The sequence below is a fragment of the Lactuca sativa genome, chromosome 5 (genome assembly GCF_002870075.4).
Source record: "Lactuca sativa cultivar Salinas chromosome 5, Lsat_Salinas_v11, whole genome shotgun sequence".
In the NCBI taxonomy this organism is placed as follows: Eukaryota; Viridiplantae; Streptophyta; class Magnoliopsida; order Asterales; family Asteraceae; genus Lactuca; species Lactuca sativa.
The window spans coordinates 227,029,733-227,101,821 of record NC_056627.2 but is presented as its reverse complement, the minus strand read 5'-3'; the positions used below and the strand labels follow the sequence as shown (position 1 = coordinate 227,101,821).

The window sequence follows — 72,089 nt, the reverse complement described above, 5'->3', positions numbered from 1 at the left end:
TAATCTTTCGCGTTTGGACAACTCTATAATAATTAAGTAATGTATTTCTTCATATCTAATGTTTGTATAGAGTACAGTGTGCATACAAGAGTTGTATTTACTCCATACATGTACAAAAGTGGGATCTTGGAATTTTTGGAAACTGGGGCTTTAAATCTAGTGAGATTGGAGCATTTGAATGTATTAAGTTTCCAACTTTATAAATTAGGACCTCATTTAGATGCAAATCTAAAAGTTGGAAGTTTAGACTTATTGGATTAAGTCCTTTTAATTTGTCGTGTGACAACCTGAAATTTTTTATCTTGTAAGTCCAACCAATCAACCAAAAGTCAGACTTAATTCTATTGCCTTCTAGGCTTGTTAAGGGTCATTCTAATGAGTTCTAAGCCTAGTACACACAAGGATTGGGTGTTAGGAAGTATCTAGTAGAGTTCAGTGTGCAACATTCAAGCCGGAAAACTCCATCACTTGGAGTTTACAGTCGTAACCTAGAGATTACGACCATAATCTCTTGGCTGGCTGTAAACTCCTCCCATATACATGATATTCCTTCATTTTTATTCACTTCTCACACTTCCGAGTCAAGAACACTCCATTCTCTCTCAACTATCATCAAGAACAAATCGATTTCTCTTCATTTTTGTAAGTGATTCTTCCAATTTTTCATGATACCTTTCTTAATCTAGTAAAACCCCTTGATTTCATCCGTGAATTCATCTCTTTTGGGTAGATCTTCAAATCTTCATCACTTACACCAAGAACACCAAGAACACATACTAGTTCTTGGGCCGTGAACACCCCCTTCAAGCATAAAAAACGTAAGTATCCTTACATATACTAGTTATCCTATAGAAGCTCTTAACATACACCCTTGAAAACAACCATTTCCCAAGAAAAATAAGAGTTTATGGCCATGAGCATCTCCCTTAGCCGTAAACCATTGCTTGGCTGTAAACTCAAGCCATTTCATGCATTGGCCGTAAACACGCCCTTGTGTGTGCCCGTAAACACCTTTAATGCAATCACATGTGATTGTAACACTTCATTCTAAGTGTTTACTAGTCCCTAAGGTAGGTTTTCTGCATGTTAGTTGTTTTAATCAAAAATTACATGCCTATGTATGCCATTATATGTCATTTAGTACCCGTTTGTATCATGGGAATTCATTCGTGGAACTTCTCATCCTGACGCGAACCTTCAATTGAATCACCCACATAAGGTGAGTTCATACCCTTTTAATAAATCTTTTAAATGCTTTTAAATGTTTTTAGGGGGGGATACAAGTTGAACACAATGATAATTATGTAAATGTTACTTATGACAACCATCACTTTAAAGGATTTCTTATACTTTTATAAGTGATCAAAACCATTTCAAAAACTCTTTTAAGTTATGTTACTTTATTATTTATAAAACACTGTTTTTAAAGTACAATCATAGCTCAGTAGATAAATGAGTCTTTTATTCAAGTCAGTAACAGTTCAAGTAAACATACTAGTAAACTATAATAGGTATAGCTTAGGGGTTCAGTACATACGATAACTAGGACAGGGAGGAACATACTATAAAGAGAAACAGGGAGGAACATACAATATACTATAACAGAAGAACGAATCATGATTAACACACTTATACTAATTATTCCCAGTAACCTAGGAAGGAAACATATCATTAACTCATTGTTCTAAACAAAAGATGATAATAAACGTGGTATAAGGGTATATATATATATATATATATATATATATATATATATATATATATATATATATATGTGTGTGTGTGTGTGTGTGTGGTGCATCTACAATATGTCATGATATATATATATATATATATATATATATATATATATATATATATGTGTGTGTGTGTGTGTGTGTGTGTGTATGTGTGTGTGTGTGTGGGGTAAATCTACAAAGTACCGAACAATAATAAATAAAACACATAAATATATACAAAAACTCACAACAGTATCGACAAAGGCATTAAGAGTACAGGATTTCATTACTTCTAGTAGTCATCTAAACAATAGAATAACACCACATAACTTCCTAGGAACATGAACATTCAGTAGAAAGGGGCCTATAATGCTAACTTTATGATTCCTTAGTGGATACATCATGGATATATATATATATATATATATATATATATATATATATATATATATATATTAATCGGGTCTGGTAGACAGTAGAGTGTGCTTTCCACTTCATTGCATGTTTCGTGTTTGGTTGTGGGCTTAGAGTAGATGCACCCAGTCTATTATCTATCCAATCTTAGTTATATATATATATATATATATATATATATATATATTCCGTATACACCAAGTAATCATAAGGAGTACCAAGTATGGGTCAGGTCATATCATACTAATTCAGTACACCGTTTTCTAGTAGAAAAACATACTTTTCAGACAGAACATTTAGTAGGCTAAACTAGAAACTTATCAGTAAAGGGTTTAATTCATTTTATTAAACCAGTATAACATAAAGGACCTTTGGTGGTTATTTCTATAATACCTTAGTTTATACATCAAGGTTATATACAATTAATATTTGATAGGTAGTTGGATGTGTGCTTCCCGCTTTACTTCCTATTCCTTGTTTGGTTGTGGGCTTAGGGAGATTCACAAAATTAACTATCCATGTCGGAACAGAGAAAGCGCAGTGCACTTTTTAATTGTTGCAATGTGTTTTTTGTACTTTCGGATACATGTCTGTGTAACAAAGAAAACCCAACTATTTTTTCATGTAGTGGGCTTGGGACGCCCCTGAGAGGGTGTGGCACGCCTGTTTGACTAGAGCTTGACTTTTAATAATTGACAGTTAACTTCTTGATTGGTTTGACTTTTGGTCAAATTGATGGGTTTTGGGCTATAAACTAAGGTTTAGTCTTTGTTTGGTTAGGCGGTTTGTGTACCTGAGTCATTGGACTTTGGGTAGTGGATTTCAGCTCTTTAATCATGTGGGTGTTCTCACAATACTATTTAAGACACTATATGTCATAGACTCATAATATAATTGTTGTTTTTATGACTCTTACGTGGTTGTTTGTATGAATGTTGGCCGAGGCCCGCTTATATATTAACCAGGTGTAGCACCAAGTTCCCGATATGTTTTTAAATTATATTTTCATTCATTTCTAGGCAGGAACTTAACAAGTTTGAGGCCCCAAGCTCGTTGACTAGGAAATGGATTTGGAAGCGGGTTTTGAAGTCTACTCGACGAGTTGGAAGCCTTAACTCGACGATTAGGACTGCCAGAGTGAAACCCTAATTTCAAGGTTTTGCACCCTATTTAAACATATTAATCCCTAATGGCTGGCCTTATTTACAACCTCCAAGTCCTAAAACCCTAGCCACGAAACCCTAGAGCCTTGTGTGAGCTTGTGAGAGGTTTTTGAGAGAAAACTTGCACTTTTAAATCTTGTGGAAGAAGTGGAAGCTAGAGGACTCAAGAAGAAGAGAGTAGATCCATAAACTTCAATCCATTTGCAGCATTTTCGGGTAAGCAGATCTCAAACTTACTCAATGATTTCTAATATCTCTTCATTTCACTTTTATGGGGGTTTTAGGTCTAAGAATGTTAGCTTTTGGGAAATGGACGACCCAAGTGGGTATTCTTCTAAATCTAGGACCCTGGAGGGCTATCATGGCATAAAGGTGCAAACGTTATGGCTATTGAAGTCCCAAGCAATCTTTAGGATGACATTTTGGTGTGTTAAGCCCCAAAAGGCCATGCATGGAGTTAATGGCAGAAAGTTTACGTGTTCAAATGATGTCTAGGGCTTAGATCTCAGTTTGTATCCCTTATTCCAAAGTATATATGGCTTTTGGATCAAGATCTGGATCTTGAAGAATTAGAGTTTGAGCTAAACCTATTAAAGGAAGCTATTAACGGTTAAAGTTGGAAAATTTACCCTTAAAAGGACATTTTCAGTGTGTAGAAGAAGTGTGGAGTCCAGATCTGAAGGGTAGGAGATTAATCTATTAAGATGGCTCAACAGACTGAAGAACTCGTCGAGTCCATAGAGGAACTCGAAGAGTTGGGTTGAAATGTCCCAATTCTGTAAAGGGAAAACTCGACGAGTTCAAGGATAACTCGACGAGTAGAATGGCAGAGTCTCGATATCATGGAAGTAGTAACTTGACGAGTTGTGAAAGATTCCTCACCGCGAGATTTCACAGTCAGCTTTGTGAGGTGAGTTTCCTTTAGTAGGAACGGGTCGAAGGCACCAATGTCGTACTGTGTAGAGTATGCATGAGGATTAGTATCTATGTGTGGGCAAGGCCCATATCTTAGACTTGTTTATGATTAGTAGTTAAGTGTAGGCAGGGCCCGAATCTTAGTATTATCTAAGTATGATTATGAAATGGTAGATTATGGTATACTTGTTGTCTGCATGATACTTGTATGTATGTTTAGTTAGAGGGCTGTGGCCAGGGACCTGTATCCTTCAGATAGCTGAGCGAGGGCGAGGCCCGTACCTCATAGCCCTCTGAGTGTGGGCGAGACCCGTATCTCCTACATAGCTGAGTGTGGGCGAGACCCATATCTCATAGTTAGCCGAGTATAGGCGGGGGCTCATATCTCCTAGATAGTTGAGTGTGGGTGATTCCCGTATCTCATAGTTAGCCGAGTGTGGGCGGGGAACCATATCTCCTTGAGTGTGGGCAAGGCTTGTATCTCCTAGTTGCATATTATATGTTGTGTGTATGGTATGTGGTAGTTTGCGGAGACTCACTAAGCTTCGTGCGTACAGTTTTCAGTTTTGGTTTCAGGTAATTCCGATTGCAAAGGGAAGAGCTCAGGATAACTGCATTGCATAAACCACAACGTTTAGCCTGGAATGATTTACTCTGATATTTGGATATGTGATTTTGATAAAGTGTTTTGACATGATCTTTTGAGATATTACCACTTATTTTTTAATGAGATGATTTGGAATACTATGGTTTTATTATAAATAAAAACAAAATTTTTGGACCATATTTCTAGGATGTTACAAGTTGGTATCAGAGACTTGGTTTAAGGGATTTGGGCACACTCTTGGGTGTGTCTGAACTCAAACTGAGGACTTGGTATGAAAATTTTCAAAAGAAAATCATTTTTATATAAAGAACTTTGAAAAGTGAAAAGAACTTGTAAAGAGAAAAGGGTGTCGTGTGTGCAATAATTCGAGCTCAAGTAAGTACTCCCAAATTACCCATATAAGTTTATGTTATGATATGCTTATGAGAACTGGATGCCAGATTAGGTATAAGGATCTAGGAAAGATGCCTTATATGCCTGTTATATGCGTATGAGCTTTATGAACTACATGCTAGTACAGATTAGTCAATGATATGATGACCTGATTAGGATATGCTTGATTATGTTACCCAATGCTCGAATGTTGTTTACTTTGAGCTTTTAGGAGTTCTAGTTATCTCTAACTAACTAGTAAACTAATATATTAAGTTACATATTGCGAAGACTAAATAATTTCAGAAGGTTAGGCTTAGCTCTATTTCGCAGCTCTTGTTTGAGTCCAACCATTGTAGAGTAGGACCTCTCATTCGAATAATTATCTAGTCTTAGTGATATGTAATAGTATTCGCGAGCTAGTTAGGGGGACGTGGCAAGGACTTCTTATACAACTGATGGCGGAGAGTAGATTTGTGATTACCCAAGGACAAGCGTAGGATGAGATTAGTAGAGAGCAGTAGTAGTGAAAGGGACTTGATGGAGTCAAGGCAGTTCATGAGGAAAGTATGGATAGATGTGGAAGGTAGTATGGGCCCGTACTACTAAAAGTAAAGGATCCGTATTCAAATCAAGGAACGCTAAGATGAACCCAAAAAAATTGTAGTATGAGAGATCCCTCGAGTTATGATATGTATACTAATGTTTGTTATGGTGTATTTTCTGTATGGTGACGCGACGCACTAGGCCAGTCGGCAGTTTAGGTACCGGTGAGGGATCAGGCTCTGGTTTTGGAGTCGGGCAGCTCGGGGAGCAGATGAGAGAGTTCATCTCATGTGAGGTGACACACAACATTTTAGACCAGACTCCTGTAATCTTCGGTACTGTCAAGGAGGGTATCCTAGAGATACTGGATGAGAGGTTGGGTGCATTTTGCACCGAGATAGCGACCATGCTAAGGGTGCCCACGATGAATTTCAGGGAGTTCCGAGCATGTGGAGCTACATACTATCATGGGGCTTGGGACCCCATTGCTAGCAGCAGGTGGTTGCTTGATGTTGTTAACGTCTTCCATATGATCTGATGTCCCGATGGGGGCAACGTCCGGCTTGCTTCCTGTCTTCTAAAGGACGGAGCATGTGACTGGTGGGAGGAGGTCGGACAAGCCATTGGTGATGATCTAACTCTTGATGCTATGACTTGGAGTGACTTTCGGCCAGGTTCATGGCCGAGTTTGCACCTGTGATTGAGGTGCAACAGCTTGCTAGGGAGTTCCAGGATCTCCAGCAGACTACTGAGATGGTGATGGAGATCAAAGCTAGGTTTAGAGAAAGGGCCCTTCTCGTTCCGCATTATGTAACGGACGAGGAGATCAATAAGGTCTGATATCATGAGATGTTGCGGAGTGACATCCTCCAGTTTGTGAGAAAATCCAGCTGCAAGACGCTGGTGGATATGATTGCTAGAGATCGTGAGAGGGAGATTGATTTAGAGATGGAGAGGAAGAGGAAACCAAATGTCGCGTCTGGTGTGGAGGGTTCGGGCAAGAAACCCAAGGTAGATTCAGGAGGGAAGGGTCAGCAGGGCAGAGGCCTCTGTGGAAAGTGTGGTAAAACGCATGATGGGACGTGCAGGGCAAGTAGTTCGAGCTGCTTTAAGTGTGGCTGAACTGGTCATGTTAGCAGGGATTGTACTGCTACCACCAACACAATTGCAGTATCTAATCTGATTTGCTTCCAGTGCAATCAGAGGGTCTACAAGAAGGCCTAATGTCCTAGTTTAGCAACATCAACAAGATGAGTGGTGGCTCCCGCTCCTACTACACTGAGGATTACTGATGGCCGCCAGGCCCAGGCAGATGCGCCAGTGGCGAAAAGCAGAGCCTTCCAGTTGACATCGGATTAGGAACGTGCAACACTAGACGTGGTGACAGGTATGTATCTTCTCCTTATCTCTTTAATTATATTGATTACTAGTTATGTTTTTGTGTTTCATTATAGGATCGTTCCTTGTGAACGGTATATCTGCTCTAGTATTGTTTGATTTGGGAGCTACCTGATCATTTGTGTCGCTCACGCTCAACATGCAATTCGTAGGGGCTTCGGGGAAGCTAGATTGCCCACTTGATGTGGAGATAGCAGATGATAGGATCGTTAGGGTCGTGAGAGTTCATTGGGGATGTACACTGCAGTTGTTTGATGAGTAGTTTTCAGTGGGTTTAGTCCCTATTCCCCTGCGAGGTGTATAGAGGATATCAGGCTTTAGAGAAGGTAATACCGTAGGATACAATAAGGTGTGCATTTACGCTTGGTTTCTAAGCTTAACATGATTATCATCTGCAACCACAAAAAAACCAAATTAATATTAATACACACCAAGATTCAAAAACAATGAAATCGATTTTATTTTAATGGATTTCAGGTTTCAATCTAAAGAAGAAGACATTAGGAAAGAAAGAAAGCTTTCGGTTGTAGCCAACACCACGACTACCGATATGGAATTCCATGATTTAAAATAAGGAATACAAACAAAAAACTACCAGTGTCGCCATTCTCCTCAAACCGTAAACATATTCGCCGCCGTTCTCCTGCTAAAGTTTGAAACAAAATTTGAAATCAGTCAATTAGGCATAAATATATGTACAAATTTGGGAGAAATTCGGGGAAAACGAAATCGGAAGAGATAAAGTTAATGAATATAGGTAGAATCTGAAACGGAAGAATAATGTTATCATTGAATAAATTAGAAAAAAAATGATATTCAAATTAGTTCATACTATAAAAAAATTCAAGAAGACAGATGCATTTACTTTGTTACCTTTGTTTCTAGCAAGCATCATCTATGTATCTTATAAACCTAGCATTTTTCCTTGAACCTCATGCCTTTGAAACTCCCATGAATTTTTCCTTTCACCACATTCATTTGAAACTCCCATGACTTTATATATAAAGGAGACATTTTTTCTTACACCATATGCATTTGAAACCTCCAAAACTTATCATTATCACATGTTTATTAACAACCATTCAAAAGTTTTGTAATTTATATATACTTAATGGCATTTTATGAAACAAATTGATTAAATCATGTATATTTTTAACTTATATATACTTAATGGTATTTCATGGTTATTGCACTCTCAAGGTTTCCTCATAATATCTTTTTACCTATGTGTATGCATAATTTCATTTCCTTGAAGAGAATATCAACGGATATATTGCCGCTAAAACTTTTAGATTCTTTTGTTATAAGGTATGTTATTGATTTAATATATATAGTTTTTTAATTCTTATTTTTTTTAAATTTTTAATTTTAAATTTGTATTCTTATTATTAATATTTTTCTCACTTTTGATGAAGTTTTTGTATTCTATTTGTGTGTTTTCGTGGGTTGTTTTTCACATCTCCAGTGAAACGAAAATCTAGAGAGATAATACATCTCAACCATGTATTCCTCTACATACAAGATTTTTTTACTTTCAGATAATAATTAGGCTTCTAATTATTATTTCTTCCAATTGAGTAGAATGAAAAGATTGCTCATTCTTAGAGCATTTTTTATTAAGCCTGTATGTTTAATTTTTTTTCACATGTATAAATACGTTATAGCTTTAATATATGATCATTGATTATATAATTACTTTTAATTAAAAAGGGTTATAGTGTTATATTAATTAATTCATTAAAACACGCGACTTGCGTAGTTTAATATTTTCACTCAAATAAGTATTTAGATACGCTTCACTCTATATAATATATCTCTATATTAATGTATGATATATGATATATTCACATAATTCGATGCATGCGAGTGCAAAGCTTGACCAAGTTAATGACTGCCAAAATATAATAACAAAGATGATATTAAACAATTTGATAAGATCACATGAGTAAGAGAAGACGAATGCAACAATCTGAATTTAGTGTGTTATTCGAGTAAGGAAACCAAATTGGTTCAAACTGGAACAGAATAACTAAGACAAGGATTAACGGAAATAATACGGTTTTATTAAGTGACAAACATCAAACCGATTACCCAAAATCCGACATACCCGCATCACTATCATGCCTAGATGACATGAAGTATATTCAGTGGTGTGATACTCTGTAGGTAAATTGATTTCATTACTGACATTTTCTCTATGTAAACGTGTAATTAAATATATTATCAAAGTTAACTGATTTTTTATATAGATTGTAACTTTTTATTTATGTAGGTGAATGGAAGAAAGTATTTATTGATGTATTGTATGAGGAAAAATGATAGATCAAACTACTATTGTTAGAGAACAAAAGCATGTATGGATATATATCATTAATATAATATAATTCTAAACGATAGCTATACAAATTGATTAATTATCATAGTAAATAATACAATAAATCAAAAGTTAATAAAATTTTATACTATCCAAGAATAAACGCTCTTAAGATGAGTTAGTTTAAATATGTATGTATCTTATTTTATATTTAAAGTAATTACAATGTAAAAAAATATTATTTCAAATTCATTGATACTGACATAACTATTTTTAATAACATATATTAATTATAGTATAATATTATGCGGAATGCGCATATATTCGCCTAGTTGTTTCATGAAGCTATACAGGGTGGACTTTAATTAGGGCATAAGGAAGATACATGTGAAGGAGGTGGAAGGCATCGGGAGAGGGGAAGAGCAAAAGGGGTATATCCTAAATGGATCCAGAGATGTAGGTGGTGGCGGTGGAGTGTAGGGTTTATGGAGAACAGGAGAGCAGGGTGGTGAGATGCAACATATAAGAGAAGGATGAGAGGATGATCCAAGGCATTGCCCAATTCAAGAAGTCTGAGATATTATATAACTTTGCTCTAACTGATTCATTTGATTTTGACCGATTCAAATGGCTGAAATTGAGTGAATCTTGGTTTAACTTGTTGACTGATTAACCTGATGGGATATCACGTGAACTAATTGAAAATATGTAAATTAGTAACAACTGCTTCCTTAACTTTGGCTTGACTTTTTCTAGTTGACCAATTCAATTGGCTGGAATTTAGGAATTGTGGTTCAATTTCGACTAATTCACCTGTTTGATCCATAAGATTTTTTTTGTAATGCATAAACTTGCTGTAAATGCTGCTTTAAGGGATGTACCTCTTAAAATTCAGCAAAATCTTGTAAATGCTTTTTAAGGTATAAAGATATATATATATATATATATATATATATATATATATATATATACATATATAATAAAAGGTGAATATATATGTATTATTCACAAATGAATAAAATTGTCAATAAAACTGAGAACTACAAAATATATAAAATTAAAGATAAAAAGAGTATTTGATAAGAATATATATTTATTTACATGCAACTAATCCTTTTAGGTTAATAAAATAATCATATAAGCATATTTTTTTTATTAATGCTATATTCATTTGTGAATAAATGATAATTTTTTTCGGAAAATTAAAAGAAATAGAAAAAACGTCATTTTGAGGCCTTAAACACTCTCGAATGGCCGAAAAACACCGTACGTCATGGCGAAGTTGTGTGTTTTATAAATCACACAACTTTACATTAAATATGCGAATTTATTCAATTTTGAGACTAAACTTGTGACAACCGTCAAATTCTGGTCAAGTCGAAGTCAAATAAAGTTGGCAAGTGAAACCGGTCAACCCAACTAACCCTTGTGTACTAGGGCTTACGTTATGTATTTACTAAACAACTCGCTATTCTATTGAGAGATCATAAATCGTAAAGTACGTACATCTAGATCTCCTTAACCTAAAACTGTGGTAAGTGACAAGCCAAACCGATAAAACAATGTTGCATACTCATCGGGAGTGTGTAAGATCCTTAAACAAGCTTAACAGGGTTTACGGACCTTGCATTGCGAAGCCGGACACTCAAAAAGGTCACAAACGAAACCGCTCTCAATCGTTTTCACTCTATCTGTTCTTATCGAGAATCTCTCCCAAATATCTCTTTGTATGTGAAATCTCTCCAAGAATGTCAAATCTCTCCCAAATCTCTCCAAGAATGTGAAATCTCTCCCAAATATCTCTTTGTATGTGAAATCTCTCCAAGAATGTCAAATCTCTCCCAAATCTCTCCAAGAATGTGAAATCTCTCCCAAATATCTCTTTGTATGTGAAATCTCTCCAAGAATGTGAAATCTCTCCCAAATCTCTCTCAAAAGTTTCTGTAACTTTTTGAAGTCATTCGGGTCATTCCGACCCTTAACTGGGTCAAAAACTGCTTAAAATGGAGTTAGAATGGAGAAAAACCCCAAAAAGACCCGAAATCCCCTCTACAGGGCGAAGCCTCTTAGGGCCGGACCCTCTTGGACAGGAAGTAGCTAGGACCAAAGCCCCAGGGTGCAGCCGCAACAAGCTGACTGCAGTCAGCGAGCCGCAGCAAGCCGACCGCAGCCAGCGAGCCACAGCGCCGAATCCGGAACCGAGCCCCCCCCCCCCCCCCCCCCCCCCGCAGCGAGCTTCTCTTCGGACCGCAGTCCCTTCCTTTCGGATCCTCCCCAAGCGACTAAGCCACTCCGGTTTTGGCTACTGATGACCGAGACTCCGGTCCTGACTTCGGATTTCACCCGGTTTTCAATACATTTAACGTTTTAAGCCCGTTTTTAATTATTTTAACGTGAGATTTTCTCCAGAAATATTATTTTAACATTTAAGACCCTAAATAATCATAATTTTGGCATATTTTCATGAAAATATTTATTTGAGAATAAAATCTTTTAAGTGAGATCTTGAGGTGGAGTGTGAATCTTGCCATAATATTTGGCACAAACCACCACCCCATACCCATTCCTTTAACCAACTATTGTACTTCCCACCACTCCTAGTCACCTCATGGTACTACCCCACTCATTTTCCAGCAACTTACGTCCAAAGGAGTTGGGAAATCCCCTCTCCCACTCTTCATTCTCACTCACTTCTCTCATTTCTACCAAAGATCAAAACCCACTTTTCTCTAAAATTCTCTCCCTCAAATTCGAGATTTAAGGGATGATCATCAAGTTTTCTCTCATTTGTGGTAAGATTTATCACCTTTCTCATGATTAATACATTTCCCTGTACTCAAATCGTTGATTCTTACACAAATTTCCCTCATTATTGTGTAAGATTCTTGAATCTTCAAAGCAATTCTTCAAGTGTTCTTGAGTTGAACACTTCACTTCTTCAACATTCAATCACTGAAACCACTCAAGGTGAGTTCATACCCCTACATTTTCATGTTTTCTCAAGTTTTTAGGGGGGGAATTCAAGTTAAAACACCAAGAACATGACTAAAATTTTCTAACAGCTTTCATCAGAAAAGTTGGACTCCATTCACAGACTGGTTTGGACAAATTAAACATTTTAGTTTTCAAAATTGTTTTAGGTGCAAGTAGTTCCAGTTCTTAGCTTTAAAATGACTACTTGCACATCTCCATACGATTTTTGTACAATTTATGGTGATTTTTACAAAACTGCCTATCATTTAAAGCATCAATCCGGACCAGTCTGTGATTATGGACTTTTTCACACAAGTTAGAGGCGATTAAAATTTATAATAAAAATTATGAACAAACTAGACTCATTTTCCAAACTCTCAGAATTTAGGGATTCTGATTTGCACCTTTAATTATTTTTCTATGAATTTACTAAAAACAGAATAGAAATGGGAATACTAGAAAAATGTTTTCAATTTCATTTACACCTTGTAACTTGTTGAGCAAGGTGTGTACCTTCATGTGATGATATGTTATTACCATATATGTCATCTTGGCTTATTATATAGACATACATCAGAAAACAAATGGATTCTTACCTTCATAAGTATGGTAAATATATAAATGGTATTACAAGGCTATATCTATTAAAATACAAACATTGGTAAACTATGACAAGTATAGTTTATGCTCACTACCCAAACAAATATTTAATAAACTATAATAGGTATAGTTTATGATTCATTTACATGACAAACACATTATTAAAGGTATTACACATACAAACGGGTTATTATCACTATGAATAATTAAGATAAACTATAACAAGTATAGCTAAGTCCATTATACCCCCCCCCCCCCCCCCAAACGAACACGCTAGTTATCATCGGTATAGTTATGGCATATATACATTACAAACAAAGTGATAAACTATAATAGGTATAGTTTATGTTTCATCTACACCACGAACTTAATTACAAGAAAGGGATTCACCATCACCACCACTTTTGATAAGCTATAATATGCATAGTTCATGTTCACTACCACTATCGCTATTTGATGAACTATGATATGTATAGTTTATATTCACCATCACCACCACTTTTGATAAACTATAATATGCATCGTTCATGTTCACTAGTCACTATCACTATCTGATGAACTATGATATGTATAGTTTATGTTCACAACCACTATTACTATTTCGTACACTACACTAGGGTTTGGTTTCAGTTTTGGATTTAAGTCTACATTCAATATCGCATTGTTAGTTTTCAGCTATAATTTCTAAGTGTATATGTTAGAGTTATATAGAACCTAGTCGTGATTGGCTTAGAATTGATGGTTCCGCCTTATTTCATGTTCCTTGTTGGGTTGTGGGCCTAGGGCAGACCCATTACATTCGACGTTTTATCTAACTTTAATTTTATATAACTTATATACACAAGGAAATTATAGAAGGAATCTATAGGGAATTCTAGGATGCACTATTTCATAACATAGAAACTTACATTTCACATTTTGAGGAAAATATCAGATTTTCTGGAACAACTTAATTGCTTTTACAGGGAAAAACAATTTATTTCTCAATTTAAAACTCTTATGAACTCACCAACCTTTGTGTTGACACTTTTCAAAACAACTTGTATTCTCAGGAAATTACTAAACAGGTAAATCAACTGCTTTCGAGGACGGGACGCTAAAGCGATAAACTCAAACTTACTTTGTCATCATGATGTAATTGATTTTGAAACGTGTAAACTTACTCAATGATGTAACTCTTTCAATTATATTGATGATGGTTGTGTTTGCTTTCTTCACTATTACATTCGTTGTTATGATACTATACATGAAGTCATCCACCCTCGAACGTTTCCGCCGATCTGGTTTGGGGGTGTGACAAAACTTCATTACGACAATTTTTTTTGATGATGTCACTAAATTTCCATTCCTACTAGTGATGACATCATCATGACATTATTTATTCATATATGAATAAAGTTTAGAAATCATTACGACATATTTACTGATGATGTTACTAACTACAATCCCACGAGTAAAAACATGATTATGATATGTTATTTTTGTTTATGTTAAAAAACTATACATGTTGATTTATTTATTTTATGAATACAACATTTATATATAAAATAAATAATACGCTATAAGAATTGGTTTGTGAATAGTTTTTTGTATATTGTAACAAATAATACACTAGGCTGGATCGTCAATGCTCGAATATGGAAAAACTCGATCACTTTCTTGTTACAAATGGTGTGGTGGATACAATTTTTACTAATATGATGGGTCTGGTTCTTCCTCGGATGTGGCATATCATAGCCCAATTGCTCTTAAAAATGAATCAATTGACCGTCTTTTAAATTTTTTCACTCTTGGTTCATGGTTGAAGGATTTAGTGATACGATGGTAGATGCTTGGCCAAATTTCATGCAAGGAGAAAATTCTAACAAGATTATTATTTTCAAAAACAAATTAAAATATGTGAAAGAGAGGTTGAAAGTGTGGCATAAGAATGTAGTCATTCATAATTGTGGTAAAAAAGAGACCTCTTGTCTAAACTTGATGATATTGATAGGCTGTTGGATGTAAGGCCTGGTTATTTTGATCTGGTGCTGGTACGATTGATATACTCAAGAAGTTAGCTGATTTGGACAAAATTGAAGGTATGGATGCTGCTCAAAAAAGAGGTAGATGTCCTTTGTCTTTTGACTATATAAAGAATCAAGAATATAAGCGGATTTGATAAATGAGATAGGTCGAACTTCATTTCTAATCAACATGGAGGTATAGGGTGCACACTCGGTGTGATAATTGTGAACTTCGGCATATGGGGGGGTCCGAGGGCAGTGCCCCTGTGGTTCCAAGGGTTGCAACAAGGTATATTCTATGTTTCTGATTTAGAAGTGGCTTGACTTCTAAATTGAAATTTTTTGGATTATCCAAATTTGATTTTGTGATACCCATGCTATAGGGTCGAAATCATAGATTTTGAAAGTGATTGCAATCACGATCCTAGAAATATCCAAGTATATTGATATTCTCTAGACCCAAGTTCTAACAAGAGAGAGAGAGAGGGGATGGAGAGAGAGAGAGAGAGAGAGAGAGAGAGAGATCCCTTATCTTGTTTTTTTTAAATTATATAAAATAGATAAAAATGATAAATTAAAAATAAATAAATGAAAGAAAAATGAAAAATAAATACATCGAGGGTATTTTAGTTTTTTTAGCTTTCCGAGAGACCAAACTACAAGCAGACTAACTCAAAAGGACTACCGATCCAAAAAAAGGTTGTGGTTTTGATCAAATCCCGGAAAAAGTACATACCACATGGACCATGTTTTTTAGTTTTCTCTATGTATAATTTATTTGTTTGTTGAAGTTTTGGAATAACAAAAGTTTGCTTTGCCTAATTAACATGAAAATATAGTCTTTGAAATAATATAGCATTTAATTGAAATGGTGAAAGAGGACGGGAAAAGAGAACACGATAAGAATTACGATCTTTTGTGTTTTAAATTGCTATTTTAATGGAAATTGTTGGGTTGTTGTATAATACTGTGGTTGTTGTTTAACAGTGCATTTGTGTTTATTGGTGCATTGTTGTTTTAATGATTTGTCTTTTTTATTTATGTATTTCGGTATTTATTGGTGCATTTTCTCAATTTTTGGTGCGATATTTTAATAGTGCGCGTTTTCACTTTTTGGTGCGATAATAGTGCGGTTTCTCATTTTTTTGGTGTGATATTTTAATAGTGCGGTTGCTCATTTTTTTGGTTCGGTTTCAAGTTTTCCCCAAATATTTAAAAGTGCTGTTTGCACCATTTTCTAGTGTGGTGGGGGAACCGAACCAAGGAATAATGATATTTTTTGATGCGGTATTTGTTGGTGCAGTTCTTACCCGCACCAATTAATATTATTAACCGTCTTATGACCTCACGTCTGTACTAGTGACACTTATAACACTAATATCTCGAGGAAAACGGCCCCACGGGCCCACCATTTGCAAATAGCTATTAGCGAGCCAGACTTGTATTGTTACATTCTATGAATTAATTAATAATTATGACCCGATGGTTACATTACAACATGCTTGAATATATTCGGATCTGCTGGACCGCTACTGTTTTTGTGCGTCTGTGTAAAGATATTTTAGAAAAGATGTTTCTTTACGTGGTAACATGTAATAGATTCATGATGTGTAAAGTGTACTTTTTTAAAGATAAGAGTTAGTGGGTGCTTTAGGCAAAAGCAGAATTTGAATACTACGTGTTCTGTGCATGGAAATGGCATATATCTATAAATCTTGACCTCATCATTGGTGTCTTCATGAAGAAACAGCAATCATGAGTAAACTATGGATGGGTGGGTTCTTTCTCTTCTTCACTTTTGCAACCACAAACCTCACTTCTGGATGCTTCGAAAAAGAGAGGGCAGCTCTTCTTCGATTCAAACACAGTCTGTCGGACCCTTCTGGTCGACTGTCATCTTGGAACGGAAACAACTGTTGCAACTGGCAAGGCGTTGACTGCAATAATGCAACAGGATATGTTACAAGGCTTGACCTCGGAACCGATTCTTCTGATGAGAAGTTAGAGGGAAATGAGTTGAATTCGTCTTTGGCCGAGTTGAGTCATCTGAGTTACATTGATTTCAGTGGGAATTATTTTGGTGGCAGCCCCATTCCTGAGTTCATCGGATCGCTGACAAAACTTAGGTATCTGAATCTTTCTTCCATGGGCTTTTCTGGCATCGTTCCTCACTCTATTGGAAATCTATCGAATTTGCGGGTACTTGATCTGAGTAATATGGAACTAGTTGTTGATGATTTCACATGGTTCTGGAGCCTTTTGTCACTCAAATCTCTTGATCTGAGTGAATTGAGCATTGTTAAAGCTCCAAATTTACACAAAGTGCTGTTGTGTATGATTTCTTCTTTACGAGAGTTGATCTTGTCAGGTTGCAAGCTTTCTAATTCTCATTTCGATCGCATGCATCTTGAATTGAATCTTACACATTCCATCATTCAAAAACTTGATCTTCATTCCAACTTGTTCCACGGCAAGTTCCCTCTGTTTTTACGAAACTTGAGCTCCTTACAAGTTCTTGATCTTTCATTCAACGAACTGAATTCTTCGATTCCGTTCGTGAACTACATTCAAGATACTGGGATCTGTCATTTGAAGTGGTTGGATCTTTCGCACAATTCTATGGAAGGGAGATTCACGGGGCCATCAACCAATGTATCCGAATGCGCCCTATTTGCTCTGGAGACACTGAATCTAAATGACAACCAGTTAGTAGGTGAGATCCCAACATCACTGGGAAGACTTACGGCCTTGAGAGAGTTGAATCTTGCAGAGAACAAATTAACAGGAAACATCCCGGAATTTGTAGGAAATTTAACAACTTTGCGGGAATTAAATCTGTATGGAAACAGTTTAAAAGGTTCGATTCCAACGTCTATCAGAAACCTGCAGTTGTTACAAAAATTAGATTTATCTGTAAACCTGTTAAATGGGACAATTCCATTTTGCCTTGGACGACTATCAAATCTAGAAATCTTGTCTCTCGCAGCCAACCTTTTCCATGGTATCCAAAATTCCGGGATCTGGAGACTCTGTCAATTAAAGCAGTTGGATCTTTCACTTAATTTTATAGAAGGGGAATTCACAGGGCCATCAACCAATGTATCTGAGTGTGCCCAATTTGATCTGGAGACACTGGATCTAAGTCATAACAACTTAGGTGGCAAAATCCCGACATCACTAGGAAGGCTTACGTCCTTGAGAGAGTTGAATCTTGGACAGAATGAGTTAACAGGAACCATCCCGGAAGCTCTAGGAAATTTAACAAGTTTGCAGGTTTTATATCTTGCTTCGAACAAGTTAACAGGTTCGATTCCTACATCTATTGGAAAACTGCTGTTGTTACGAGAACTACATTTATCTTGGAACCTGTTGAACGGGACAATGCCATTCTCACTAGGACGACTATTGAACCTAGAAAATTTGTTTCTCTCCTACAATTGGTTGTCTGCACTTCCATTATCCCTAGGAAACCTCTCAAAACTTGGGTATCTTGATATATCCAATAACCATTTACAAGGGCCTCTTCCTACCATAGGACGACTTTCCAAACTTGATTCTCTTGATATATCCAACAATTCTTTATCAGGTGTAGTCACTGAAGCCCATTTCACAAACACATCAATGTTAACATCCTTGGATGCAACCTCAAACTATAGGTTGAGCTTCAAGATTTCACCCAATTGGAACCCTCCTTTTCAAATAAGAAACCTTCGACTTGGATCTTGCAAATTTGAGTCAGAATTTCCACAATGGATTCGAACACAAACAAGCCTTCAAATTCTAATCCTTTCCAATACTAGCATTTCTGGACCTCTTCCAGATTGGCTTGGCGAGCTCCCAATCTGGTTCCTGTCACTCTCCCATAACTTTCTTAACGGCCCATTGACAAACCTTGTATCCAACCAAAGCACAAATTATTCTGTATTGTTACGAATGTTGCATCTTAAGAACAACCTCTTCAGCGGATCAATTCCAGATTCATTGTGCAATTTTACAGATTTAGCTATTCTCGATCTTTCTGGAAATATGCTATCTGGGACTTTTCCAGATTGCCTAGGAAATCTCAACAATCTGAAAGTTGTGATATTAAGTTCCAACCGGCTCTCGGGTGTCATTCCAAGCTCTCTCGGCAATCTTGGTTCATCACTACGATGGTTAGCTCTAAACAACAATAGTTTCCATGGCGAATTTCCAAAAACTCTAGCAAATTGCACAAAGTTAGCTTTGTTGGATTTGGGTGAAAACCGATTCTTTGGAAACATACCAAAATGGATTGGTGAAAATATTACGTTTCTAGTCGTCCTTAGGCTACATAAAAACAGCTTCACAGATCCAATTCCAATAGAGTTGTGTGAATGTTCTGCACTCCAAATTATGGATCTTGGAGAAAACAAATTAACAGGATCCATCCCTCGCTGTTTTCAAAACTTCAGTGCAATGACCAGAGTTCTGAACTCGGATTCAATGGCCGCAGATGACTATAATCTTTTTACTGCAGGCACATTTGAGCAGAGTTTGAGCCTGGTAATGAAAGGAGTTGTGCTCGAGTATACAAAGACGTTGAGATATGTTGTCAACATAGACCTTTCGAGCAATAAACTAGTGGGGGAAATACCTAAGGAGTTGGCACTTCTTTTCGGATTGCTTGGCCTTAACTTGTCTAACAATCACCTCACAGGTCGTATTCCGGATAGAATTGGTGATATGAATTCGTTAATGTCTCTTGATCTTTCAAAAAACCATCTTTCAGGGATGATCCCGCAAAGTCTGTCCTCATTGACGTTTCTTAGCCATCTGAATTTGTCACACAATAACTTATCCGGAAGAATTCCAACAGGAAGTCAACTCCAGACGCTCACTGATCCATCCATATATGATGGCAATAATGAGCTTTGTGGTAGTCCGTTGCCAATCAATTGCAACCATGATGAAGTCCCAGAAACTGGAAGAAATGCTGAGGAAGATGAAGATGATGATGGCGATGAGAAGATATTGATTTATGGTGCAACAGGTGGTTTCACAACTGGGTTTATGGGAATTGTGGGAATTTTGGTGCTTAACAACAGATGGAGACTTGCTTTCTTCAATTTTGTGGGATATTACATCGGCAAGAAACTTTGAGACTTGATCAAAATTTCCGATTTCGATTCATGTTTTAAACAACAGTTTGAACAAAAAATAAAGTGTAGATCGAGCAACACGTCTAACAGTTCACGGGACCGATGGACCTCACGAAGCATGTAAGTTTTTTCGTTTTTATTTTGTGGAAATGTTAAATCCTTTTTATGTGGTGTCAAGTTTGCCTTTTTTTTTTTTCTTTTTTTTTTTTGTGAAAATGTTAAATGCTTTTTATGTTTTGTCAAGTTTGCCTAATAAAAAGGTTATGTTTGAGTTTAGTTCCGATAAAAAAGAAATTTGTACAATTTTCTTGACTTTTTTTTTTTTTTTTTTTTTAACTTTTCCCATTGATTTCCGACTGACATGTTTGTAACCAGGGGGTTGATGCATGATTTTCTATTAGGTGTTGCCTGTACAACAATAGTAGAATTTTTTTTTTTTTACTTTTGCAATGCATTTCAGAAGAAGTTAGGTGTTGCTGGTGCTAGAGTGGGACACCATGCATATTGAACCTCCCCTGTTTGTAACGATATTCCAACAAACATCATTTAGTGATAGATTTTCAAACAATCTTTTTGAGTAATCCGGCATTAAATAATGCCAGATATAAAAGAAAACGTTTAAAATCCATTTTTTTTAAAACATGCCGAAAAATATAGGAAAATGACACAAAATGCCCTACAAAGTTTCAAGGGTTAGTCCATTCAATCCCTACAGTATTTTTGTTGCTTTATGAGGGCATAAAGTCGGTTTTGTCGGGTCTATTAGATCCTTCTGGAAGAATGGAACGGGTAAACCAGTAACCCTTTTGCCATGTAATCAATGCAAGTGCCATCTGTATTCACTTAGTAACTTAAATCCACGTGTATAAAGAAGTTAGCCTAAATCAAACCAGTTTCATTTTCTACTTCTTTTTTGTTCCTAGGAAAACCTTCCCTCCAAACTTACTTTTTCGTGCTGAAAATGGCTCAGTATATCCAAGTCAATCTGCACTAACAAGACAACTTCAGTAGGTATCCTTTTGCCTATACTGATTATATCCGGAAAAGACTCGATGGCATCGATTTTTCTAGAATGGACAAGTCGAATAGCTTATTCCTCATAGTAGTGAACTCCGATTTCACCTCGAAAAAAACCAGCTTTCATGTTCCAAATGAATCACGATAAACACAAGAATCATAAGGCCTTCGACTCCAATCACATAAGAAACGCAAATTGAACTATTGGGATCTTCTAGTGGAGTATTTTATGAGGGGTTTGCAAGTTTTTGATTGGGATAAATTGGGGATAACAGCAATTTGATTGCTGCATATTTTGACAAATGAAACAGAGTTCATGGAAAACCCAGATTGATAAATAGCTAAAATGAAGTATGATCCAGCTTAATCATGGAAGAACTCAATTTTCAGGTTTGTTGATATGGAAGCAAACATTTGGAAGAAGAAATAGAGGATAGTGAATATGTGCATTTGCAAGTCAGGGAAGAAACTTTGGTCGGAGCCCATTGTGTGATTTGAGGGAACAAGTTTTTGTCAATTTTTGGTAAGGATTTTTAGGGGTTTCTTCATTTTAGAGAATGGATATCCGTTTTATAAGGGGTGGTAGACCAATTCAACAGTCAACTTTGGGGACCAAGGTTCGCACCATCATTAGCCATGCACCTAGGCAGCCACACATACAAGTCTGACCACATCAATGATGACGTGGGTGACACATGTGCTTCAAATGTAAGGTTAGCATAAGAAACCGGTTTTCATAAGTGAAGGGGACCGTTTAAACTAGTCAGCATCCACATTGTGCCCACATAAAGCAACAAAATAACTTTAGGGACAGAATCAACTAACTCCGGAATCATTGTAGGGTTTTGTGTCATTTCCCGAAATATCTAATACAAATATATATATATATATATATATATATATATATATATATATATATATATATATATATATATATATGTGTGTGTGTGTGTGTGTTGATCTAGTAATTTTTAAAACTGAAATATATATTTGACCAGAAAAAGTTGACTTGTCATCACAATTGTGCATTTGAGTTTCCAAAACAATACCCAACGAATTTGCAGCTAAAGCCTAAGTCTGTCCACAGATCTCTCTGCATAAGCCACTATTGAACATTTATAGCTATTTTACCCTATCAAAAATATGTTGGGTAATTTTTCTGAGTGAACTCAAGAAAAATAGACCATGTAAAATCTAGGAGTTTTGTTATTTACCACAGCTCTATGCAATAGCAACTCCTGTATTAAAGGTGGTCAATCCATCCAAACTTGTATTCACCGCAGTTTCTCTTGTACACTACCATTTGTAGACCTGGTGGGGGTACCTTAATTCCCATTTGTCGAACGCTCCACCTCAGAGAATTGAATCAATATCTGCATGAAGATATAAGATTAAACCATTGCAAGAATTTGAATGTCCCAAAAAACAAGCCGGCATGCCTAAGAAACCAGTTACTAAATTCACTCAAAAAAATCTGTGGCTAAACTAATAAAATGGTGAAAGTACATTTGTTTTTCTATGTTCTTACCAAGAAGACTTCAATGGCCGGCCAATGTTAAATTCCGAATCAGGAACGCTGTTTGCTTGTATAACTGCAAGAAATATATAGCAACTTACTTTTATTTTTACGTATATTACAACATTCTACTTGATAAAGAAGTTAGCTAATCTGCCAAAATTAGAGTTTTAGTTGGTTTAGGATGCTTTGAGTATTCGATTCCTTTTATATGCCGAAAGATAGGTATTAGAAGTAGAATAGGTTTCTCTCTACTGTAGTTAAAAATACCATGTGTCAAGCAATTTAACGCATAAAGAAATCACGAAATATGTTTAATACTGAATATTTTTCTATATGGTATTAGAGACGGCAAAACAACCAACTCCTATCTATCTTTCCTTCTCAAACTTTATACTCTTCAACAGTTTCTCCTTTTTTCGAAATTCCTAACAGCCTTCAGACAGCATCAATTTTCTTTTCCGCTTCAAGAATCAAGAAGCAAATTACAGTCAGAACCAAATTCAGCATCAAGAAGAAATTACAATCAAAGGCTTCTTTTCATTATCCAAAATAAAGAAGCAAATTCAGCAGTCAATCATCAATCATCAAATCACGCACCGAGACCTTTTTCTTTTTTATAGAATCAAAAGACTCCAAGAAACTAATATTAACTTCTATTAGAGATCAGAAGTACAATTCCTACAAATCAAAGATCAGTGAAGTTTAGTATAATTTCTTAATAGTTTCAGAATCATGAAGAATCAGAATTATAGAAGCATTATCAAAATCATCAACAGATTCCGTTCACTTCCTTTCTTTCTTGATCCTCATATCACAATCATCATCGTTGCTTACAGTCCTACAGTTCTGCCTTAGCTCCTTCTTTAAAATCATAGACCAATCAAGATCATCAAGCTGCAGCTACAACGACATTCCTCTAACAAATCTGCCGCCACCAAAACTGTCATCAACAGGCGGCTAGAAAGACGCTCCTCTAACAACGTCGCCACCAGAAAAAGAAAACAATAAAACTTTGGCTGATCAAAATCAGTGGAACACAAATCAACCACTGCCTTGCTCAGCTATTCCAATTCCGACCGCCTCCCCATCATATCTTCCTATACAACCAGCTTCTTCAACGATATCCAGTTGGAACTAGATGTGTCAAAACGGGCAATCATACCGTGTTTGTCTTTGTCTGACACGACACGACAAGGTTATATGTAACAAGATGCTGTGTTTTTATTTACTAACACGAAAATTACTTAATTAAAACATGACAAAAACAACAAAGATAGCATAAAATAATCATTAGTCTATTTAATTCATACTTATCATATAAAACACAAAAAACACGACAAGTACATGCTAATATCGTGTCAATTTTATGTCGAGATTTGAACACAAACATGACACGATTTCATTTTTTTACATTGGACACAAACAGGAATTCAAATTTAAATTTTGTCCCAATTTTGTTTTGTGGTGTGTCGTGTATTCGTGTCATGTCGCGTCATCAATTAACACCCCTGATTGGAACCCTAATAACTTGGTTGGGGATGTTTACCTGATAGTGAATGTACTTATTTCTCAGTTATGGGCTTCACGATCAAAATTCACATCAAATATATATCTACGGAATAGGAAACATATTTCCCACTTATGGGACTCAAGGTCCTAACCCACAAGTCTGCAACCGACAACCTCATACAAGTCCACCTCACCTTGGGTTAACTCTTACAGACTTAATCCAGGATTGAGGTAGAATAAACATTTCTCATGTAAGACAAGCAACCCTTAAACTACCTAAGTGTTACCTCAAACTTCAACATGTCCTTTTAGTCCCTGCGTTCACAAAAAAACTCTTGTCCATTGTCCAACTTGCACTGAGCCAAACCCATACAATTTTCAATCAAGCTAAAGATCTGAAACAACTAAAATGCAGAGTTGAACTACAACTTTTTGAAGAAAACTACCATCCAGAAATATTCAATTAGACTCGAATACATAGCATAAGTAACATCTGGGTTGGAGTGCAATTCTAGAATTAACACAAATTAAAAGAAAACCTTTATCATTTTAAATCCGTAGAGACATAGAGATCATGAAGACAATATGGAAACAAATAATTGAGTGGCAACAACATATGATTTGAGAAAGAAAATGTTTTATGTTTTCTTTGAATCAAATCTACAAAAAGGTCGAAGATAAGAACAACCACCCAACGCACGTAATTTTTTATGGTGTATGTGTTCATGTAGTAGTTTTTTGTTGAACACATGAAGATGGAGTCTGCATAGGCTACTCACGGTGGCTTGAAAGGATAGTGGCTTGTACAAACTCGAACTTGACCTTTGGGCTCGTTAATTGATCTAGATCTTGACCACTCTGGAAACGTCTTTATCTCTACGAACTGTACCACCCTTTTTCCAGATTAGATCAGTTGAAGGATCAAAGGGATCAAAGAGAAGGTTTTTGGGAAAAACCTTGTGTCACAACGTGGCAAACCAATTTCAGGAACGCGCATTTGGATGGCCGCCACGACGTGGCAGATGCTGCAACCCAAGCCCATGCTTTCTAGGGTTTTCTCCATATTTAAAGGCCTTAACTCTAGTGTTCAGTCATTTCCCTTAGTCTCTACCATCCTATCTCAAAACTCTAGCCTCTCATTTTGTATCTTGAGCTCCTTGTTGGTGTTTTGGTTGTTTGAAGGTTGAAGGAAGACTTTGTTGAGCAAAATATCAGCTAGCATCTTGCCTCCATCTCTTGGTGTATCTTCTAGACTTGGGTAAGTCTCCAAGTGTCCACCTTTATGGTTCGTCCTTGTAGAACTAGACTTTTGAGCTCATTTCCTTCATGATTTATGGATATGAATGATTGGTTTTGATAAAGTTGGCAACTTTATCACTCTTTGAGGTCCCTAGGTCATCATATGTTTTAAATCTAGACCTTCATGTTGTTTGGTGCAATGCATGAAGTTTTAACTCCATTTGTTACCCTTGTGGACCTAGTTTTGGGAGTGACATGAGTTGGACATTCATATCCATAAAGTAAGGATTTTTATGGTTCAGTTTAGGAAAAAGAAACCCTATGAAAAATTGGAGCAAATGACTTAATGGATTAAGTCCTTAATGAGAGAAAAATGATTTATGGTAGTGGCCATGATGTAGCCAAAAAATGACCATGATGTGTTGGAGTCACGTTTTGCGATTGTTTTGGTCCTAACATTCCCACGACGTGGTCAAGGAAGGCCCAAGGTATGACAATGTCCTACATATCAACTGTTTTGGAGACTTGGTGTCTTGGTATGCTAGACCAATAGGGTCTTTCATGTTGATTGTATGATATTTCTAGGTGTCATGATTAGTTAGGCTAATGATAGTATTGACTCTTGTTGGATGTTTACCCTAAGGAATTGTATGACGTCAAGTTGGATAGTTTGAGAACTCTTGGTCAAATGCTCGACTGCATGGTTCTTATTTCATTTATTGCTTTTGGGTGGATCATCTATTTGGATTAGGGGTAGCAATTCAGGACACGACATGATAAAAATACATGACACGGAATGAAATTGAGATGAAACTAAAATTTGAATTTATATTCGTGTCGTGTTCATGTCAAGTGTAAAAACATGATGTCATGTTCGTGTTCAAAATTCGACACAAATTGTCACGATTTGACATTTCTTTGTCGTGTTTTGCGTGTTTTTCATGTTATATATGATAAAATATTAATTAAATAAACTAATTGTTATGTTATGATAAATTTTTTGTGTCGTGTCATGTTTTATTTGTTTTTTAATTAGTTCGTTTTCATGTTAGTTAAAAATAAACATGACATCGTGTTGTGTCATGTTCGTGTTATAGAAAACCTTGTCATGTCGTGTCAGACAAAAATACGACATGATTAAGTGATTTGCCACCCCTAACCTTGTCATGTCGTGTCAGACAAAAATACGACATGTCTATCTGATTCCAACTAGGATTTGGCCTTTGGCAACAGTACTGAAGACCAGGATGTAATTCCTGGTAATGGAGTTTGGGTTAAGCCAATTCACTCCTTGGGCAGGGCTCGTTATGTGAGTTGAGATTGGCCTGTGAACTCTTGGTTTGGGCCCTATATATATATATATATATATATATATATATATATATATATATATATATATATATATATATATATATATATATATATATATATATATATATATGAGTTTTGATTGCTCGATGCTAGAGTTGATGATTGTATGCGAATGCATTATATGTATGGTTGAATATGTGGTATACTGGGGAACTCACTAAGCTTTATGCTTACATTTGTGGATTCAACATTTTGTAGGTCATTCGTGAGAAGATCTCGACATTATTGTGCACACGCATCAAGCATATTCGTTTCAACGGTTTGTAAACTTAACTCTGATAATAGACGGTTTCATTCAATCAAATGTTATTCAATGGTTTTTTGGAAACAAAGGTTTAATTGGTTAATCGATTTTACAAGTGAAAAATCATATTACAAGTTAATATCAGAGCCTTGGTTTGAGGGATTCAGGTGCACCTTGCAGTGTGTCTAGACTCAAATTGAGGAATGAGAGATTTTCTAAACAAGGTTTTTAAAGAAAATTATTTTATTCAAGGAAAATGATTTTCTAAAATGGTTTTACAATGATTGGAGGATGTGATGCGTACATTCAGTCAGATCTCGGGAAGTACGTTATTCCTAATATACCCATATGATCTTGCATTTGTGTTATGAATTGTTATGCATGCTATAATGCATGTCGGAGATCTGTTCAGGAATTGCATTATATAATTTCCTGACATCTTCCATGCCTTATTGCCTAGAGAATTGTTTGTTATGTGCTGCCTGAAGTGTAGATTAATAATGTTAATTTTTAGGAGTATGTTTTATAGTTGTACACAATTAGGATTATATAGTCTTAAAATGATTGATTTAGCCCTATTTCCTGTTCCTTGTTTGGTTGTGGGACTAGGGTAGAATCACTTATTCAACAATCTATTTGATCATGTATTTGTTGGGTTTTGGTCTTAAGAACATCCTATGTGCTCATACAAACCCTAAAGCTTGGATCTAGGTTTCTCTATTGTACATGCAAGTTATCCAAGACTATAAACCCTAATTCTAGCATTCAAGTGATCATATTAACATAAGAATAGGTTTATAATGTTACCTTGATTGTTATGTAGCAATAACAATCCCAAATCTCCTTGTATTGACTTTGGAAGGCTTAGAGTCACAATTGTCACTCCTCTAATGGCTTACAAACATCAAGAGCAAATGGAGAAGAGATAAGGAGAGAGGGGAGGTATTGAATTCGTCCCTAAGAAGCCTTGGGGAGGTCTTACCCGAATTCATGAGCCAAGAGGGTTTATATAGGTGTACAGATAGGGTTTCAGTCATTATCCTTATCTAGTTGCTTGGTTACCAAGCAACCCATAAGATAATCCTTGAATCCTTATCATAGTCGAATTCTAAGGCATTATCACCTTAAATTCGTCCATCCTACACTTAGGCTAATCCTTACCTTATTTTGTAACTATCACATAATTACAATTCAGCCCTTCTAGTTTAATTAATTACACTTGATCACAAAATTAATTCCTAATTAATTATTGACCAATATTAATTAAACAAATATGATTTCTCCTTTAATATATTATTCTTATAACATATTAATAAATCATAATAACCTCTCTCTCTATTTATTTCTCCAATCAAGTTGCTCTGGTGAAGGCAACCCAAAAGGACCATGCACCATCGGGTCAAGTACATACCAAAATAGTTATGGACTTAGACACTAATCCAACAGTATTGTCTATAACTTACATGCATAGGGAAACTAGCAGTGTTGGTAGTGCTTTATAGCAAGGCGAGAGAGAGTGGGAAGGGAAGAATCCTAGCGGGAGAGTCTAGAAAGTGCAGTTTTATGCATATGGTTAGACATATGCATATGTGTTAGGAGTTTAGTAGAGTGTTGCTAAGTAACTTAGGAGTCTTGGAATAGTCCTTGGAACAAGTATGGATAGTTGCAGAAGGTAGTATTGGCCCATACTATTGAAAACCCAAGATCCATACTTCGGTCGGGGTGTGTTTCAGGAATACCGAGGAGCTTGTAGGTGGGTATGCATAGTGTGGGTTTGTGCTCTGTATTAATCCTGATGTGTTCGTGTTATTTTTCAGATTCAAGAGGCAATCTTCCGTGTTGAGGATGAAAGTCTGAGTGAGAGGGACGTCCATGACATCACAGCTGGAGAGATTTCGAGGTTCATAAGAGAGGATTTTCCTAGTTTGATCAACTTTGTAAGAGTTAAGTTGATTTAATAGATGGAGGAGCGCTTTAGGATTCTTCGGGCTGATTTGGAGGCCGGTCGACTCAGTACTAGGGAGGTTTCCTTTAGGGAGTTTGATGCTTGTGGAGCTCTTCTTTTCTTTGGGAAATAGGGGCCTATCACCAATATGCATTGGATTGCTAATGTGAAGAGTGCCTTTCATGCCAGCTTTTTCCTGGAAAAGTCTAAGGTCAGACTTACAGAGTGTATCCTATGAGATTGAGCTAGGGATTGGTGGTGTGAGGTTGTCTAGGGCCTCGAGTATGCGGTTGAGTCTATGTCATGGGAGGATTTTGTCACCAGATTCAAGAGAGAGTTTGTTCCGACAATTCAGATCCAACAGTTGGCTCGAGTGTATTTGGAATTTGAGCAGACTTCAGATTCGGTGGCTGAGAACACAACCCAGTTTAGATATATAGCACTATTTTCCCCTTAGTATGCAGTGACAAAGGCAGCCAGGGAGAGAGAGCTAGACTTGGAGACCCAACAGTGGAAGAGGAAGGATCAGATTCATACATCAGTAGTCCTAGTTAGAAAGGCCAAGGTGACTGATGTTTGACCTAGAGATTGAGAGACTCACGGATTTTGCATCAGGTGTAGTCTAGCTTATTAAGCTACTTATGTTCCTCTGAAAAGTTGGAGCAAAGGACGTAATGGATTAAGTCTTTAATGAGAGAAAAAAGATTTTTAGAGGTGGCCACAATGTGGCTAAAGATTTAACAGGACGTGGTGGATTCTTATTTCGCATTTTTTGGTCTTGACATTCCCACGATATGGCCAAGGAAGGCCCATGAAGTGGCAATGTCCTGCATGTCAACTGTTTTTGTAAGGACATTCCCACGTTGTGGCCAAGAGGTCACCACTTTGTGGTGGCTAATGACCTAGTTGGCCGTTGAATTTTGTTGAGTATTGACCTTTGACCAGTTTGACATGGGTTCAAACTTGGACGATTTGAATTTTTGATTGAGGACTTTATCTTTTTTGGTGCTAGTCGGTTCACGGGATTAAGCAATGCAAGGTGTGAGAGTGTTACGGTGCTTCTCTGGTTCTTCAGTTCTAGGGAGTTTCTCACTATACCACATATCCCATTTTATATCCTTTTCCTGGTAGCATAATGGTACTGTTAGAGTACAAGTACGCTAGTTCAGTAGGTTAGCTTCTTATTATGCTTTTGTAGTATATTACACTTGGTGTCTTGATATGCTAGACAAGCAGTGTAACATCCCAAAATATGAAGGTAAAAAATTCATTTTTAATTCAACAAAAGACTCATTTATCATTTCTTCAAACTCTTAAAGGTATTTTATAACAAAAGTAGTTATCAAAATACAATCCCAAAATCTCAAGGTTGCAGAAAATATGGGTGTATGCACTGCGATCAAGTCGGGCCCTTCCCTTTCGAACCGAAATTACCTAAAAACCATAAACCGCAAATATAAGCACAAAGCTTAGCGAGTTCCCCTAATACCACATACCATACATAACATATAAGTTTGTGGTGATTTGTGATTTCCATTTGAGGCATCCACACTATTGGTGCTAGGCTCTAAAACTCCAAGCAATCAACTACAACTACAAGGTAAGTAATTCTACTAGCTTTATTTGATTCAAGTTCCCCATGCCATGCTAGATAGGATAAGAACCTTGGAAAAATAGTTATTTGCATGTATCTTAGTCAAACATAGATCCAAGGTTTCTAGGGTTGCATGTACACCATAGGAGTGTTAGAATGCTCAAAACCCATCAGTTTTAATATTTTAGATTCATATATGTTAATTTTTATTGGTATATATTCAACAATAAGGGCAGATCCAGAAGATGTAAGTCTTAGATATCACCGTGCCTCAATTTATGTTGAGCTTGAAAACTATCACAAGGCTGGTGAATCATATGAGCAAATCTGGCAACTTCGTTCTAAAAATCTTGAAGCATTGAAGACAGCAGCAATGGTTTCGACTTTGGACTTACAAATCTATATATAATATATGCTATTTTCCAATTTCAATGAATGGGTATTAATTAACTTTTTTGGTATTCTTAGATGTACAAAGATGTAGTCAGCATGAACACATTGTCAGCATTCTTGATGATTATTTGAGAAAGAACTCAAAGATGTTGATCTGAGTATGGTTCATTTATTGGCTTCAATGCATATGTTGGGAAATGCACATGATAAAGCTCTTCACCATATTGAGTATGTACAATAAAACTATTCTACTGCTAAAGACTTACATGTTGAGTTGTTGGTTCAAGTAGGGATATGCAATGTTTATCTTAGAAACATGGAAAAAGCACGTGTATTTTTTTTAAAATGGACTTCTTTATATATCATGGATTCGGATAAGAAAAAATGGAAGTATAACGCTATAATATTTTTTTTGTGGAAGGAACATTACTATTTCATATAGTTAGCCCTTGAGTGACTTGTTTCTCTTTGAAACTAACCTTGTTCGCTTTTGTTGGAAAATGTTTGTAGGCTTTCTTCAGTGTATTCACATATCAGACTGTAAATGATTATTCTCACTTAATTATTGAAGCTGATGACTCACTAATGACTGTAAAGCACCATGCATGAATCTGCATTGAAGTACACCTTATGTTAGAAGGGAATGGTGGTGTCAATAAAGTAAGTAAATAATCACAACCATGAAGGGTAATTATTATCATTTTCTATTGCTTTTCAATTCATGAACTGGTTTTAAACAAACCTTCATTATGCAAACTTGGCTTATATTGATAATTAATATGATACTATTTAAAATAAGATTTGGAAAGTTTGTGCATTGTGCTAGAACGCCACCAGAAAAGAAGTTAAGACAAGAGGATTTCCCTGCAGCAAACTTTGAAGAATTATTGGTTGAAATGACATATGGAATGAGAAGACAAAAGAAAGGTATACCATCATCTAGACTTTCTTTTCAGTCTTGATTCTTAGTCCTACTATTAGTGTGCGCGTGTGTGTGTCTATATATATATATATATATATATATATATATATATATATATATATATATATATATATATATATATATATATATATATATTTATATATACATACATATATGTATATATATATATATATATATATATATATATATATATGTTTAATGAATGCATAGTTGTAACATTCATAGTCAGTCTCTTGTTGCTACCTATATAAATTATAATGAAGTTGTGATTTTTGAAGAATATGATTTCTGGTAGGAGGAAGGGGTCAAAGAGGAAAACCAGTACAGAAATTACACGAAAATTAGGTGATGCATGGTTGTAACATTCATAGTTAGTCTCTTGTTGCTATGTATATATATATATATATATATATATATATATATATATATATATATATATATATATATATATATATATATATATATATATTCTTTTCATCAACATAATTGCTTCTTCTTTGTATGGCTAGTTCGCCTCTGTTGAACATGGAGTAAGCAAGTTGTCTCTTCTGTCAAAGGTTAGAATCGTAAATTACAATCAAGACTTGTGATTAGTTATATATGTTGGATAGTATATTATTTGACATTTTTTGCAACAGGTGATAGCAATGACTATGAGATTCATTCAAAAGGATGTAGAATAGAAGGAAACATCATTCAACCCCAGACCGTATTTCAAGTTATTCATTGATTGGCTGCTTGACCTTAGTACCCTTGATCTGGTTTTCGAAGGTGCAAACTTTCAGGTGTGTATTCACTTTTCTCTTTTCTCTATCATATCATCTTGTATTTTATTGCATGTTAAGTTACCGATTTTCCCTATGAAGGTTCTGACATCTCTAGCAACCTCCTTCCGTGCCCTGCTGCCTCTCAAAGTTCCTGCATTCAGGTTATTCTCTTAGAAAGGAAATTGTCAAAGGAGAATTTAGTCATGGGTTTCTTTTAATGTTGTACATGTTTTGTTTTCTATAATAAATATTATGCAATATTAGCTATGTGTTACATTTACTGACTATTGGAATGATTATTTGTATTTGACATATTAATGCAATGAAATATCTTTATTGCTTTTGGTATTTTATTTTGTATTATGAGACTTTTAATGTGTTATTTAATTTGAAAATTAGTAAATCTATCTAAAGTATATAAATTTAAAAACATTTAAAATTATGACACGCAAAAATGCGTGTCTTCTTCCTTTATGACAGGGGATTTCTTGATACGCATTGTGTGTCATAAACATGTGCGTCGTAAGGTTGCAACATGCAAATGTGTGTTGTCTTACTTTATCACAGGGCCTTCCTTGATACTCATTGCGTGACATAACTGTGCGTTGTAAATGTCTTTCATAAATGTGCATCGTAAATAGACGACGCGCAAAAGCGTGTCGTCTCTCGTTATGAAAGGGCCTTCCTTGACACGCATTTGCGTGTCGTCTGAGCGTTTTACGACATGTTTGGCGTGTCGTAAAAGGTTGTTTTACTAGCAGTGGGTATTTTAGTCTTTTTAGTTTTGCAAGGGACCAAAACTACAAGTAATTTGACTCAAAAGACCACCGATCCAAAAGAAAATATTGTCGTTTGGACCAAATCCCAGAAAAAATGCATACCACATAGACTATTTTTGTATTTTACTCTATATATAATTTGTTTGCTTGTTAAAGTTCTGGAATAAAAAAGTTTTCTATGCCTAATAAACTTGAAAATATGGTCTTTGGAATAATATCGCATTTAATTGAAATGGTGAATGAGGACTGGAAAAGAGAACTCGGTAAGAATTATGATCTTTTTTGTTTTAAATTGCTATTTTAACGGATGGTTGGGCTTCTTCTGTGTTTTATTGTAACTAGACAGTAAGTTAAATATTATACCTCAAAATTGGAATTTTTTTTTTTGTATATATAATGGTGTTGTTTTTGTTTAACGGTGCATTTTTGTTTATTGGTGCATTGTTGTTAAATATCGTGTTTTATGGAACCAAAAAATTTTATTAAGGAAAAAAGAAAACCCAGCCTCACATATCAAGGCAGGGATACAGAAAAATAATTGTCACCACAATATAGAATATCAAGTTCCCCTCTACTTCTTTACATAAGTGGATTAATACACCAATCTATCCATTTATAAACTTTCTTATTGCTTCTATGCTTAAACCCCATGAACACCGATGACTGAACCATATCCACAACCTTTGTAGATGCAATCCTTAATTGATAGAAGGTTCTATCATTTCTCGCTTTCCACAGACACCACATCGTATAATAGCATATACCCACCAAGACCTTTTTTTTGGACAGTTCTCCCATGTCGCCGCAAATTCTAGAAGTTCAGATACCTTATCAAATGAGGGCATTGAAATACCGCACCATCTAAATATCCATTCCCATGTAGTTTTGGCAAAGTCACTTACACACAGTAGGTGGTCAGTTGACTCCTCTGCTAAATTACATTCACCGCCCGTAACCTATGCAATATTGATTCCCTGATTCTTGAGAGCCAGTGTAGAGGGGATACGATTTTGAACTGTCTTCCAAACAAAACATGAAACTTTTGTAGGAACTTCTTTCAGCCACATAAAGGGATTAGCATCTGAACCAATGTTAGCATTTTCAGCCTCCTTCTTCATGCTGTAACAGAGAATTGCCCATTTGAATCTAATTCACATGACCATGAATCACTACTTGAGTTTAGGCAGGTTGATTGAAGTATTTGCCTTAGTTGGTTCACATGAGGTGAATCGGGTTGGCTAGACAAGGACCATGGAAGCCCGCCATCATTTATTAGATCGAAGATCTTGCATTTCTTATGCGACTCTATACAATATAAATTGGGAAAAACAAGTTGCAGTGGTTTGTCCCCAATCCAGTCATCCTTCTAAAATACCGTATCCTCTCCAAAATTAACCTTTCTTTTGATAATAGTACTTATTGGAATGCCCCATTTAGCAAACACAACCTTCATTCTAGCAATATTGTTCCATACTCCTGTTGTTAATTTATTAGATAGCTTATATGCTGATCTCATTCCCAACTTTTGGATGCTTGAGATAGCTTTGTTCCATAGAGACTCTTTCTCCATCTTCATTCTCCACCACCATTTGCAAATTAGAGATATATTGAGATCTTTTTATTGCACCTACACCAAGGCCTCCATCCTCCTTAGCCTTAGTGATCTTACTCCACGACACCCAACGGATTTCCTTGTTATCTTCCGATCCTCCCCATAAGAATCTACGTCTAAGCTTCTTCAATTGTGAAATCACACCTGAAGGGGCAACAAAAACAGAAAGATAGTAAGTGGGTAGATTGCCCAACACCGATTGAATCAGTGTTAGGCGCCCTCCAAGAGAAAGATTTTTGGCTTTCCAGTCCGAGAGCTTTGCTTGAAATCTCTTAGTTATAGGTTTCAAGTTTGACTTTATATTCATATTTTCTCCAACAAGAACGCCCAAATAATTGAAAAGTAGGGAAGAAGTCTCACATCCAAGTAGATGTGCCCATGTAGATGTTTCTTGTGATGAAACTCCAATCCCAAAGACTTTAGACTTATGAAAATTTACCTTTAGACCAGAGGTAGCATGAAAGCATCCAAGAATTTGAGCTAAATTTCTGATGTTTCTTTTAGATTCATAAATGAATACCGCATCATCCGTATGGAATAAATGTGAAATCATTGGTCCATTGTTAGGAAGTTGTACTCCATCAAAAATACCTTTTTCACACGCAGTTTTCGTTACCGCATTCAATCGTTCCATATCCAAAATAAACAAAAAATGAGAGAGCGGATTCCCTTGTCGCACGCCTTTAGTAATATCAAATTCGTCAGTCGGGGACCCGTTCACGATTACATAAGATCTCGAAGCCAACAAGCAACCTTTAATCAAAGTTCTCCACTTCTGACCAAAATTCATTTGTGCTAGAGTCGAATCAATATATTCCCAACTCACCGAATCGAAGGCTTTATCAAAATTGACTTTAAATCGTAATGTTTTCCTCTTTGACTTCTTAGACCATGGGCATGTTTCATTCACTATAAGAGGACCATAAAAAATGTTTCTTCCTTCCACATATGCTGTTTGTTCTTCTCCAATGACACCACCTATAACCACTTTGAGTCGCATTGCCAGAACTTTAGAGATTATTTTGTATAGACAACCAATCAAGCTTATGGGTCCATCATTCAATTTCAAAGGATCTTTGATCTTCGAAGCCAACGTGATGAGACAGGCGAAACAACCTTTAGCTAGAACTCCATGCCGCTCGAAATGTTTAACGAATTCAATTATATCCTTCTTTATCAAATCCCAATAAGTTTTAGTTAATTTGAACAAGAACCCATCGAGACTATGGGACTTTTCACTGCCACAATACCAAACAACTGTTTTAATTTCTTCATCTGAGAAGGGGGCCTCTAACAAACTAATGTCAGTGGATGATATGGATTTGAGGTTTTCATTCGTAGGTTTAGGTCTTAGATACCATCGTTCAGAAAACTTGTTTTTGAAGAATAGGAAGACCTCGCAGTTTATCGCATTTGGTTCTATTTTCCACTCACCATTTATTAGCAGCCCATTTATTATGTTTTTCCTTTTTTTATTATCGACAAAGGTGTGAAAGAATTTAGAACTTTCATCCCGATCCACAATGCATTTTATTCTAGATTTTTGATTCAAGTCTTGGGCATTATTTTTTTCCGTCTCAGATTTTTTTGGAATAGGTTTCTCCTCTCCGAGATTTCATCATCACTAAGAACTCTAGATTCAGCACTTAAGTCTAGCTCTTGTAAACGATCTTTAAACTTTTTAAGATCAGATAGTTCCTTAGGGTAATCCAGTCTCCTCCATGCCTTAATCTCATTTTTCAGATGTTTTAACTTAGCCGCCAAATAGGAGTCAGGAGTACCGTAACCTCTAAATTCCAACCATGCTTGTGTGACTGTCTCATTAAAACCATCTTTCTGAAACCAAGAGTTGAATAGTTTGAACGGAGGAGGACCAAATTCCACCACTTCGGTAGTCAACAAAACTGGACAATGATCTGAATTTTCTCTAGGTAGAGCAGTGACTATTGAGGAGGGGAAAGCATCAGTGAAGTTTGAACATAAAAGTATACGGTCTAACTTGCTAAGTTTGAGTTCACCACTACAAAAATAAGTGAATTTGTTCCCATCCATTCTATGATCCGTAAGACGAGTTTCGAATATAATCTATTGAACTTAAAGGTAGATTTAGCTCAAAATTGAGAGTAAACTCTTTCCTCTGATCTTCTGAAGATGTTAAAGTCTCCCATGACGATCCATATGCCTTGTTTATCATGCTTGATTTGAACAAGGTCACTCCACAGTTTCTCTTTGTCTATGACCAACTATGGACCATATATATTTGCTTTTGCTATTTTGTCTCTCAATCCTCTCCAGTTCCCAATTGTAATAAGAAAATAATGGGATTTTATGGTTTCAAAGCAATGCAATAGAGAATTATCCCAAATACTTACCAACCCACCAGATCTACCATGAGATCCAACACCATCGAAGTCGAAGTTACCATTACCCCGACATCCTTCCACATTAACATCCTCCAAGTTAACCAATTGGGTCTCTTGGATGCAGATAAACGATAAACTATGTTGATTTTTAAGATGTCTTACCCAACTTACTTTATAGTTCTAACCAATACCTCTGATGTTTAGTGTCAAGCAATTCATTGGACACCAGCATGCTCACATGATTCACCCATAATTTCAGCAAGAACTAGGCTATCTACCTCAACATCAAACCCTAATTCACACCTTATGGCTACTGTTTGGATCTTCTCTTTGGTAGCTGTAGACTCTTTTGTGATTTCCTGAGTTTGTCCTAGCGTATGATGTCTACCTAAGCTATGATTAAGGTCTGGAAGAGGAGGGGCACCTAATATGGTTTCACCACCAAACAACGGGGGGATAGAGCAGAAATAGGCTTGGTTTTTTTTGAAGGATCTATTATTGAAGTCCAAAGGTCTAATCCTAACAGAGAATGAGAAGGGCCCAAAACAGCCTTCCTGGCTAAGGATTTTAATGGCCCAATTGGCATTGACTCTGGCCAAACATTTAGCACACCAGATTCAAGGATTGGATCAACACATATACTAAAATTGTGCTCAATATATTGTCGTCGTTTCCTTGATTCTGTCGATGACGATTCCCTAGGCAACAATTCGCCTACTACCTCCAAGTTGTTAGCCGTTGAGTCCACGTTTTCCCAAGCCGACGGCGGCAACGGAGGAGATGGAGGTGGGGACGACACCATCAAAGAAGACGTATCAGAATCCTTTTGTTTTTCTCGTTCACCTGACGCACACTTTTGATTGATTTCACCTTCCTCCAAGCCATCATCTTCCCCATTGATATATGTATCTGAAATTCCTTCTTCATCCTCTTCTGATTATGTTTTGTGTTCTGAATGATTCGGAGGATGGAACTCGAACGAGTACCGTACTGATCCTCAAATTCGACAATGGCCACATCGAAGGTTTTACCATCTGCTGAAATCTTAACATCATCATTTATCTTCAAATGGTACTCAGTGAGTATACCAATTTTAAATGATGCACAACCTTTAGACCACCCATGTACTTGATTTCAAAGTCTTCATCATTTAACTTCTTCAGCAAGGATTGGAGATGTCCCAGATGATCGAATGATTTTGCTTCGCCAATGAGAGTTCCTTTCTTCAACCAATTCGGCATATGATGTACCGACTTAATTGGATTCTGTACCCAAGGATTTTGACACCGGTTACGGTTGGCATCACCACTTGAGCAAACGATGTACTAGTGACACTTATAACACTACCAATTTTTCAAAGTGCAGTTTGCACCATTTTCTAGTGTGGTGGGGAACCTAACCAACAAATAATGATATTTTTGATGTCGTATTTGATGGTGCAGTTCGTTACCCGCACCAATTAATAATATTGGTGCGTCTTATTAACTCACTTGTGTACTAGTGACACTTATAACACTAATATCTCGAGGAAAACAACCCCACTGGCCCACAATTTGCAAATAGCTATTAGTGAGCCAGACTTTTATTGTTAAGCTCTATGAATTAATTAATAATTATGACCCGATGGTTACATTACAAAATGCTTGAATATATTCGGATCTGCTGGACCGCTACTGTTTTTGTGCGTCTGTGTAAAGATATTTTAGAAAAGATGTTTTTTTTACGTGGTAACATGTAATAGATCCATGATGTGTAAAGTGTACTTTTTTCAAGATAAGGGTTAGTGGATGCTTTAGGCAAAAGCAGAATTTGAATATTACGTGTTCTGTGCATGGAAATGGCATATATCTATAAATCTTGACCTCATCATTGGTGTCTTCATGAAGAAACAGCAATCATGAGTAAACTACGGATGGGTGGGCTCTTTCTCCTCTTCACTTTTGCAACCACAAACCTCACTTCTGGATGCTTCGAACACGAGAGGGCAGCTCTTCTTCGATTCAAACACAGCCTGTCGGACCCTTCTGGTCGACTATCATCTTGGAATGGAAACAACTGTTGCAACTGGCAAGGCGTTGACTGCAATAATGCAACAGGATATGTTACAAGGCTTGACCTCGGAACCGATTCTTCTGATGAGAAGTTAGAGGGAAATGAGTTGAATTCGTCTTTGGCCGAGTTGAGTCATCTGAGTTACATTGATTTCAGTGGGAATTATTTTGGTGGCAGCCCCATTCCCGAGTTCATCGGATCGCTGACAAAACTCAGGTATCTGAATCTTTCTTCCATGGGCTTTTCTGGCATCGTTCCTCACTCTATTGGAAATCTATCGAATTTGCGGGTACTTGATCTGAGTAATATGGAACTAGTTGTTGATGATTTCACATGGTTCTGGAGCCTTTTGTCACTCAAATCTCTTGATCTGAGTGGGCTGAGCGTTGTTAAAGCTCCAAACTTACACAAAGGGTTGTTGCGTATGATTTCTTCTTTACTAGAGTTGAGCTTGTCCCGGTGCAATCTTTCTAATTCTCATTTCCATCGCATGCATCTTGAATTGAATCTTACGCGCTCTACCATTCAAACACTTGATCTTCATTCCAATTTGCTCCAAGGCCAGTTCCCTCTGTTTTTACGAAACTTGAGCTCTTTACAAGTTCTTGATCTTTCATTCAACCAACTGAATTCTTCAATCCCGTTCATGAACAACGTTCAAGATACTGGGATCTGTGGGTTGAAGCGGTTGGATCTTTCGTACAATTCTATGGGAGGGAGGTTCACGGGGCCATCAACCAATGTATCCGAATGCGCTCAATTTTCTCTGGAGACACTGAATTTAAATGACAACATGTTACTTGGTGAAGTCCCATCCTCACTGGGTAGACTTAAAGCCTTGAGAGAGTTGAATCTTGGAGGGAACGAGTTAACAGGAAACATCCCTGAAGTTAGGGCTGGCAATTCTCGACACGACACGTGACACGACCCGCGACACGACACGAAATAAATGGGTTTGGGTTGAGTTTTTCAACCCGCCAACCCGCTAACCCGTCAACCCGCCAACCCGTTTATTAAACGGGTCATATATGGGTTTCTCAAAAAATAAACGGGTTGACCCGCCAACCCGTTTATATTCTTAATAAAAAAAATTATTATATTTTAAATGTATTTATATATCAAGTATTAATATTTAATAAGTATTATGTAATATATATCATTTATTCACAGACTATTTGATTGTTTTGAAATTATTACTCGTGGTGGATGGTCTAAGGTCATAAGTTGTAACCTATAAGGCTAAGTCTGTAATATGTTTCTATGAATGTTTTTTATTTTCATTTGGATGTGTAAGACTTAAATATCTAAAATTTAGACCCACGAACCCAAATCTAACCCACGAACCCGCCAACTTGTGAACCCGTATAAATAAATGGGTTAGTGGGTCATATATGGGTTTATGTTCCAAACCCGCCAACCCGTGACCCGCCAACCCGTGACCTGTATATTTAAATGGGTCGTGTTTGGGTTGGCATATTTTGACCCGCCAACCCGCCAACCCGCGACACGCCAACCCGAACACGACACGATTGCCAGGCCTACCTGAAGTTGTAGGAACTTTAACAAGTTTGCGGGAATTACGTCTGGATGATAACCATTTAACAGGTTCGATTCCGATTTCTATCAGAAACCTGCTGTGGTTACAAAAACTAGATTTATCTGTAAACCTTTTAAATGGGACGATTACATTCCTTCCGGGAGAACTGTCAAATCTAGAAATCCTGTCTCTCAGAAACCACCATTTTCGGAGTATCCAAGATTCTGGGCTCTGGAGACTTTGTCAGTTAAAACACTTGGATCTTTCATTTAATTTTATAGAAGGGGAATTGACTGGGCCATCAACAAATGGATCCGAATGTGTCCAATTTGATCTGGAGACAATGGATCTACATTACAACAACTTTGGTGGAAAAATCCCGACATCACTAGGAAGGCTTACGTCCTTGAGAAAGTTGAATCTTGGATGGAACGAGTTAACAGGAACCATCCCGGAATCTTTAGGAAATTTAACAAGTTTGCGGGAATTATATCTACCTTGGAACCAATTAACAGGTTCGATTCCTACATCAATTGGAAACCTGCTGTTGTTACAAGAACTACATTTATCTTGGAACCTGTTGAACGGGACGATACCATTCTCACTAGGACAGCTATCCAATCTAGAATTTGTGTATCTCTACTACAATTGGTTGTCTGCACTTCCATTATCGCTTGGAAACCTCTCAGAACTCAGGCATCTTGATATATCAAATAACCATTTACAAGGGCCTCTTCCTACCATTGGACGACTTTCCAAACTTGAATATCTAGATATATCGAACAATTCTTTATCAGGTATAGTCACTGAAGCCCACTTCACAAACACATCAATGTTAGAATTCTTTGATGCAACCTCAAACTACAGGTTGAGCTTCGAGATTTCGCCCAATTGGAAGTCTCCTTTCCAAATATTAAGCCTTCGACTTGGATCTTGCAAAATTAAATCAGAATTTCCAGAATGGATTCGAGCACAAACATGTCTTGAATATCTAGACCTTTCCAATACTAGCATTTCTGGACCTCTTCCAGATTGGCTTGGCGATTGGCTTGTCGAGCTTCCTCTCTCGTTCCTGGCTCTCTCCAATAACTTTCTGAACGGTCCATTGACAAACCTTGTATCCAGCCACAGCCCAAATTGTTCTACAGTGTTAGATATATTGCTTCTTAAGAACAACCTCTTCAATGGATCGATTCCAGATTTATTGTGTAATATGATTTCATATATAATGGTTCTTGATCTTTCTAGAAATATGCTTTCTGGGACTCTTCCAAAGTGCTTCGGACTTCTTCCAAACCTGCAGGTTCTGATATTAAGTTCTAACCGGCTCTCGGGTGTCATTCCAAGCTCTCTCGGGAATCTTGCTTCATCGCTACAATGGTTATCTCTAAACAACAATTGTTTCCAAGGTGAACTTCCGAAAACTCTAGCAAATTGCACAAATTTAACTTTGTTGGATTTGGGTGAAAACAGATTCTCTGGAAGTGTACCAAAATGGATTGGTGAAAATATGAAGGAGCTTGTTGTCCTCAGGCTACATAAAAACAGCTTCACAGGTCCAATTCCTGTAGAGTTGTGTGAAAGATCCAGGCTCAAAATCATGGATCTTGGAGGAAACAAATTAACAGGAACCATCCCTCGTTGTTTCCAGAACTTAAGTGGAATGATCACAGGTGGCGACAGCAGTATTTCTTTTTCAGGCTCATTCGGACTGAGTTTGAGCCAGGTTATGAAAGGAGTTGTGCTAGAGTATACAACGACATTGAGATATGTTGTCAACATAGACCTTTCGAGCAATAAACTGGTGGGGGAAATACCAAAGGAGTTGTCACTTCTTTTGGGATTGCATGGTCTTAACTTGTCTAACAATCAACTCACAGGTCGTATTCCAGATAGAATTGGTGATATGAATTCGTTAGAGTCTCTTGACCTTTCTATAAACCAACTTTCAGGGGTGATCCCACAAAGTCTGTCGGCATTGACATTTCTTAGCTATCTGAATTTGTCACACAATAACTTATCCGGAAGAATTCCAACAGGAAGTCAGCTCCAAACGCTCAATGATCCATCCATATATGCTGGCAATAGTGAGCTTTGCGGTAATCCGTTGCCCATCAAGTGCAACCATGATGGTGTCCCAGAAACTGAAAGAAACTCTGAGGAAGATGAAGACGATGATGGCGATGAGAAGATATGGATTTATGGTGCAACAGGCGGTTTCACAACTGGGTTTATGGGAATTGTAGCAATTCTGGTACTTAACAACAGATGGAGAATTGCTTTCTTCAATTTTGTGGGTTATTGCATCGGCAAGAAACTGTGAAACTTCGAGGGAAATTACAATGCTTGATCAGATTTTCAGATTTCGTTTCATGTCTTAAACAAAGGCTTGAACACAAAATAAAGTGGAGTAGATCGATCAAGTCGTCTAAAAGTTCATGGGTCGATGAGACCTTATGAAGCACGTAAGTTTTTTTTCTTTAATTGCTTTCTATGTGGTGTCAAGTTTGCTAAGTTTTTTTATTTTTTTTTTTTTTTTGTGAAAATGTTAAATGCTTTTTATGTGGTGTCAAGTTTGCCTAATAAAACGGATATGTTTGAGTTTAGTTCCGATAAAATGACATCAATTTGGACAATTTTCTTGACTTTTTTTCCCCATAGATTTCCGACCGACATGCTTGTAACAACGTTCCGATCAACATCATTTACTGATAGATTTAAAAAAAAAAAAAGTAATCAGGCGTTAAATAATTCCAGATTTAAAGGAAAACATTTAAAATTAAGTAATCACAAAATCTAATACAAATAAATATCATATATACGTTTAACTAGTAATTTTTAAAACTGAAATATATATTTGATCCGAAAAAGTTGATTTGTCATCAGAATTGTGAATCTAGGTTTCCAGAACAATACCTAACGAATTTACAACTAAAGCCTAAGTTCGTCCACATATCTCTTGCATAAGCCACTGTTGAACATCATTTATAGCTATTATAATATATACCCTATCTAAAATATGTTGGGTAATGCTCGTGAGTGAACTCAAGAAAAGTAGACCATGTAAAATCTAGGAGTCTTGTTGTTTACCACAACTTTATAATAAACCTCTACAGAGACCAAAGCTATAGGGACGACAAATGTGGTCGCTATAGAAGAATCTATAGGGACGACATGTCATCGCTATAGGGTTGACAAATTAAGTTTGACTTCTGAAGCTAAAGCGACGATAAATCGTCTCTATTGGTTGAGCGAGAACGAAAAATATTTTGCAGATATCCGAAAAGCTTTAGGAACGACATATCGTCCCAAAAATAATTAAATTTAAATATATTGTTTTTTTTTTTTGATGTATTTACCTGGAAAAGACCGGAAAACATCGTTTTGTAGAAAGCTATAGGGACGACAAGTCCTCCCTATACGGTTTAGCAATCGTTTCTCGTTTCTCTCTCCCTCGAAGAGTTCGTCGTCAACCAGGTTACACCATCACTTCTTTCTCCGTTTACTCCTTCAACCTTTCATTCCGACATTTTCCTTGTAGCTCCAATCGATTTAGTTTCTAAATCTGTAATCGTTACAGGTCATCGCTAAACTCTCAGTTCCAGCGAATGGTGGTTTTCTGCTTCCGGTGTACACTTCTTCAACAGGTATGAATGGTGACTTGGCTTTGTTTCATACTGTGAAGTTTGATCAATGATTTGTGTAATTTGAAAGTTTATCAATCAGATTTTTGTGATTTGGCTGTGTTTTTTCATAAATATTTAGTCTAAATGTGTTTGAAATTTTGTGAAACTTTAGGGTTACGTTTAGTGTTATTGATTTATGTATATAGAAGCTGTGAAGTTATTGGTTGTGTATGGTTTTCTTAATCTGGATAGTATTTATGCCATTTATTGTTGATTTTGTTAAACGCGAAAATTATTGTGTTTCAAGCATGTTAATTTGGATGTATAGGCTTATATTTTTGTCCCCTTTTTGTCTAAAATTTAAGTATAATGCTGTCAAAAGTAAAGCAACACTAGTAGGCCAATTGATTTGCGTATATACTGTTTGATTCTTTCCCTCTTTTGTCCCTCTTTAGGGTTGTGTATATACAAGCTGTTAAGTTCTTGATTGTGTATGATTTTATTAATTTGGATAATACTTATGCTATTAACTATTTGATTTTGTTAAACTAGAATATTATTGTGTTTGAAGCATGTTAATGTGGATGTTCAGATTTTGTTCCTCTTTTGTCTGAAGTAGAAGTAGAATGCTATAAAATGTAAAGCAATAGAAGTAGAATGCTATAAAATGTAAAGCAATAGATGTAGAATGCTATAATGTAAAGTACGATGCAATAATTGAAAAAACAACATAAGTATTATGCTATAAATAAAAAATATATATATGAAAAAGTAAATGCCATAATAGAAAAGTAAAAACAAAAGTAAGATGTATAAACAATAAAAATATCAGAAAGTATGATGCTATAAATAAAAAAATATATATATATTACAATTCTAATAAATTATTTAAAGTAAAATGTTATAGTATAATAGTAAAAAAATACAAACAAAAAAATATAAGATGTAAAATCTACTAAGTTATAATATAATAACTTAATTATATAAAGTATAATGCTATTATAAAAAATAGATTTTTAGTTTAAGTTTAATCCTTTTAAATCATTAAAAGCCTAAAAATACTAGCGCGGAACTAATTTCAGGTTGTGCCCATTTTTCGGACTGCTTTTTGAAAACTTTATCTTATATAGGATGTGAATGTGTATTACATGATTGATTTATATATACTTATTAGCAAAGGGGAGATGCTACCAAATTTTTTGGTTGTTATTTTCTCTTTACTCCTCGGGTATTTATTTATTTATACTTAGTAGCTAATGGGAAATGCTACCAAATTTTTCTTAAACGGACAATCATGTAATATAAGTGGCTTTAGAAGCTTACTCTTTTGAATGTTCATGTTTCAATACTGCTTTTTGAATCGTCAAATTTTACTCTATCTTTATGATTCTTTCAACTTATACACAATCTAAATTTCAAAGCCCAAAATACAATCTAACTTTTAGTAACTAAATCCAAACAAATTAGTCATATATTTAATATGTATACATTGTAATTCTTAATAATGAAATAGTTGTGTCAATTGATAAGAGTTGGATTACATTGCAAAATCGGAGGTCTTTAAAATTCATAAAAGGTCTTAACAACTTTATAGAGTTTGCCAATAACCATGTCGATGATGAAGGTAAATCGTGTTGCGTGTGAACAGGTTGTGTGAATATGTTTTGGCATATTGTGAATATGGTTTATACCAACATACATGATTTTGGGTTTGAAGAATCATACAACATATGGATTTTTCATGGTGAGGAATTTCCTCCTTCGGATTTAAACAACCTTTGGGCTTTAAAATATCGTAGTACTAGAGTTATGGCAGGAGAAAATCAACATGAAAAGATGTTTGATGTAATAGATGATGTTATGGTAGAGGAAAACTGACATATATCAAAGATAACCCAAGAAGCAATTAGTTTAGACCTAGAGTTTGATGCATTATTTGAAGAGGCCAATACCAAGTTATAACCTGGTTGTTGTTGGATATCTTCCCTAAACTTCGTAGCAAAATTGATGCACATTAAAGTCATCAAAAGGTGGACAGATAGTTCATTAGACCAATTTTTAGGGTTTTAAGACCTGCAATCCCGAAAGAAAATAAGCCTAAACTTCGTAGCAAAATTGATGCACATTAAAGTCATCCTGAGTTTGTTACAGAACCCAGGAAAGTCAGCTTGGGTTTGGCTGTCGATGGCTTTAATCCATTAAGCAACATGAATCAGCCTTATAACATGGGCTCTGTAGTATTAACAATGTACAACACACCACCATGGTTGTGTATGAAATATTCTTCTTTCATGATGACTTTGTTAATTCATTAAATCACCTACGAAGGACAGATGTTTTCTTATGGCCTTTGGTGGACGAGTTGAAAATGTTGTGGGTCGAAGGAGTTCAAATGAGAGATGTATCAACACACACTGTATTCACAATGTGTGCAATACTATTGTGGACTATCAATGATTATCATGTTCATATCAGTTTGTCTGGATGGAATAATCAAGGTTATAAAGTATGTGCTACTTGCAACGAAGACACACCCTCATGTTTTGTAACTAGCAAGATAGCTTACGTTGGTCACAAACGATTCTTACATAGAAAGCATAAATGGAGGGAAAATTTATTTTTTAATGACAAAAAAAGAGTCAAGAAAGCCTACCAAATGATATAGTAATGCATAATTAATAAAGCAACTAGACCGTCTCCCCGATCGTTTTCTAGCAAACATCCTAGCTATGATGGTGGTGTAAAAAGAAAGCGACCCGAGTTAGAGTTAAACTGTACCAAAAAGAGTATCTTATGCGAACTTGATTATTGGTCTTCTCTCAAACTAAAACAAAATCAAGATGTTATACATGAGTAGAAAATTGTAGGTGAGAGCTTCTTGGGTACCTTATTGAGGAAAGAAAAATCAAAAGATATGCATAAAGCAATAGAAGTTTTGGAAAAATGGGGTATTCGATAGAATCTATGTTTATAAATGAAAAACAACAAGATTTATCCACCACATCCAGATTACTCTTTCAAACTAGTGAATCGAGAATGTTTCTGTTAGTTTGTTAGAGGTGTGAGAGTACCCGACGATTTTGGATCGAACTTTCAAAAGAAGGTGCTTCCTAATAATTTAAATATAATTGGGTTAAGGTATCATGATTATCACATCCTCATGCAACGATTGCTACCAATAGGGGTCCGAGCTGGTCTACCAGCAAATGTGTCAAAAACAATCATTGATCTTTGCATATTCTTTAAAAAAAATTGTAACATCCTGTTTCCTGTCATTTCTTATTTCAAGGTCGTGGGGCGGAAGTCAATTGTATAAAGGCTTTTGACGTTAAGGAGGTAAAGTTTAGTCCTTGGGGAAGGAGGTAATGATGGTTAAGAGATTTAATCCTTGAACTGTATATTGGGCAAAAGGGTAGAAAGCGAAAATTCATAGCCCGGGTTCTTGCATGAAATATGGATTTTTATTCGGGAGGTTTTTATTCCAAGATATCCAGATAATATTGTGGGGCTCCTCAATACCTTTACGTTGATATAAAGATCATCGAAAACGGAATTGGAACAAAGAAGTTATGACTATTCGTAGTTTGGAAGGTTTTGGGTTTACCCTAGTACATTGGGCGTATATTTGTACGTTGGGCGTAATAGGAATGGATGATCATGGAGGCCTAACCTAGTACGCTATGTGTACCAGGCGTATGATGAGTGTACACAAGCCTCTTGTAAACCCTAATATTTTGGTTTTGGGCCCTATATAAAGACCTTAACTCATTCCAAACCCTTATTACCTTCAGCCTCCATCCTCTCAAACCCTAATTTTGAAACCCTAGCCCCATTTGTGAGATCCTTAAGTTTTTGAGTGCCTTGGAGTTTTTTTGGTGCATCTTGGAGAAGAAGGAGCTCATTGGACAAGTGTTGGTTGAATTAGAGCTTGTAGATCCAGACCTTGTTCACCTTGATCTTTCTTTTGGAGGTATAACGCTTGAATCTTGATGATGCATTTGTTAGATCTACCTAGTTTTGAGCATTATGAGATTTTTGTCACTTTAGTGTATAAATTTTAGATCTTGAATGTTTGTGACCTTCTTATCGATAAAGTTGGAAACTTTATGCATCTAATCATCATATTGATTCTGATTTGAAGCTTGGAGACTTGGACTTAATGGATTAAGTTGAGAAAGTGGCACTTTTGGTCTCTTTGAGACTTAAAGACTAGATCTTGGTTGTGTGGACCATCATAATGGATAAAGTTGGAAACATTTTCCATTATGGATCTAGTAGGAACCATAAAAATGTAATCTTGGTCCTTCTATCCATTCCATGCAGAAGTTATGATGTCTTAATGGATTAATAAGTTAGGATTTTGGCTTTTGGACCTTTTCTAGCCATGGAAAGTCATAAAGGTGGGTACTTTATGACATAAGTCAATGTTTTGAGTCTAGATCTTGGCTATGGAAAAAAGACCTTAAGGGATTAAGTGCTTAATGAAGGTGTGGGATTAGGCCACATATGTTTACCACGCAAGGTGTACTTAAGAGTCTTGGACTTTGACTTTTGTTGACTTCCATTGACCGTTGACTTTTGACCAAGTTTGACTTTAGGTCAAACTTGAGGATTTTGGTTAGTGGTTAAGATTTTATGTGGTTCAGGTGTTAGTGGATTCGTGGGTGCAAGCAGTACAGAGAAAGGATCGTATCACAGTGTTTCAGAGTTCTTCGATTCAGATGAGTTTTGCCTCATTGTACCCATGGGTCAAAGGCACCAATGCTGTCCCACTAGTTTTGGTTATCATTTATTAGAAGGATGCCATAGTCCATAGGGAATGTATGTAGTCATGTAGGATAGACCAAGGACTCTTGATCTAGGATATCTTTCTTATTCCTTGTTTGGTTGTGGCTCTAGAGTAGGATCATCTATTCGGGTGTCTCTCTCACCTATGAGTACATGCGGTTATGAACTCCTTGGATTGTTGGCTTGGTACCCTGGTTTACAATATGTTGTTCTGTTGTAGTGATCTGTTTGTTCTGTATCCTGGTATATATGATGTTGTTATGCCGTAGTGATCTGTTAGATCTGTATCCTAGTATATAGGATATTGTTATGTTGTAGTGATATGTAGATCTGTATGACTACATGTACTTGTTGGTTATCATTTAGTGGAGTGCTCTAGGGGCTGTATGTAGTCATGTAGGAAAGCATGAGAACAGTTGAGCTAGGCTTTCTTGCCTGTTCCTTGTTTGGTTGTGGCTCTAGAGTAGGATCATCTGTTCGAGTGGCGATCTCACCTCTGGTTACTTATGGTTATGTATTTCATGGATTTTAGATGGTAGCAGGACAGTATGTTGTGTGAGGACTAGTAGGCGGTAGTGAGCTGTATGATTGATGTTTTCCTGTATTATGTTCCTATTTGATCTTTGTTTGTTTATATATCGACATATAGTGGTAGTCGGTTGAGGCGGTCTTGCTTTGTGATGTAGGCCAAGATGCCCGATGCGGGTCGGCTGTAAGCCGAAGGCACAGAGGCTCGGGACGAGCAGTTGGGTTGAGGCGGTAGGCCAACAAACCTTAGGTATTCCAATCCGAGGACTGATTGGAACCGTAGCATGTTAGCATTCCAGTCCGAGGACTGATTCGTCTTGGGCATTCCAATCCGATGATTGTGGGCCGTTATACATGCTTTTGTGTTTATCGTACACGTATTTTGGGGGAAATCACTAAGTTATATGCTCACTCAGTTGGTGTTGGTTTCCTGGTATCCTCGGTGATTGTGGGAAGGAGAAGGCGGGATTGTACACACTCATCAATAACATTGAGGATTTTGCGTTTATTATAATACTCTGGTTTTCTATAAATGTAATTGGGAAAAAATAGTCCTCTTAAAATGGTTTTATATTTGGATAGTTTCACCTTAATAAAAAGAAAATTTTTATTGTGAAATAGGGACGTTACAAGTTGGTACCAGAGCCCTGGTTTAAGTGAATTAGAGGAACACTTGTGTGCATCCAGTCTGAAACTAGGATCCGAGACTTTTCATAAGTTGTTTTTGAAAAAGAATTTATAATAAAATGGTTGGGTTAGGAATATAGGCTCGATCTCTTGTCATGTTCTTGTTTGATTATTGGCATAGGATTGGGAACATGGACCTTAACTTAACATTGGTTTTACAGGAAGATACGGTGTGTACAGCTAGCCAGAGCCCGAACAGGTTAGTGGTTCCCAAAATACCTATACATGTTATATAAATGTTGAGTTTTGATTTCGCTGATATGTGAACTATTAGGAAAGAATGCAAGCGGATAAGCTAAGGTTCTTTTAGGAACTTTTGGATAGTAATGCTTGATCTCTTTGATGGCTTATGGTATAATGAGTTGCCTGATATATGTTATTTGATTGTGTGATTGTTGTGTGTTTGTTGGTTAGTTGTATATGGTTGGGATTATATAGCCTTAGAATGATCGAGTTAGCCTTACTTCATGTTCATTTAGTTGTGGACTTAGGGCGGAGTTGATTATTCAGTCTATCTGACCCCATATTGTGTACAACAAGCATGCACAATAGCAACCTGTAGTGCGATAACGAGGGTAACCCTAGGAAGAGTACCTACGAAGTTAGTTATAACTCGTAGAAGAACGTGGGTGTTAGCACGCCTAGGAGTGGTCTAGTGAAGTGCCTTAGGACCTTGGGATGAATTATAAATCGACTACGGATATGTATGGAAGGTAGTATGGGCCCTTACTACTGAAACCGTAGGACCCATATGAGATTCAGGAGGAACCTCAAGGTTACTAAGGAACTAATAGGAGGGTATCCTGGTGTGTTGAACACTATGTTTGATGTATGATCTTTCCATGGTGTATTTTTCAGTATGGATGTTATTGAAGGTTCAGGATCCGGAGCTAGTGGCACTATAGGAGCATGTCTGAGTGAGGAAGAGATCTGCAGGATCATTGCTGTCGGTATGGCTAAGGCGATCAAGGTGGAGATTTTGGCGTTGTTTGGGTTGGTCAAGACCGCGTTGATCGAGGAGTTTGATCGGCGCTATGCCGCCATCCTGTAGGTAGCTGCTGTCGCAGCCACAACAGCCGTTGCCATTGTAGGATCCCAGGGAGGTGGGGTGATGTAGTACCAAGAGTTCAATTATACGAAGCTTCCAGAGTTCAAAGGCGCCAAAGTCCCGATCATTTCTTTGAGATTGACTTTTGACATGGAGGGATGTTTCTTCACGTGTTCATGTCCCGAGGGACAAAGGTGAAATTTGCGCTAAACCTTTTTCACTAGGGTGCGAAGGATTTGTGGGAATATGTGACCTAGGGCTTTTCGCATGTAGAGCGAGCCGCAATGAATTGGGAGTAGTTTATGGATATGTTCTAAGCGGAGTATTTTCCTTCTATGGAGCGGGAGTGACTAGAACAGGAGTACTTGTTGCTCAAGCAAACATCGGTTTCGGTGACAGAGATCACCAAGACGTTTACCAAAAGATTTATTTTCTGCCCTGCGTATGCCGCTTTAGAGTAAATGAAGATGTCGTGATACTTGAGTATGATCAAGATGGAGACTCGAAAGTTTGTATCTACTCAACAATACCAGACCTTGACTAAGATGCAGTTAAGCGCCAGGAGGAAGGAGATTGAGTTGGAGATTCAACGGAATGAGGACGGAATAGCTTCAGGATAGTATCAACTGGCGACCAAGCGAGTCATGTTCACCGACCCAGCTCCAAGATCAGCTAAAGGGAGGAATTTCGAGTGTGGCAGGTGCAGGAAGTTTCATGATGGAAGGTATTGACCTGTTTTATGTCGTAGGTGTGGCGAGGAGGGTCATTTTGGTAGAGATTGCAGGAAGATTTTGCGGGTTTGTTTCCATTAAGGCCAGGAGGGCCACATCAGTGCTCGTTGTCTATTTCTCATTTTCGGTGGGGTGCTGGACCCTACACCCCTAGCTTGGTAGTTGTCCAACGGTCGTCGTAGGACGAACGGAGTCTTGGAGACCGAGGTTTGAGTTATCAGTTCTTCTATTTAGCAACTGATGCAGTATTGGTATTCATTTGTAATTCTTGTTTGTGTTTCAAAGTTCAGTTGTAATCTTAGATGATCTGGTGAATGGAATTAACGTATTTAGCTATGTTAAAACTAATTTCTTGTTATGAATGGATTAATTATCATTATCCTCAGAATGCATGTGTGTTGGAAATTTATGAATGTTGTGTGGATTCAGATTCTCCTGTGTATCGGGATATCAGTGGTTGGGATCAAGTGGTAGAGTTCAAGTTAGTTTGAGTATTGAAGGATTGTGAAGTTGTTACATTCTAGCATATCTCAAGTGGGGGAGAGTGGAACTTCGTAGTAGGAAGAGCTTGTGTCAAGGTTCGGTTCTTAGTCGTATTTCTCTAAGTTCAAGAATTCCGCACAGCTGTTGAATCTTTTGATTTTGTGTTGAGATCATTGTCAGCTGTTGGATTTCCCTTCGAGTTGTAGTAGTTTTAGTTGTGATAGAATCTATAGGGCATGCTAGTGCTTTAGACTCTAGGGTGTTAGGATCGTAGGTTGAAGGATGTGATGAGATCTTCCTTGTCTATTCTTGTTTGATTGGGGCTTGGAGGTCTGAGTCACGGCCTAAAGACCAGGTAGGATCAGTTAAGTCTTGTTGAGCCCGAGTGCAATTATTGGTTAGTGGCTCGGGGGTAGGCCTGAGTGATATTGTTGGTTAATGGATTGGGGGTAGGCCCGAGTGCTCTAGTTGATTAGTGTATCGGGCAGACCCAAGTACTGATGGTTAGTGGATCAGGGTAAGCCTGAGTGTTGTTGTCGGTTAGTGGATCAGGGGTAATCCTGAGTGTTGTTAGTGGAGCAAAGTTGGAATGTAGACTAGTTTGGTATGTTCTCGGTTAGTTTTCGTTGTGGTGGTGCACTAATATGCGGGATTAGCATGACGGCGTTTGAACGAGAATTTTTTGTGATGATCAATATTGTGGATTTTCGAACAACTTGGTTGTTGTGAGGGGTTGCATCATAAAGTGGAAGCGAGATCTGATTTCGAGGACGAATCTATTTTAAGTGGGGGAGAATTCTAACATCCTGTTTCCTGTCATTTCTTATTGCAGGGACATGGGCCGAAAGTCGATTGTATAAACGCTTTGGGCCTTAAGGAGGTGAACTGTAGTCATTGTACAAGGAGGTAATGATGGTTAAAAGATTTAACCCTTGAACTGTATATTATGTTGAAGGGTAGATATGGAAATGTCATAGGTTGAGTTCTGTCATGAAATACGGATTATTATTCGAGAGGTTTTTAGTCCAACATATCTATACAATATTATGGGGCTCTTCAATACCTTTATGTGGACATAAAGATCGTCGAAAACTTAGTTGGAACAAAGAAGTTATGGTCGTTTGAAGTTAGAAAGGTTTCGAGTTTAGCCTAGTATGCTAGGTGTATAGGGTGTACGTTGGGCATACTAGGCATGGCGGATCGTGGAGGCCCAGCCCAGTACGTTGGGCATCCCAATCATATGCAAGCCTATTGAAAACCCTACTATTTGGGTTCTGGGCCCTATTTAAAGATCTTAACTCATTCCAAAACCTTATTACCTTCAACCTCTATCCTCTCAAACCCTGACTTTGAAACCCTATACCCATTTGTGACATCCTTGAGTTTTTGAGTGCCTTAGAGTGTTCTTGGTTCGTCTTGGAGAAAAAGGAGCTCATTGGAGAAGTGTAGGTTGCATTGGAGCTTGTAGATCCAGACCTTGTTCACCTTGAACTTTCTTATGTAGGTATAATGCTTGAATCTTTATGATGTATTTGTTAGATCTAGTTAGTTTGTAGTATTATGAGCTTTTGGTCACTTTTTTGCCTAAAGTTTAGATCTTGAAAGTTTTTGACCTTTTTATGGATAAAGTTGCAAACTTTATCCATCTAGTCAGCATATTGATTCAGATCTAAAGGTTAGAGACTATGAATTACAGAGCTATTATCAACCATAAAAATCTGATCTTGGTCCTTCTATCCCTTCCATGTAAAAGTTGTGATGTCTTAATGGATTAATAAGTAAGGGTTTTAGTTTTTGGACCTTTTCTAGGCATGGAAAGTCATAATGGTGGGAACTTTATGACTTAAGTCGAGGTGTTGAGTCTAGATCTGAGCCCTAGACAAAATACCATAAGGGATTAAGTACTTAATGAAGGAGTGGGATCAGGACGCACACACTGGGCATACGTTAACTACGTTCAGCATACTTAACAGTCCTTGACTTTCACGTTTGTTGATTTTCATTGACCGTTGCCTTTTGACCAAGTTTGAGTTTAGGTCAAGCTTGAGGGTTTTGATTGGTGATTAAGATTTTATCTGGTTCTGGTGTTAGTGGATTTGCGGGTGCAAGCAATGCAGAGAAGGAATCGTATTGCAATGTTCTTCGATTCAGATGAGTTTTGCCTCATTGTACCTGTGGGTCAAAGGCACCAATGTCGTCCCACTAGTTTTGGTTATAATTTAGAAGAAGGATGTCATATGGAATGTACGTAGTCATGTAGGACAGACTAAGGACTCTTGATCTAGTCTTTCTTTCTTGTTCCTTGTTTGGTTGTGGCTTTAGAGTAGGATCATCTGTCCGGTTGTCTATCTCACCTATGAGTACATACAGTTATGCATTGCTTGGATTGTTTACTATGTATCCTGGTTTGTAGTATGTTGTTGTGTTGTATTGATATGTTAGACATATATCCTAGTGTGTAGAATGTTGCTATTTTGTAGTGATCTATCAGATCTATATCTTGGTATATAGGATGTCACTATGCATTAAAGATCTGTAGGTCTGTATGACTACATGTACTTGTTAGTTATAGTTTAGTGGAGTGCCTTAAGGGTTGTATGTAGTCATGTAGGAAATCCTGAGAAATCTTGAGCTAGGATTTCTTGCCTATTCCTTATTTGGTTGTGGGTCTAGAGTAGGATCATCTGTTCGAGTGGCTATCTCAGCTTTAGTTACTTATGGTTATGCATTCCATGGAGGTTAGCTGGTAGCAGGACAGTGTGTTGTGTGAGGACTAGTAGGTGATAGTGAGTTGTATGATTGATGTTTGTCTTTATTATATGTCTACTTGATCCTTCTTTGTTTATATGTCGACATATGGCTGTAGTGGGTTGAGGTGGTCTTGGTTTGGTATGCATGCCAAGATAACTCGTGTGGGTACTCAATAAGCCGAAGTCCCGCTGCCTCGGGATGAGTAGACAGGTTTAGGGGGTAGGCACATAAACCCTAGGTATTCCAGTCTGAGGACTGATTAGACCCATTCCATGTTGGTATTCTAGTTTGAAAGTTGAAACATCCCAAAAATACAGTCCAAAAATTCCATTAAAATGAATAACAAAACCATAATTATCTTTCAACGTATAAAAATCATAAACCGTGTATCTCAAGAATATCATAACATCTGTCAAATATATCAGAGTATAAACATCCCAGACTGAACAAATGGTGTGTGCACTGCAGTCTTCCCGACCTCCTCTTTTGAAAATTGAAGCACCTTAAAACAAAACTGAAAATGTAAGCACGAGTCTTAGTGATCTCCCCAAAACTATCACATACCATACACAAAAAATATCACACATAAAACAACTATGGGACACCGCCCAACTGCATCGGGACGAACCCGGCATCGGCTTACCCGACATCGGACTCCTGTCCTGCATTGGGCTCAACCTGGCATCCGACCGCATCGGGCATCGGGCTCACCCCGACATCGGGATTACCCTGACACATACACAACATAACATACATCATAAACACATAACATAATCACGTAACCAGCATCAGGCTTTCCCCGGCATCGGACTGAATCCCGAAACATATAACATATAACATATAAACTAGCATACATCGGGCTTTCCCTGACGCACAGACCACATAACGTATAAACTAACGTATATCGAGCTTGCCTCGGCATTGGGCTTGCCCTGGAACACATAACACAAAACATATAACATAACCACATATACTGCATCGGGCTTGCCCGACATCAGACTGGAGTTCGGAACATACAACACATAACATAAACATGCATGAATCACAAAGACATCAAGCATACATAACTACTTCTTAGGACCGCCCCGGCATCGGACCGAAGTCCGAAAACATATAAACTGTATCGGGCTAACCCCGGTATCGGGCTTACCCAAGCATACTATAACTACTTAAACGGACCGACATTGGTGCCTTACACCCGTTCCACTGGAGGAAAACTCACCTCACATTGCTGAAGTCCTGCTAACAAAACCCTAGCTGTTGGATGACAGATTCCCGAATCTGTCAACATTAAAATAACACCCAATTAATAATTGGGTTCTAGCACATATACCCCTAAGTCTATGCTTGGGGTAAAAGACTGCTTTACCCATATCTGAGCTTGATTCAAACGCAAGGCCCAATCCAAAGGCCCAAAAGTCTAATAATAAACCAAGGCCCAACCACGGACCATTTATGGCCCAATTTTCCAAATTGGGCTAAAACTCCTTACATGGGCCTTACCCTTAAGTCCATTAAATTATTCTAGTCCATATGATTGTTCTTGAATGGCTCATTATTGGCCCAATCACCAAAGCCCAAAATAAAGGCCCAACTTAAGGCCTAAGTGAAATTAGGGTTTCTCATAAAATAACAATTAGGGTTAAGTGTTTCTCACTTAGCCCATTAAGGACTTAATCCATTAGGTCCACTAATCTACTAGATACATCATATGGTGTAATCAGGCTTAATACATAGTCCAATTCCAATGGCCCACATATGGATCCCAATAAGTCCAAGGCCCATAATCCAATATTAGGGTTTTCTAAACCCTAGTTAGGGTTTCCCATCCAATCATGGACCGATAGGCCCAAAACTAAATATTTAAGCCCATTAGGGTTTCATTAGTTCAATTAGGGTTTTGCTAGTGGGGCACCACCCACTATCACCTCGGGTAGTGGTGGTCAATGGCGGCTCACGGCGGCGACCATCACCTCATGGTGGTGGTTTGGTTCTTTTCATTATTCTTTTTGCTAATTACAATTACAATGCTTTAATCCAAACTAAACACACACACTAACTAACATAAACATACACACACAGCCACCCTAGCGGTGGCCGACGGTGGCACGTGGCAGCAGCTACCACCTCATGGTGGTGGTGGCGGTTGATCTTGATTTTCCGGATAGACAAAAACACTCTATCAAAAGAAATACAGCCACACACACACTACAATAAACACACTACATCCTTTGCTCGGAATAGTAACCCAGCCACCCACCTGGTGGTTCACGGCAGCGATAGCAACCGTGAGGTGGTGACGACAGTTCTTTTGATTCCCAGCCAAGGAACAATATGCTCACTCTTCGCAACCACCTACACAGCAGCCCTTTGTGGTGGTACACAGTGGCCGAAGCATCAAGGGGATTGCACAGGCGGCGGTCTCGTCGTCAGAATGTAGAAATCATGAGAACGGCATCAGCAAAGCAGCAAGATCCAGCAGCGGTGGCAACGCGAGATGGCGGCAACAGTGGAGAGAAGCGGCTGGAGTTGACATCGGAACCGCAGTAGCAGCAGCGCTCATCACGAAGGTGGTTACGGTGCTCGGATAGCAATGGAACAGTGCCCGTAAACGCCCTCGCCGACAGATGGGATGGCCGTTAGTGGTTTCCAATCTCCACGATGATGGTGGTGCGGCGTCGAAAGTCAAGAAGGGAAGGTGGCGATCGGTGGAGGGGATATGTATTAACCCGTTATTTCAAAACAGTGTATTAGTATACATTAACTTGTAACTAGTTCTTTTTAAAGTAATAAAGAGAAATATTTAAATATTATATACATTTACATAATCGACCCTCAAAAATGAAATGTTAAATAAACTTGTCTGGAATGAATAAAGTGGTAGAAATCGTATCAAGGATTCCAAAAATATAAAGAGCTCCCAAATCCGAGTTATAACGAATGAGTTATGACCAAACGAAGATCCACGACAAAACCGACAAAACACTATAAGCGTAAAAATTAAGTTTTCAATAAAATATTATCTAGCCATAACTATCTGAATGAAAGTTGTAGTATGCGTTAAACCATGAAAGTCTGTAAAAAGAACGCCTAAATCTGACTTCGTATGAAGAAGTTATGATTTTTCTAAGTTTCGGAATAGTAGTAAACAACTAAAAACTCGAAATAATGATCGAGTGATTTTTAGCTGACACAACCTAAACGAGAATCGAAGGTCTCGTCAATAGTGGTACAACGGTAAAAAGGCAGACGAAAACGGACTTCGGACGAAGAAGTTATGAATTTTAATGGATTTTCCTGTCCTTGTCTATTGAAAATAATAATATTAAAATTAAAATCAAAATTAGTCGACGAAGTCTAAATGAGAGTTGTATATTATATTCTCACCTACGCGTGCATATAAAGAATGTCAAAAACGGAGATCGTATGCGAAAATTATGAATTTCGGAAGAATTTGGCTCAAAATCCGAGAATTTCAGATAAACTCACATGAATAGTACCTGCCACCTTTCTCGCGAATCCGACCCATGTCCACTCGTGTCCGTCACTGATTGGTCAGAAGCCGAGGTCCATTGGGCATCCAACGCGCCTCGCATCCTAGGCACAGTCTAAGACGGTTCGTAAGACGTCTCCACATACCTGCCACGTATCTAGCCTCCGTTCGCATGTCAAACGCATGGCAACTGACTCACCTCCTTCAGTCCGAGATTTTGGCCCTATATAAAGGTGCAAAATCCTCCGGTTTTAACCTCATTTTTACACCATTTTCCACCTCTTTCATCTCTTTTACCCCCCACAAACATATTTACAACCCCCCGAAGACCCGGTATCATATTCAACACTTAAAAGATATCCTGAGATGCAAGAAGTCAATAAAAATAAAGTCTTTCAGTTTCCAAATCCGAACCCTCGCAAGGCCCGTTTTTCAGAAATAAATCATTTCTGGAAATGAAGTGCAACTCAATTCTTCACTACTATCAAGTGAATTCATACCCCCTATATTTTCACTATTTTTATAATGTTTTAAGGGGGAAAATACAAGCAAAATACAACGATTTCTTGTAAGAATATCATAAATTTGATTAATTAGTTTATGATTACTATAAATAAACTATTTTACCAGTTCAGAATTTATTACAATAACAAGCAACTAAACTATAATAGGTATAGTTTTGAGAACACGTTCTTTAGTTCCAAGTTTCAAAACACATAAACATAGTATAATACAAATAGGATAAACATATAAAACAATCATCAGAAAACAAATGGAATACTTTACTATGAGATAAACATATAAAACAATCATCAGAAAATAAATGGAATACTTTACTACATATAAAAACTATATTTTATAAAGTTTATAAAACTTACTTTCTGTATAGTTATTACAAAGTAACTCTTTACTATTCTACATATTATCAATATAGCTTTTGTGAGATTCGCTTCAAGTACATACTTAAGTATAAAACAAAAGTCCTAAAAGTCATAACCAGAGTCTCCTAGAGGGAGAGCGTAACACTTGTGTATAGATCTATGGGAGTGACAATCCCGCACCAAAGTTGCTTGCAACAGCTAGGTCGGCAGACCTGTGATGACAATTGTTGTATCATATTTCGACGCATGAAGAACGTCGTGTTTCAGGCGAACCTTAGGTCATCAAGCATGGTTATGATAGCTCACAATTTGGTATTGAATAATAAGTAAACAACTTCACATAGTTTTATAATAATAAAACTATAAAGGGTAAAATCTTGATGTTTACAACTTTGTACAAGTAGAAATACAAAATACCATTCAAATACAGAGAAAACTCACTTTTCATAGTATTCAAAACTATATCATACTATTTTAGAACAAAATTGCATATACAACAAGAAATATAGGATTTTCTGCGGGGAAAACATGTTACACTTTTTGAAGGAATAAACTACAGATTTCAATTGCAAACATGCTTATGAACTCACCAACTTAATTGTTGACACTCTTTTCAAAGCTACTTGTATTTTCAGGAAATCGTTAAATAGGTACCAGCAGGTTTTGAGGAAGATAAAGTTAATATAATTATGTTTGTAAATTATAATTTTGGTGTCAAACATACAATGAGCTGAACACATATGTAAAGTTATATTTCATGAATGTAATGGATGTTGTACTATGATTACTATTATGTTTTGTTGCGATATTGAACATGAAGTCCTCTGCCCCCGAACTTTTCCGTCGTTCCGGTTTTGGGATGTGATAGATTGGTATCAGAGCAATGTTTATAGTGAACTTGGTATGTCAAACCATAAAAGATATACAAACTATAAATACATTGGGGCTAAGAGCTCTGAGTACAAATATACTTTTAAAATATATGTATTTTATAAAGAAGTATACTAGCACTTACAGAAATAGTATCACAGTAACAACTACATAAAAGTATTTAGATGTTGAACATTGCAGTCAAACTCGAGCAGTTATTAATCATATATGGGATTAATATAGCCTGATCAACTATATTGATTTGAGATATGTCCAACATATGTTTGGGAGTGATGGTAGTGTTACAACAAGTCTAAAACTTATCAACTAAATATACAGAAAAACTCTAGAACAAAACATGAAATTAAAATACTATAGGAGTATTTTGTAAAACTACATTCTTTTTATGCATATTACCTTTAAAATTCTTCGCATAGACTTCATGGCTGAATACAATCTACGTGGAGATCCCTACAACCAAAATGACGTAGCTTGGAATGGGGAATTCAGAAAATGAACCATTCGAATATAGTGAGTCCAGTGGTACAGACACAGAACCACAAGTCTACAATCCCGGGGAACGCCTCCTGAGACAAGGTGAAGCAATACCCGTACCAGAATGGGGAGGGTATATAAACCACTGGAGTAGGCTAGATGGCCAACGCCTTCCTTATGGGATGGCAAGAGGTTTCTATGATGACTCCAAAGGAGGGACAACCGATAAAGCTCTTCCGGTTATAGTACATCGAATAGCCTGTCAAGCCGATCAAGCAAGGATTTCGATCAACCAGGTTCTACAAGTAAATGTTGCTGCAGAGAATAACGTTGCAGATATCCTCCGTCTTAATGAGCTTCGGGATGACACCCAACACCATACTGAAGCCCTTCAAAGGAAAGTGGATGTGGCTCAATCTGTAATAACAGAATTGAAAGAGCAGCAAGCTGCACAAGATAAGCGCTGGAAAGTACAAGATGAAGCAGAATCTAGCAAACGGCGTAGTACTCGCCGCAAGTAGTGTTTACACTACTTCTATTTTCTATCTAAATAAAAGTTAAAGTATCGAATTTATATACTACTTTTCTATATCCTACGATTAAGTGAATACACTACTCGTAGGTAGTAATGTTGTCTAATTTCCTTTTTCGAATAATGTAATATATACCTATGTTTAAGTCGAAGTCTTCCAAACTTTATGTATAATATAAGCATCTTATTTCATAAATATTGGTTACAGATTTAGAACAAAGTCATTATGTTCAAACTAATTACAAATGTTGCTATAAATGAAATTAGCAATTATTTACTTATATTAGTAAACCTTTATCGTTTAATAGAATACTATATCAGTTAGATATCAATTAAAATTTAGATATGTTTTATCCAATTTCACCTGACTTATGATATTGTACTTATCATCATTTTCTTAAAACGTTAGAGATAAAAGATGCTCCAAGAAAATCCATCAGGAAGAAAAATTCACCAAATCCGCCTCCGCTGCCACCACCACCTCCTCCATAATTTGATGCTTCTGTCTTTCAAGCAGCAGTAGCTGTTGCTGTGGCCGCTGCCATGGCACAAATCAACCATGGTGGTAACAATGGATCATGAAATAGTACTCCAATTTCTGGTCTTGGTGAAAACCTCGGACACCCTCATGAGTGTTCATATAAAGATTTTACAAATGCAAAATCTAGAACTTTTGATGGCACACGAGGTGTCATTGCTCTTACACGCTGGTTTGAGAAAATAGAATCAGTGTTTGAATTTTTTGCCTGCCCCGAAGCAAGCAAAGTCAAGTTTGCAACATATACCTTCCTGGATAGAGCCCTTTCCTAGTGGAATGGCTATATCAAATCCTTGACCCTTCCAGTCACTAATGCTATGGGCTGGGATGATATGAAAACTTTAATGTTAGTAGAATACTGTCCTCACGGCGAAATTCAAAAGCTAGAGGAAGAAATTTGGAGTCTGACGATGAAAGACTCCGATATAGTTGCATATACTGCCAGGTTCAGCGATCTGGTTATTCTGTGTCCAGGAATGGTTCCCACTAAGAGCAAGAAGGTGGATCGGTATATTTGGGGACTCTCTCCTCAGATACAAGGAAATGTAATAGCTACTAAACCTCTCACCTTTGATAGTGCCAAGCAGTTGGCACAAACACTGGTAGACCATGGCGTTCTTCATGGTTCTATGGTACCTATTCCGGAGAAACCTAAGGAAGAGAGTGGTAATAATAAGAAATTTTGGAATAAACAAAAAGGAGAGTCGTCACAGAAACCATTTAAGAAGAAACAAACTGTAGCAGTGCACACTACTATTATTCTAACTACCGTTCCTATTCCTACATCTACTACAACTTCTAATACTCCAACCCCGATTCGATATGCTGGAACTTTTCCAAAGTGCAATAAATGCAACTTTCATCACACGGGAGTTTGCAAGGAAATGCACTGTAAAAATTGCAATAAGAAGGGGCATACTTTCCGCTTCTGTAGAGCTCCAGCACAGCCAATATCTCAAGTCCCTGCCACAGGAGTTAGTCAAGCTTGTTATGAGTGTGGCGAAATAGGGCAATTCAAGAGAAACTGCCCAAAGGCAAAGAATGCTGGAGGTACAGGAAGAGTTTTAGCAATTGGTCACAAAGAAGCAATCGTTGATCCTACTGTGGTGACCGGTACGTTTCTTCTCAACAATTATTTCGCATGCATTCTTTTTTATAGTGGTGCGGAGAGAAGTTTTGTGAGCCAAGAATTTAAACATCTACTAAAACAAAATCCCCAATCCTTAAAAGACACATTCACTGTAGAGATGGCTAATGGCAAGAATAAGAACACAAATGATATATACATAGGGTGTACACTTACTTTAAACAACTACTCCTTCCAAATAGACCTTATGTCGGTCTCCATAAAAAGCTTTGACATCATTATCGTCATGGACTGGCTAGTTCCTCATCGTGCCGATATTCTTTGTTTCGAAAAATCCATCCGCCTCAACTTACCAAATGATGAATCTCTTGTTATCTATGGTGACCAACCTAGTGCAAATCTTCAACTCATTTCTTGTATGAAGGCTAGGAAGTATCTTCGCAAAGATTACTATGCATTCTTAGCTCACATAGTCGATAAAACACAAGAAGTGAATAAAATCAAGGATATTCCTGAAGTCTGCAATTTCTCTGATGTATTTCCTGAAGACCTCTCAGGAGTCCCTCCTGAACACCAAGTCAAATTCTGAATCGACTTGATCCCTAGAGCTAACCCTGTAGCTAAATCCCCGTATAATCTTGCACCTTCAGAGATGCAAGAACTATCAAGTCAATTGAACGAACTCCTCAATAAAGGCTTGATCAGACCAAGCTTCTTACCTTGGGGAGCACCAGTCTTATTCGTGAAAAAGAAGGAAGGTTCATTTCGCATGTGTATAGACTACAGGGAATTAAACAAACTTACTATTAAAAACCGATACCCTTTACCACGAATAAATGACCTCTTTGATCAACCCCAAGGAGCTAGTTTCTTCTCCAAGATTAACCTGAGATCAGGATACCATCAGCTACGAGTCCAAGAAGCCGACATTCCAAACACTGCTTTCAGAACTCGCTATGGTCACTACGAATTTGTAGTGATGCCCATTGGTCTAACAAATGCACCTGCAGTATTCATGGACCTGATGAATTGAGTGTGTTGACCGTACTTAGAAAAGTTTGTTATTCTCTTCATTGATGATATACTAGTTCATTCACGGATTAAGGAAGAACACCATCAACACTTGCATCAAGTCTTGGAAACCTTAAGTGCAGAGAAATTGTACGCAAAGTTCTCGAAATGTGAATTCTGGATTCGAAAGGTAGAATTCCTGGGTCATGTAGCCAGCAAGGATGGGATACATGTTGACCCCTCCAAGATCAAGGCCATCGAAATTTGGGTGTCCCCTCAAACCCCCAACAGAAATTCATCAATTTCTAGGTCTCGCTAGCTACTATAGGAGATTCATTCAGAACTTTTCAAAGATAGCAAAGCCACTCACCACCTTGACCCAAAAAGGTGTGATATATAAATGGGAGGAGAAACAAGAAACTGCTTTCCAGACATTAAAAGAAGCTCTTTGCAGCACACCGATCTTGTCCCTCCTAGAAGGGACAGAAGATTTTGTAGTTTACTGCAATGTGCAAGGGTTAGGCTACGTTCTGATGCAACGAGGAAAGGTTATATCCTATGCTTCAAGACAGCTCAAGAACCACGAAGTCAGTTATACTACGCATGATCTAGAACTAGGAGCAGTGATTTTTGCTTTGAAGATCCGGAGACATTACCTCTATGGTACGAAAAGCACAGTATTTACTGATCACAAAAGCCTCCAACACATTTTTGATCAGAAAGAACTTAATATGAGACAAAGACAATGGGTAGAGCTATTAAGCGATTATGAATGTGAAATTCACTACCATCCCGGAAAGGCCAATGTGGTAGCAGATGCCCTTAGTAGGAAAGAGTACTCGGGCCGTCGAGTAAAGTCTCTAACCATGACCATCCATTCCCACGTAGCCACACGGATCAAGGAGGCTCATCTGGAAGCCTTGAAACATGAGAACATGAAAGGTGAAGTTTTAAGGCGAATGGAAAAGAACTTTGAAATCAAGGATGATGGAGTACGTTATTTCATGAATGGAATCTGGACACCGAAGTTTGGTGGTTACATAGATGTTGTCATGAACGAAGCTCATAAAACTAGATGTTCCATTCACCTAGGTTCAGAAAAAATGTATATGGACCTAAAGAAACTCTATTGGTGGCCAAACATGAAAGCAGAGATTGCTACCTATGTTGGTAAGTGTCTAACTTGTGCCAAAGTTAAGGTAGAATATCAAAAGCCCTCGGGTTTACTTCAACAGCCAGCAATACCTGAGTGGAAGTGGGAGCGGATTACAATGAATTTCATAACCAAGTTACCCAGGACGATGGGTGGTTATGACACCATTTGGGTTATCATAGACAGATTAACTAAATTTGCACACTTTCTGCCAATAAAAGAAACTGAAGTTAACAAGGGTGTATCTTAGAGAGATAGTATGATTGCATGGTGTGCCAATATCTATTATCTCTGACCGAGACAGTAGATTTACCTCTCAGTTTTGGCAATCATTACAAAAATCCTGGGGAACAAATCTTGACATGAATACAACATATCATCCTCAGACCGATGGACAAAGCGAGAGAACTATACAAAAGCTGGAAGACATGTTAAGAGCTTGTGTGATAGATTTTGGTAAAGCTTGGGACACCCATTTACCACTAGTTGAATTCTCCTACCACAATAGCTATCACACTAGTATAAAAGTTGCACCCTTCGAAGCTCTCTATGGCCGTAAGTGCAGATCCCCTCTGTGTTGGGCTGAAGTGGGCGATACGCAACTAGCTAAAAATCAAGTAACTGACAGTACTCTAATAGGTCCCGAGATCATACGAGAAACCACATAAAATATTATACTAATTTGGGAACGAATAAAAGCTTCTCGTGATAGACAGAAGATTTATACGGATAAGTGAAGGAAGCCCTTGGAATTTCAGGTTGGTTATCGCGTTTTGTTAAAGATCTCAACCTGGAAAGGAATGATACGTTTTGGCAAAAGTGGAAAACTAAGTCCAATGTATATCGGACCATTCGAGATTCTTGCTAGAATTGGTCCGGTTGCTTATAAACTCAAGCTACCGTAGGAACTCAGTAACATTCATCCTACTTTTCACGTCTCAAATCTCAAGAAGTGTATGTCTGATGAGACTCTTGTAATTCCACTCAATGAAATTGAATTAAACAAGAGTCTACACTTCATAAAAGAACCAATGGAGGTCATGAATAGGGAAATCAAAAGACCAAAACAAAGCCGTATACTAATAGTGAAGGTTCACTGGAATGCTAAACGAGCACCTGAATTTACTTGGGAACGGGAAGATCAGATGAAACAGAAATATCCACATCTTTTTACTAGTCCATGAGTACCACTTTAAAAATAATTTCGGGAATAAATTCCCTCTAATGGGGGGATAATGTAACAACCCGTTATTTCAGTGTATTAGTATAGATTAACTTGTAACTAGTTCTTTTTAAAGTAATAAAGAGAAATTTTAAAATATTATGTACATTTACATAATCAACCCTCAAAAATGAAATGTTAAATAAACTTGTCTGGAATGAATAAAGTGGTAGAAATCGTATCAAGATTTCCAAAAATATAAAGAGCTCCCAAATCCAAGTTATAACGAAGGAGTTATGACCAAACGAAGATCCGCGGCAAAACCGGCAAAACACTATAAGCGTAAAAATTAAGTTTTCAATAAAATATTTTTAAGCCTTAACTATCTAAACTAAATTTGTAGTATGCGCTAAACCATGAAATTCTATAAAAAGAACGCCTAAATCTGACTTCGTATGAAGAAGTTATGATTTTTCTAAGTTTCGGAATAACATTAGACAGCTAAAAACTCGAAATAATGATCAAGTGATTTTTAGCTGAGACAACCTAAACAAGAATCGAAGGTCTCGTCAATAGTAGTACAACGGTAAAAAGACAGACGAAAATGGACTTCAAACGAATAAGTTATGAATTTTTAATGGATTTTCCTGTCCCGGTCTGTTAAAAATAATAATATTAAAAATAGAGTCAAAATTAGCCGACAAAGTCTAAACGAGAGTTGTAGATTACATTCTCACTTACGCGTGCATATAAAGAACGTCAAAATGGAGTTCGTATGCGAATGTTATGAATTTCAGAAGAACTTGGCTCAAAATCCGTGAATTTCGGATAAACTCGCATGAATAGTACCTGCTACCCTTCTCGCGAATCCGAACCGTGTCCACTCGTGTCCGTCACTGATTGGTCCGAAGTCGAGGTCCATTGGGCATCCGACGTGCCTCGCATCCTAGGCGCAGTCTAAGACGGTTCGTAAGACGTCTCCACACGGCTACCGCGTATCTAGCCTCCCTTCGCATGTCCGACGCGTGGCTTCTGACTCACCTCCTTCGGTCCGAGATTTCGGCCCTATATAAAGTTGCAAAATCCTTCGGTTTTAACCCCATTTTTACACCATCTTCCATCCTCTTTCATCTCTTTTACCCCCACAAACATATTTACAACCCCCCGAAGCCCCGGTATCATATTCAACACTTAAAAGATATCCCGAGACGCAAGAAGTCCATAAAAATAGAGTCTTTCGGTTTCCAAATCCGAACCCTCACAAGGCCTAATTTTCAGAAATAAAGCTTTTCTAGCAACGAAGTTCTACTCAATTCTTCACTACTATCAAGTGAGTTCATACCCCTATATTTTCACTATTTTGTATAATGTTTTAAGGAGGGTAATACAAGTAAAGTACAAAGATTTCTTGTAAGAATAAGCTAAATTTGATTATTTAGTTTATGATTATTATAAATAAACTATTTTACCAGTTCAGAATTTATTACAATAAAAAGCAACTAAACTATAATAGGTATAGTTTTGAGAACACATTCTTTAGTTCCAAGTTTCAAAACACATAAACATAGTATAATACAAATAAGATAAACATATAAAACAATCATCAGAAAACAAATGGAATACTTTACTATGAGATAAACATGTAAAACAATCATCAGAAAACAAATGAAATACTTTACTACATATAAAACTATATTTTATATAGTTTATAAAACTTCCTTTCTGTATAGTTATTACAAAGTAACTCTTTACTATTCTACATGTTATCAATATAGCTTTTGTGAGATTCGCTTCAAGTACTTACTTAAGTATAAAACAAAAGTCCTGAAAGTTATAACCAGAGTCTCCTAAAGGGAGAGCGTAACACTTTTGTATAAATCTATATGGGACTGACAATCCCGCTCCAGAGCTGCTTGCAACAGCAAGGTCGGCAGACCTGTTGTGACAATTGTTGTATCATATTTCGACGCCTGAAGAGCGTCGTGTTTCAGGCGAACCTTAGGTCATCAAGCATGGTTATGATAGCTCACAATTAGGTATTGAATAATAAGTAAACAACTTCACGTAGTTTTATAATAATCAAACTATAAAGGGTAAAATCTTGATATTTACAACTTTGTACAAGTAGAAATACAGAATACTATTCAAATACAGAGAAAACTCACTTTTCATAGTATTCTAAACTATATCATACTATTTTAGAACATAATTGCATATACTACAGGAAATATAGGATTTCTGGGAAAAACATGTTACACTTTTTGTAACAGCCGAAATCTCAGGTATTATTAAAATTATGTTTTTGGGGTGATTTAAAAGGGGACTCGGCGAGTTGGAGCCTAGACTCGCCGAGTAGGATCGCGGACTTGGTCGCGGGTCCGCGACTGGACTCGACGAGTCCAGATATGGACTCGGCGAGTCGACGCTGTTCAGCAGAAACCCTAACCGTTCAGGGTTGGGACGTATAAAAGGGGTCCTTTGGCCGTCATTGTTCGTTTTTGCCTTCTGAGAAGAACCCTAAATCGATTAAGTGCAGCAGGAGCAAGGATCTTAGGCCATTGTTGGTTATAGAAGAGTGGGTGTGCAAGGAAGAGGGAGGATTGGCTAAAAGAGCAGCAAGGGGGTCACATTCTGAGGTTGGGAATACAGAGAACACATCATCCAGGTAAGAATTCGTGTTTGCTCTGTTATTTTGATGTATTTATGAAATTAGGGTTTATAGAACCCATTTAGTGATTTGATGAAGTAATGCCTTGTTACCCCACGACTTTAGTCTTGTAGTAGGACCTTTAGAGGTCCAGAAGGTCCCATGAATGTGTACTTCGGGACGAGACCTATCTCAGGAAGCAGTTACTCGTCTGCATGGCATGGACTCGCCGAGTTGTTCTTCAGACTCGGCGAGTAGCTTGAAGATTTACTGGGACTCGCCGAGTTGTTCATCAGACTCGGCGAGTGGAGTCGGGGTGGCCCCGCGATTCTTCCACGAGGACCTCGTCGAGTCAAGAGGGATACTCGACGAGTAGAAAGGGAATATTCAGGAATCTGTGAGGACGACTAGACTCGCCGAGTCGCCATGGTACTCGCCGAGTCCAGTCGAGTTGACCGTTGACCGTTGACCAGAGTTGACCTAAGTCTGACTTCTTAGGGATAGTCACACTTAGATGATATGAGTGTTAATGAGTTATGTAATGTTATAGGAGGGTTGTAGCTCGTTGGTTGTGCGCGAGTGATTTCAGGAGTTGCTAGCTTTCAGCACTTACGAGGTGAGTCTTCTCACTATACTGTACCCGGAAGGGTTTGACTGTGTGACCGGAAGGTCGGATATGATATGTGATATGTATGCTATATGTGGTATGTTATATGCTATATGTGCTATGTATGTTATGGGCCGGAAGGCGATATGATGTGTGATGGACCGGAAGGTCGGCGTGGGTAAGGCCGGAAGGTTTACCCAGCAGGGACGGAAGTCCCCAGAGACACATGGACCGGAAGGTCGGGCCGGAAGGCAATGTTATGTGGACCGAATGGTCCGGGCCAGAAGGCGTATGTGCGTAAGTTGTATATTGGGGAACTCACTAAGCATTTATGCTTACAGTTGTTGTGGATGTATGTATTTCAGGTACTAGCGAGGACCGTGGGAAGGCGCCGGCATGATCGATAGACACTGAAGATTGTTTTAGGATCTTGGGAGTTTGAATAATTGTATTGATCGAATAATTAAACTATTTATGCCTTATTTTTAATGGAAAATATTATGTTTTAAAATGAAAAATTTGTTTGAAAAATTTGAGTTGTTACAATTGGTATCAGAGCCTTGGTTTGAGAGATTCGGGTGCACCTTCGGGGGTAACTGGACTCAAACCGAGGATTTGAGAGAACTTTTCAAATAAAGGCATAAACTTTTGTAAATGGTTTTGTGGTAAGCAAGAAAGAAGCAGTGTGTACGATCAGTCAGCGCCCGAACGGTAAAGATCCCCAAAATACCTTACAAAGTATATGATATGAATTGTTATGCATGCTAGAAGACTAGGTATTCATGATAGGACTAGAGTGGCCTGATTTGTGATGCCTTAGTCTAGGGAAGTTGCTTATATGAGATGCTTTGCTAGTATGCGGGTAGATAGAGCGTATCAGAAGTAGAGTACTCACTATCTGGAGTCTGGGGAGGAGGACTTGGGATGAACGTTGATGCGGTGTGGTCGGTAGTATTGGGCCCGTACTACCGAGGACACCGGGTCAGTGGGAGGCCCAAGTAAGAATCCCTGGATATCTGGGAATGAGTAGGGTTGCGTGTCGAGTACGATTATACTCGGTAGAATCTCTGATAGTTTTATGTTGTATTTCAGAGATATCATGGTTAGACCGCGGCACGGGGCAAGTTCGAGCGGTATGAGTGACGAGGATATTCGTCAGATGATCCACGAGGAGGTGGCGGCGGCGATCCGGGCTGAGATCCCGGAGATTTTTGGGTCTATCAAGACCACCCTGATGGAGACGTTCGACGAGCGGTACGCCGCATTGACTGAGGCTGCAACCGCTGCAGCTACCGCAGCTGTGGCCGCTGCTAGGCCACAGGGGGGTGATTCATTGCTGTTCCGAGAGTTCAGCAACACGAAGCCACCAGAGTTCGATGGGACGCAGGATCCGATTGCTGCGATGAGGTGGATCGCAGATATAGAGGGGTGCTTCTATACTTGTTCATGCCCGGAGCACCTGAGGGTACGGTTCGCTTTGAACCAGCTCCGTCTGGGAGCGAAGGACTGGTGGAAGTTCGTGACAGCGAATTTCACGTTGGCAGAGACTACAGCGGTGACATGGGAGGGGTTTACTGCCATGTTCAGGGATGAGTACGTTCCCCCGGTGGAGAGGGAACGATTGGTGCAGGAGTTCTTGACCCTCAAGCAGGGTACCGATTCTGTTGCGGTGATTACACGGAAGTTCCATGAGAGGGCGATGTTTTGCCCTGAGCTGGTGTCCTCAGAGCAAGCTCGGATGAGCCGATACTTGGGTGTCTTGAGGAGGGATATTCGGGAGTTTGTGTCGAACTCCACTTACCATACTTTTGCCGAGCTTCAGGCGAATGCCAGGAAGCGCGAGATCGAGTTGGAGACTCAGGCTAGGGAGGAGGCCGAGTCTCAGCGGGTGGATCGGCGACCGGCCCAGTTCCAGCCGGCAGCCAAGCGGGCTAAGTCCGC

The 72,089-nt window shown here is 37.6% G+C and overlaps 3 protein-coding genes across 3 annotated transcripts; all 3 read left to right on the top strand.

The window, feature by feature from the left end:
- The first annotated feature begins 16,781 nt into the window (after window positions 1-16,781).
- LOC111881894 (receptor-like protein EIX2) lies at window positions 16,782-20,147 on the top strand. The gene has a single exon (XM_023878283.1). It carries the CDS (start codon window positions 16,782-16,784, stop codon window positions 20,145-20,147), a length of 3,366 nt encoding a protein of 1,121 aa, XP_023734051.1.
- A 19,191-nt stretch (window positions 20,148-39,338) lies between these two features.
- On the top strand, window positions 39,339-44,727 carry LOC111881895 (receptor-like protein EIX2). The gene is made up of 4 exons (XM_023878285.1): window positions 39,339-40,392; window positions 41,099-43,284; window positions 44,399-44,491; window positions 44,611-44,727. The coding sequence occupies exons 1-4, from the start codon at window positions 39,339-39,341 to the stop codon at window positions 44,725-44,727; spliced, it is 3,450 nt and encodes a 1,149-aa protein (XP_023734053.1).
- Window positions 44,728-62,798: 18,071 nt separating this feature from the next.
- Window positions 62,799-64,157, top strand: LOC111881896 (uncharacterized). Its single transcript, XM_023878286.1, has 2 exons — window positions 62,799-63,594; window positions 63,712-64,157. Exons 1-2 carry the CDS (start codon window positions 62,799-62,801, stop codon window positions 64,155-64,157), a joined length of 1,242 nt encoding a protein of 413 aa, XP_023734054.1.
- Window positions 64,158-72,089: the final 7,932 nt, after the last annotated feature.

What these genes read in the sequence shown, in the direction of transcription:
- LOC111881895 (XM_023878285.1), top strand. Translation starts at nt 39,339, where the DNA reads ATGAGTAAACTACGGATGGGTGGGCTCTTTCTCCTCTTCACTTTTGCA. An exon ending in TGGGAATTGTAGCAATTCTG is followed by an intron (nt 43,285 to 44,398) that starts GTACTTAACAAC and finishes TACCTGGAAAAG; the next exon opens with ACCGGAAAACATCGTTTTGT. An exon ending in GTTTCTCTCTCCCTCGAAGA is followed by an intron (nt 44,492 to 44,610) that starts GTTCGTCGTCAA and finishes TAATCGTTACAG; the next exon opens with GTCATCGCTAAACTCTCAGT.
- LOC111881894 (XM_023878283.1), top strand. Translation starts at nt 16,782, where the DNA reads ATGAGTAAACTATGGATGGGTGGGTTCTTTCTCTTCTTCACTTTTGCA.
- LOC111881896 (XM_023878286.1), top strand. Translation starts at nt 62,799, where the DNA reads ATGGGCTGGGATGATATGAAAACTTTAATGTTAGTAGAATACTGTCCT. An exon ending in TGATCCTACTGTGGTGACCG is followed by an intron (nt 63,595 to 63,711) that starts GTACGTTTCTTC and finishes AATCCTTAAAAG; the next exon opens with ACACATTCACTGTAGAGATG.